The sequence below is a fragment of the Pomacea canaliculata genome, linkage group LG14 (assembly GCF_003073045.1).
Source record: "Pomacea canaliculata isolate SZHN2017 linkage group LG14, ASM307304v1, whole genome shotgun sequence".
Classification (NCBI taxonomy): Eukaryota; Metazoa; Mollusca; class Gastropoda; order Architaenioglossa; family Ampullariidae; genus Pomacea; species Pomacea canaliculata.
Window position 1 is genome coordinate 6385401 of NC_037603.1, and position 64753 is coordinate 6450153.

The 64753-nt window shown below is 38.5% G+C and overlaps 1 protein-coding gene and 6 long non-coding RNA genes across 7 annotated transcripts; 1 reads left to right on the plus strand and 6 right to left on the minus strand.

Moving 5' to 3' along the window:
* Window positions 1-5177: 5177 nt before the first annotated feature.
* LOC112555720 lies at window positions 5178-7060 on the minus strand. The gene is made up of 2 exons (XR_003097520.1): window positions 6914-7060; window positions 5178-5421 (listed from the first exon to the last, which is right to left on the minus strand). It is a non-coding gene; the product is annotated as an uncharacterized LOC112555720 (long non-coding RNA).
* Window positions 7061-22346: 15286 nt separating this feature from the next.
* LOC112555717 lies at window positions 22347-23276 on the minus strand. Its single transcript, XR_003097518.1, has 2 exons — window positions 23165-23276; window positions 22347-22466 (listed from the first exon to the last, which is right to left on the minus strand). It is a non-coding gene; the product is annotated as an uncharacterized LOC112555717 (long non-coding RNA).
* Window positions 23277-29471: 6195 nt separating this feature from the next.
* LOC112555715 lies at window positions 29472-39641 on the plus strand. Its single transcript, XM_025224213.1, has 4 exons — window positions 29472-29506; window positions 31292-31384; window positions 37772-37970; window positions 38846-39641. Exons 2-4 carry the CDS (start codon window positions 31304-31306, stop codon window positions 38959-38961), a joined length of 396 nt encoding a protein of 131 aa, XP_025079998.1. The 5' UTR covers window positions 29472-29506; window positions 31292-31303; the 3' UTR covers window positions 38962-39641.
* On the minus strand, window positions 34589-35658 carry LOC112555719. The gene is made up of 2 exons (XR_003097519.1): window positions 35508-35658; window positions 34589-34812 (listed from the first exon to the last, which is right to left on the minus strand). It is a non-coding gene; the product is annotated as an uncharacterized LOC112555719 (long non-coding RNA).
* A 1309-nt stretch (window positions 39642-40950) lies between the features above and the next one.
* Window positions 40951-43449, minus strand: LOC112555716. Its single transcript, XR_003097517.1, has 2 exons — window positions 43319-43449; window positions 40951-41177 (listed from the first exon to the last, which is right to left on the minus strand). It is a non-coding gene; the product is annotated as an uncharacterized LOC112555716 (long non-coding RNA).
* A 1314-nt stretch (window positions 43450-44763) lies between these two features.
* Window positions 44764-45754, minus strand: LOC112555722. The gene is made up of 2 exons (XR_003097522.1): window positions 45640-45754; window positions 44764-44978 (listed from the first exon to the last, which is right to left on the minus strand). It is a non-coding gene; the product is annotated as an uncharacterized LOC112555722 (long non-coding RNA).
* Window positions 45755-47999: 2245 nt separating this feature from the next.
* Window positions 48000-48803, minus strand: LOC112555721. The gene is made up of 2 exons (XR_003097521.1): window positions 48664-48803; window positions 48000-48325 (listed from the first exon to the last, which is right to left on the minus strand). It is a non-coding gene; the product is annotated as an uncharacterized LOC112555721 (long non-coding RNA).
* Between the last annotated feature and the right edge of the window lie 15950 nt (window positions 48804-64753).

Below are 64753 nucleotides of genomic sequence, written 5' to 3' on the forward strand. Positions count from 1 at the left end.
GACAAATAGAAAATGTGACAGGACCTCCAAACGTTATTTATAGCGATGTATATTTTAAAAGATATGTATATAGATAAACCTGTTGAAACAAATGTGGGAGCAGTTATTGCAATATCATGTTCAGATGGAGCGATAAGAGACATCAGTATTTAAACAAAGGACACAAATATTTTCACCTGACAAAAGATCCTGACTGCTGCCTATCAAGACCACAAAGTTCATTAATCAAAGCCAATCACAGACCAGCTACACGAGTCGTTGTTAGAGACAAAAGGACAAAAGGACCTCAGCCTATGAAGATTTTTTTATCAGTAGTCTGTCGCTTTTTTTTAATTATTTTTTTTGTAGTGTTGGCTGTTACATTTCAAAGACATAATTACTGGTGAAATTTTTCCAAGTAATATTTTGAACACATAGACATACGCCTTCGGACAAACTTGTTTTTCGAAATGCTTGTGGATCTTTTATGCTAATATTGGTCCAATGTGTGGTGAAGAGAGCAAAAGTGATCCTGTCCTCGCAGGTCGCCATGATTATGTTCAAGTCTCAAACAGACGGCGCGGTGTTTGGTTTGTTGTTCTCGTTCTCTTGATGGCAGACTACTCATGTTATGTGGGGATGTGGAATCAAGCCTTAGTCTAATCGGGTACATAGCCTGAATAACTTAGTAACTCCACCCATCATCGCTAAATTCATATTTTTCAAAGAAAGAGTAAGTGTCATTAAATGTAATTATAAGTTTAAAAAAAATTCTAAATTCTTGTTTGAAGAAGAATTTTCATCGCGTGTTCTTAAAGTGAACAAACTATTGACCCCACATACAAAGAAAGCAAGAATCGAAGGAAAAATGAGTGAAGATTGTGTTTGGTTATTTATATTTTGATGATAACAAGTTGAGTGCCGATGATGATGGTACTCGTACTTCTGGCCGCCCTGTAAATCATCCTGCTTCTACTGATGCTAGAAACGATCGGGTGGACATTAGGTTTGACTGGTGTGGTTCATGGTTCGTATGATATCATTTACATGGCCCGTGAAGAAACGATTCCATTCAATTCATTTCTGCTGCTTGTGGCCCTTGACCCCGGTACCTCTCCCAACTCACCATCTCGACCTCTTGGTTCATCTGCTGACACACGCTCACATACATGTGTTGAAAGTCAATGGTAAATGTGAAGTGGATTTAACAAAAGTCTGTGCCGGAGGATTATTTTATGTATAATATTACTACAGTAAGGTTTGTTGATGTATGTAAATAAAGGCTTCATCATTTGTTGTGCTGACCGTCGTTGTGGTAGAAGTCCTTTTGGAGGTCTCTGAGAGACAGAGACCAGGAGAACTGTAGGCAGCACGTGTCTTGTATACATTGTAGGCACATTCTAAGTTTTAATAGTTTAAAAATGTATTTTTATAATAAAATAGTGATATGATGTTGGCGGCCATGTTTTACTGGTGACGTCAGCACATGAACTTTGTCCCTAGAAACTATTAAGAAACTTTGTGAGATTAGCTGAGTCATCAAACATGTATTTGTTTGGACACAAAACCTTGTAATGACATCGCGACACAGATGTGTACAGACACTCAGTACATATACAGGTATACACTACTACAGCACGTGCACACACACACACACACAGAGAGACACACACACACAGGCACACACACACACACACAGAGACACACACACACACACAGGCACACACGCACTACAACCATGTGCAAAGAGAATAAATAATGAACCATCGTTGACAAGCTTACTCGAATGTTCGTTTTATAAAAGACAAACTACTGGGTGGAGTTTCACTGCAGTTTTATTGAAACTTATTTGGTGACGTCACCGTTGAGCCGTTGATTGAGTGTCCAGTCGTCGACAGGGTACGTGGCTGAGTCAGCCAGCTGTCTACTCGGGATTATTGTACAGATGAATTGGTGGCATGGCAGCCGTGCGTTTGGTTTCTGCCAGCGCCTCGGCTGCTGCTGCCGGTGATGGCTGTCGTCTGCTCCTCGTTTCTTCCCGCAGCTCTTCTGACCAAATATCTCCTAAAAACCAAAACAAAACGGTATTAATAGCAATCATTATTATCAGCAGTAGAAGCTGTACAAGAAATAACAAGAAACACGTACAGACACATCGTTATGATTCTTAAACGACGACAAGTCGTCTGAATTACAAAAACTAACATGTTAGGACAGTAGAAATAATTATCCAGCACAACTCAGGGGCTTGATAAAGTTTAGTAAAAATAACAGTTAAGTTTATATTTTTCGTGCTTAGCTAATTAGACTTGAGTTCAAAGACAGCCGTTATATCCAAGCATAATCATAAATATAAGAACTTACTTATTAAGCAGATTATCATCATGAAGTTATTTATAGCGACTATTTCAGATTTGTTTTAACATCCATTAGGGAACCAAAACGTTTGAAAATATTAATTTGTGCACATTATGAAATATTTTATAACGGACATTTACGTTTTGAATTCTTGTTGGTACATCTCTCTGTATTATTTGAAACTGTGGTAGTTTCTTTTGTATCAGATAAAAAATTTGGATGGCGCCTAAAACAAATAAATGTATCGGTAAATGACTGCACTGACGTGTGACAATATTTAACAAGTCTCCACACACACAGACACTTAAACACACTCAAACATACACACACAGAGACACGCACACTTATGTAAGCATGACAACAAACATATGGGTACCCATTATTTTAAAGTACATATTTAGTTGTAGTCGTCTAAATACTCACTAGGAGTGGCTGTCACCATGACGACGCTGAGGAGCGCTAGGAGGACGATGACACTGGCCTTCATCTTGCTTCCACACGGAGACGATGATGATTGTAGATAACCTTCAGGTCGCTGTTGAAGTCCGATGTCAGTGACTGCCAGGGTCTGCAACTTTTATACCTCCTGCCTGTAATTACACCTTCACAGGTAGACACTGGAATTGTCCTCAGGTAAACAGTGACATCGAGAAAGCTTTGTCTGTCTGTCATGGATCCTTATTAGCTGATGTCACACACGCAGATTGATATGTATTACTTTTAAATTGTGTGACAAATAGAAAATGTGACAGGCGCTCCAACATTTATTTATATTAATATATTTGAGATATATATATATATATGTAAATATATTGAAACAAATGTGTCAGCAGTTATTGCAGATCCATCATCAAGAGACATCAGTATTGAAACAAAGCACAAAAATATTTTCACCTGACAAAAGATCCCTACTGCTGCCGATTAAGACTACAAAGTATAATTATCCAACCCAATCACAGGACAGCTACACGAGTCTCTTACACCAGCCTACTAAGAATATTTTTAGTAGTAGTCTGTAGTTTTATTTTGCATTGGCAGCTACATTTCAAAGACATAATTACTGGTAGATTAAAAAACATTTTCAAGTAATATTTAGAATAATTCAGAAAAACTTGTGAATATTTTATGCTTATATTCGTCCAATGTATAGTGAAAAGAGCAAAACTGATCGTGTCTTCGCATGTCGCCATGATTGTATTCAAGTCCCGAACAGACGGTGAGTAGCTTGGTTGTCCTCGCTTCTACTTTAGGGCTTTAGGACTACTCATGTTATGTGGTGATGTGGAATAAAACCTCGGTCAAACTATTAAAGGTGACACAATGAGGTAGACACGCCTAGGTAATATGAACACATCAAAGTGCTTCAGTGCTGACAGTGTAGTGAACCCAGAGACAGACCACAGACCAGACCCGACCTTATGGGATGCTATGACAACCCTGGACACCATAAACAGCAATTTTCATGAAGCAACAGATATTAAAAGTCTAAACGAGTCATGCCCCACCCTAAAAACGCAAATTTCGGGAAATACGGGAAATGGCCTTGTTGATGCGGCCTTTGATGTCATCGTTCTCTCCACCGTCCTTGTTGACAATGCTCCACAGATACGAGAAGCGATCTGTTTCCAGGATATTCATTCCCTGAAGATAGATTGGGAGATTCTGCTTATTGTTGATTCTCATCACTTTGGTCTTCTTTCTGTTCACCTTAAAGCCAGTGTTCTGTGCTTCCGGCTAGATGACCCAGTTGGTTTGTGCATGTTGTTGCCGATGAGATAGAAGACTAATGTCATCTGCAAAGTCCCGAACCATTATCTGTTTGGTGAAGTTCCACTGGATACCGGTGTTGTTGTCTTGGGTTGTCTTGCACATAATCCTGTCTATGATCACCAGAAAGATTGTTGGTGATAATATGCAACATGGAGAACGAGTCCAGTGACCCTGTCCTGACCCTGAGCGTGTATAGCGTGTCTCTGTAATCTCCATTGTGTACGAGTGTCTGTTGTGCCAGTGAGCGTGTCGGTTATATCAAGTATGGGTACATGGTCGTTGAAAACTTTATCAGAATATTATTTATGATAAGCGCTCTGAGCTAAATATATCACTTCAAAAGTGTCTTTAAATCTTCACGATGATGATGATGATGATAATTATTATTATGGAGAAAATACAGATTATGTGCGGAATGATATTTGCATGCTCACAGTCGTACACATCCACACAATATAATTACATCAACGAGCACACGTGCACATGCATGTGTTTACAGTAAGCGGGTCAGTTGCAAGTGGATTTCACTCAACAGAAGAGAAAAACTGATTTGTAGCAGTTTGAAAAAATATACAACAGTAAGTTATGGGGTGTGTGGTAAAGACATGCAAACAAGAGCAAGAAGGTTGGGTGTCATCAGGGAATTAAGTAGACATGGCTCATTATCATTTCAATCGTGTTCTTTGTGTACTCTATACAGCCATTTCAATTACAATTAAAATTGGATGATGGCTGTTGTTGTAACATGTATGCAGCTGCTTTATTGGTGATACTGGTGATAGTGATGACGACGACGATGATTGAAGTGACAGTATGTATTATATTACTAGAAGTAAATACAAACTTTATAATAATTATGTCATGCCTTTCAGTCGTACAGGTTGTGTTTGTGTGTGTGTGTATGTTTGTTTGTGTGTGTGTGTGTGTGAGTGTGTTTCTCCCTAAGTACATTCAGTCCACAGTGTCCAAGATGTTTAATACCACAACCAACTGCAAACAGAATAGATGAGGAATTATCGTTGAGAAGCTTTCTAGAGCGTTCGTTTTATAAAACACAAACTAATGGTGGATTTTTTTTCTGCAGTTTTATTGAAACTTATTGGGTGACGTCACCGTTGGGCCGTTGATCGACAGGGTACGTGGGTACGGCAGTCGTCGACAGGGTACGTGGCTGAGTTCAGCCAGCTGTCATCCCGGGGATAAAGCCCATACCGTTCCAAACCAGACGTTTGTTTTCTGCCTTCGCCTCGGCTGCTGCTGCCGGTGATGGCTGTCGTCTGCTCACTTCTTGCTGCTGGTCGTCTGACCCACCATCTTAAAAAAAAATAACGACATCAGTTGCAATCATTATTATTAGTAGTAGAAGCTGTACAAGAAATAACAAGAAACACCTACAGACACATTGTAATGATTCTTAAACGACGACCTGTCGTCTGAATCACAAAAACTAACATGTTAGGACAGTAGAAATAATTATCCATGAAAACTCAGGAAGTTCATAAAGTTTATCAAAAATAACAGGTAAGTTTACAATTTTCTCGTTTATCTAATTACACTTGAGTGCAAAGACATAACCGTTATATCCACGCATAATCATTAATATACGAAGCCATTTAGTATCATCATGAAGTTATCTATAGCGACTATTTCAAGTTTCGTTTGACATCATTAGGGAACGAAAACGTTTGAAAATGTTAATTTGTGTACTTTATGTAATATTTTACAACGTATATATCTGTTTTTTATTCTTATTTGCACATATCTCTTTATTTTTTTATATTGTGCTAGTTTCTTTTGTCTCAAATCAAAACGTTTAAAGCTAACTTACAGTTATTCTAAAGTCAAAATAAAACTGCTTAGAATGGCGTAAAGAGTAGGATAAATGTGAATCTCGTCTATTTATATGTGTGTTCATGTGGAAAACGTTGAAAGTTTTAGTAGAATGTTGTGTTTAATAAGAGAAATTACACGGGACTCTTTTTTTGCTTCCACGAAGTCTCGTTCTCCGTCACGTGACCCTATGACGTGTGGTTTCCGTAGTGAAAACCATGCCTTGAGAATGTTCTGCACTCGACTGCCACGAAAAGATGGGAAAAGATTCAAAAGTTTCTTTTCATCAGTTTCGTAAAGACAAGGCGATATGAAAAGAGTGGGTCATACCCATAGAAAGGCTCGATCCCAGTACGAACAAGCTCTGGGAGTCCAAGGAGTGGGACGTATAATGCTGCAAGCCATCTTGATTGTAGATTAGTTTGGATATCACTGATCTAACACAAAATCTTCCCAATGACCACAGACACTGCATGTCAGAGACTGACGTCATAAGGAGACTGACGTCATAAGGAGATTGATGTCATAAGGAGACTGACGTCATAATGAAACAATTAGTCTTCCATCTCGGGAAGCTATCGTGGTTACTCGGCGGAAGGACACAAAGGTCGATTTCACTGGATTTTTTCGATTTTTGTAAACATCGGCAGCCTTTCTCTTATTAAACACAACATTCTGCTAAAAACCATCAACGTTTTCCACACGAACACACATATAAATAGACGAGATTCAAATTTATCCTACTCTCTACGCGATTCTCAGCAGTTTTATTTTGACTTTAGAATAACTTTAAGCAAAAAACTGTATCTGTTAATCACTGCTACTGTACTGACATGTGACATTACTTGACCCGCTTCACAGACGCACACACACATAGATACACACACGCATGCAAGCACTTATGTATGTATGACATTACGTATAGGTACCCAGTTTTTTAAAGTACATATTTAGTTGTAGTTGTCTAAATACTCACTAGGAGTGGCTGTCACCATGACGACGAAAAGGAGCGCCAGGAGGACGATGACACTGGCCTTCATCTTGCTTCCACACGGAGACGATGATGATTGTAGACTGTAACCTTCAGGTCGCTGTTGAAGTCCGATGTCCGTCACTGCCAGAGTCTGCAACTTTTATACCTCCTGCCTGTAATTACACCTTCACAAGTAGACACTGCAATTGTCCTCAGGTAAACAGTGACATCCAAAAGGTTTTGTGTTTCTTGTGTTAATAGTTATCACTTCATGTTATTCATGGACATTGCTATATTATTTTGTGTGACCAATATGTGACAGATGCTCCGGCAGTTATATCTACATCGATATTTACATACACATAGTACATGTTGAAACAAATTGTGAGCTGTTTTTGCAATATTATTGCAGTATTTAAACAAAAGACAAAAACATTTGTACCATACCGTATGTGCTGCTGCCTATTAAGACTACAAAGTACAATAATGAAATCCAATCACAGACCAGCTAAATGAGTCGCTGAGATAAAAGGACAAAAGAACAAAACAACTTTACATCAGCCTATGAAGATTTTTTTCCATTTGTGTGTCCATGTGTGTGCGTTGGCTGTTATATTTCAAAGAAAGAATTAATGGCGATATTTTAATTTTTAAGTAATATTTGAACACATGCGCATACGCGCAAGAAGACCTAGAATACGACCAGCATCCAACGTCTGGGTGGTTTTGTGTGTCCATCTAAAACGTGGACATGGTTGAATCATTCCTTAACAAGAAAATATCACATGCGCCGTAACCCGGACATCACACTCTACAACTGATCAACAGAATCACAAACACAAAACATTCTCTCGACATCACGCGCACTGCCTCTCGCAAGTCAGGGCCTGGGGCTAGCGAGATGGAATAAAAGATTAGAACAGTAACCATCTTCAGCAGCATTGAGGAACAGCAACTGTCCTCGGGCATCAACGCCAACTCCTGTCGTATTCACAACAGCGACTCTCCATCGGGTGTGTTTGTCCCTGTGTGTGTGATTGTGTTTTGGAATGTGTGAAAGCTCCATCATAACAATAATATCTGCCAGCTGATTGCTGCCAGTGTTCATGCATCCAGTAAAGCTTTCTTCCTCTTGTTTGTTCAATTTCAAAGAGAATTGTGACTAGGACAAAAACCCTGCTGCCGGTTATAGTTTGGTTTAATTACAAACGCGGAGCAGATTGAACAAAACACCTTCACAAAGGACCGATGGTGGCGACACCTTGTAGAGCAGGGGTAGGCAATTAATTTTCCCAAGGGGCCGCATGAAAAATTGGGATGATTTTAGAGGGTCGGACCAATATAGTAAACTCAGTTTTACCCAATACTGTATATATAGTGTATATACTGGCGGGCGGACCGGTCAGAGGCAGGAGGCGGGTCGGAGGCGGGCCGCGCCCCCCCCCCATTGCCCAGGTCTGTTGTAGAAGGTCCTGGTCTTTATGATGAGCTGGTGGATGTTTGGCTCATTGACTTGTTCCTGTATTGCATCCTTTTGTCCGTCTGTCGCTAAAAACCATTTGTTTTGGATATGTTACCTAGACTGTGACAGTTGTGTCTTGCAGTCTCCATAGGCAACAGCCAATGAAATATTTATGCAGGGCTTCTGCTAAGGCTAAGTTCTTTGGGGTCCCAAGGACACCTTCTTCAGATTTTTAAGGGGTCCCTGTTCTTCGCCCAAATTTGAAGGGGACCCCATTGACGAAAATTGAAGGGGTCCTCCGAACTTTTAATGCGTACTGTACGCAATTTTTTGCGTAAGCAGAAGCTCTGATTTATGACTCTTTCATGCTAATATTCTTACAAGGTATTATTAGGACAGGAAAACTGATCCTGTCTTCCCAGGTCGCCATGATTGCAGTCAAGTGCCGAAGAGACGGTGCGGTGTTTGCTTTGTTGTTTTCTCTTCTGCTTTAGTGCAGACAACTCATGTTATGCTGTGATTTAGAATCAAACCTTGGTCCCTCTTCTAAAGGTGACACGATGAGGCAGACCCGTGTGTGTACTGTGAGCACATCAAAGAGTTTCAGTGTCGACAGTGTAGTGAACCCAGAGACACATCGTAGAGCAGACCCGACTAGAGTGTGTGTGAGTGTGTTTGTTTGTGTGTGTGTGTGTTTCTTCCCAAGTACATTCAGTCCACAACGTCCATGATGTTTAATACCACAACCAACTGCAAACACAATAGATGAGGAATTATCGTTGAGAAGCTTTCTAGAGCGTTTGTTTTAGAAAACACAAACTAATGCGAAACATTTGTACCATACCGTATGTGCTGCTGAGTATTAAGACTACAAAGTACAATTATCAAAGCCAATCACAGAGCAGCTAAACGAGTCGCTGTTAGAGAGAAAAGGACAAAAGAACAAAACAGCCTTACATCAGCCTATGAAGATTCCTTTTTCATTAGTGTGTGCGAGAGTGTGCGTTGGCTGTTAAATTTCAAGAAAAGAATTAATGGCTGTATTTTAATTTTTAAGTAATATTTGAACACATGAACATCCGTGCGCCCACACCAAGTACCAGGTGCCAAGGTGTTCTTTACCCCAGCGGACTACCTTTGGTGAGAAAGATTCAGGGCGGAAGGACACTCATCGTGCTCAAACAAAAGTAAGGGAGAAGTATTCCTCGTTTGTTGATTTCCTCCGAGTGTTGACCTACAGACCTATGAATTACTTTAAAAAGGGATACTCAAGGCTTGTGATAAGGCTCTGTCTTTAGGAAACCGACGAAAAGAAAATTTTGAATCTTTTCCATCTTTTCGTGGCAATCGTCTGCATCACGTTCTCGAGGCATGGTTCTCACTATGAAACCACACGTCATAGGGTCACGTGACGGAGAACGAGACTTCGTGGAAGAAAAAGAAGAGTCCCTTGTCATTTCTCTTATTAAACACAACATTCTACTAAAAACCTTCAACGTTTTCCACATGAACATGTAACGGATAAGTACTTAGTAGAGGGGGTGAGGCGGGAAGGTCGACAACCGTGGTTGATCTGATCTAGGGTAGTTGGTTGGAAGTTGTTTGCCCTTGAGCAAATGACGTCAATTGTGATGTCAAAATAAAGTGACGAAAAAGAGAGAGGAAAATAACGTTAGAGAAAAACGGTAGCAGAGAGCAAACGGAGGAACAGAAGTTGGATTTGGTGGTTTTTCTCTGGACTTTCTCGCTACTGCTGCGACCGCGGAATAAGTATTACAGGGGAAGTAATACTGTGTTTATACTACAGGTGGATGTACTTCACAGGTCGTGAGTCACTGTAGTCCGTGTCCGCACCGTGGGGGAGCTCTGTGGCTTGGGCATCCCGCAGTACAGTTTCTTGGTGGGGCCAAGAAACCACACACTGGTGTGAGCGAGTAAACAACGGTTCCAGAGCAGAAATCTTGGTGTAAAACTGGTGCACCGACCAGCATCCGTCGCCAGGAGAAGATAGTTCCAAACAGAGAGTAAACCGCCGGTGGAGGGAAGGTTTCCTCTCGGCCTCCATCTCACCTATCCTCATCCTGCTAAACACCCAGGAGGCAACCGCATGTGCAAGTCCGTGGCGTTCTGCCTGTAAACTGTCGTTATCGTAAAAACACTTTTTTTTTAATGATAAATCGACTTATAGGAAAGAAGATTAGTGTTACTCATTAGAAAAGAGGACTTGGGAGGGTTGCAAAGACTTTAATATAAAAACGTTTGGGTTTCGTCAAGAACGAACATTTTATTCTATAATACAGTGGATATTAACATTGGTAATTCATCAAGAAAGGACAGCACCGAAGACGGGAATACTTTATCAGTGAGTATTTATCTGAATCAACTTTATTTGTTAACTCTAATAGTACGTTGGATGAATGATATAATATATTGGTAATATATCTTATGTGGCGAAAGAAGGAGTAAATCTCTGATTGTTGATACTTTGTCAATGTTTCATTTAAAATTGTGTTTGAATTAAATAATTATTGGTGCCTCTAAGGAGGTACGAACACCCTCAAGCGATCTGATTATATTGGTTTATGGAGAGAATGCGCGTGTCAGCGGACGGTCCGTGACAATATCAATAGACGACATTCAAACTTATTCTACTCTGTACGCGATTCTAAGCAGTTTTATTTTGCCTTTACAATCCCTTTAAAGAAAAGCCACTGACAGGTGTTTGTTATACAAGGAATTAAATTTATAACAAAGTAAAATGAAAATTATGGCAAATATGCGTTTTCACAAAGTCTTAACGACACTACCATAAATGTTAAGCTGTAAACAAAATAAAATATATATCGAGATTTAAAAGCGTCAAGAATCTATGGCTCATTATCATTTCATCGTGTTCTTTGTGTAGTCTATACCGCCATTTCAATTACAATTAAAATTGCATGATGCCTGTTGTTGTAACATGTATGCAGCTGCTTTATTGATGATACTGGTGATGGTGATGACGACGACGATGATTGAAGTGGTAGTAAGTATTATATTACTAGAAGTAAATACAAACTTTATAAAATGTCGTGTCCTTATGTCGTACATTGTGTGTGTGTGTGTTTTTGAGTGTGTGTGAGTGTGTGTGTGTGTGTGAGTGAGTGTGTGTGTGTGTGTGTGTGTGTGTGTGTGTGTGTGTGTGTGTGTGTGAGTGTATGAGTGAGTGTTTGTGAGTGTGTGTGTGTGTTTCTCCCTTAGTACATTCAGTCCACAGTGTCCATGATGTTTAATACCACAACCAACTGCAAACAGAATAGATGAGGAATTATCGTTGAGAAGCTTTCTAGAGCGTTCGTTTGATAAAACACAAACTAATGGTGGATTTTTTTCTGCAGTTTTATTGAAACTTATTGGGTGACGTCACCGTTGGGCCGTTGATCGACAGGGTACGTGGGTACGGCAGTCGTCGACAGGGTACGTGGCTGAGTTCAGCCAGCTGTCATCCCGGGGATAAAGCCATACCGTTCCAAACCAGACGTTTGTTTTCTGCCTTCGCCTCGGCTGCTGCTGCCGGTGATGGCTGTCGTCTGCTCACTTCTTGCTGCTGGTCGTCTGACCCACCATCTTAAAAAAAATAACGACATCAGTTGCAATCATTATTATTAGTAGTAGAAGCTGTACAAGAAATAACAAGAAACACCTACAGACACATTGTAATGATTCTTAAACGACGACCTGTCGTCTGAATCACAAAAACTAACATGTTAGGACAGTAGAAATAATTATCCATGAAAACTCAGGAAGTTCATAAAGTTTATCAAAAATAACAGGTAAGTTTACAATTTTCTCGTTTATCTAATTACACTTGAGTGCAAAGACATAACCGTTATATCCACGCATAATCATTAATATACGAAGCCATTTAGTATCATCATGAAGTTATCTATAGCGACTATTTCAAGTTTCGTTTGACATCATTAGGGAACCAAAACGTTTGAAAATGTTAATTTGTGTACTTTATGTAATATTTTACAACGTATATATCTGTTTTTTTATTCTTATTTGCACATATCTCTTTATTTTTTTATATTGTGCTAGTTTCGTTTGTCTCAAATCAAAACGTTTAAAGCTAACTTAAAGTTATTCTAAAGTCAAAATAAAACTGCTTAGAATGGCGTAAAGAGTAGGATAAATTTGAATCTCGTCTATTTATATGTGTGTTCATGTGGAAAACGTTGAAAGTTTTAGTAGAATGTTGTGTTTAATAAGAGAAATTACACGGGACTCTTTTTTTGCTTCCACGAAGTCTCGTTCTCCGTCACGTGACCCTATGACGTGTGGTTTCCGTAGTGAGAACCATGCCTTGAGAATGTTCTGCACTCGACTGCCACGAAAAGATGGGAAAAGATTCAAAAGTTTCTTTTCATCAGTTTCCTAAAGACAAGGCGATATGAAAAGAGTGGGTCATACCCATAGAAAGACTCGATCCCAGTACGAACAAGCTCTGGGAGTCCAAGGAGTGGGACGTATTATGTTCCAAGCCATCTTGATTGTAGATTAGTCTGGATATCACTGATCTAACACAAAATCTTCCCAATGACCACAGACACTGCATGTCAGAGACTGACGTCATAAGGAGACTGACGTCATAAGGAGATTGATGTCATAAGGAGACTGACGTCATAAGGAAACAATTAGTCTTCCATCTCGGGAAGCTATCGTGGTTACTCGGCGCAAGGACACAAAGGTCGATTTCACAGGATTTTTTCGATTTTTATAAACATCGGCAGCCTTTCTCTTATTAAACACAACATTCTGCTAAAAACCATCAACGTTTTCCACACGAACACACATATAAATAGACGAGATTCACATTTATCCTACTCTCTACGCGATTCTCAGCAGTTTTATTTTGACTTTAGAATAACTTTAAGCAAAAAACTGTATCTGTTAATGACTGCTACTGTACTGACATGTGACATTACTTGACCCGCTTCAAAGACACACACACATAGATACACACACGCATGCAAGCACTTATGTATGTATGACATTACGTATAGGTACCCAGTTTTTTAAAGTACATATTTAGTTGTAGTTCTCTAAATACTCACTAGGAGTGGCTGTCACCATGACGACGAAAAGGAGCGCCAGGAGGACGATGACACTGGCCTTCATCTTGCTTCCACACGGAGACGATGATGATTGTAGACTGTAACCTTCAGGTCGCTGTTGAAGTCCGATGTCCGTCACTGCCAGAGTCTGCAACTTTTATACCTCCTGCCTGTAATTAAACCTTCACAGGTAGACACTGCAATTGTCCTCAGGTAAACAGTGACATCCAAAAGGTTTTGTGTTTCTTGTGTTAATAGTTATCACTTCATGTTATTCATGGACATTGCTATATTATTTTGTGTGACCAATATGTGACAGATGCTCCGGCAGTTATATCTATATGGATATTTACATACACAGAGTACATGTTGAAACAGATTGTGAGCAGTTATTGCAATATTATTGCAGTATTTAAACAAAAGACAAAAACATTTGTACCATACCGTATGTGCTGCTGCCTATTAAGACTACAAAGTACAATAATGAAATCCAATCACAGACCAGCTAAATGAGTCGCTGAGATAAAAGGACAAAAGAACAAAACAACTTTACATCAGCCTATGAAGATTTTTTTCCATTTGTGTGTCCATGTGTGTGCGTTGGCTGTTATATTTCAAAGAAAGAATTAATGGCGATATTTTAATTTTTAAGTAATATTTGAACACATGCGCATACACGCAAGAAGACCTAGAATATGACCAGCATCCAACGTCTGGGTGGTTTTGTGTGTCCATCTAAAACATGAAATGGTTGAATCATTCTTTAACAAGAAAATATCAGATGCGCAGTAACCCGGACATCACACTCTACAACTGATCAACAGAATCACAAACACAAAACATTCCCTCGACCTCACGCGCACTGCCTCTCGCAAGTCAGGGCCTGGGGCTAGCGAGATGGAATAAAAGATTAGAACAGTAACCATCTTCAGCAGCATTGAGGAACAGCAACTGTCCTCGGGCATCAACGGCAACTCCTGTTGTATTCACAACAGCGACTCTCCATCGGGTGTGTTTGTCCCTGTGTGTGTGATTGTGTTTTGAAATGTGTGAAAGCTCCATGATAACAATAATAACTGCCAGCTGTTTGCTGCCAGTGTTCATGTATCAAAAAAGCTTTCTTCCTCTTGTTTGTTCAATTTCAAGGAGAATTGTGACTAGGACAAAAACGCTGCTAGTTATATTTTGGTTTAATTACAAACGCAGAGCAGATTGAACAAAACGCCTTGACAAATGACCGATGGTGGCGACACCTTGTAGTGCAGGGGTGGGGAATTAATTTTCCCACGGGGCCGCATGAGAAATTGGGATGATTTTAGAGGGGCCGGACTGATATAGTTAACTCAGTTTTACCCAATACTGTATATATAGTATATATACTGGCGGGCGGGCCGGTCAGAGACAGGAGGCGGGTCGGATCCTGCCCGCGGCACCCCCCCCCCTTTCCCAGGTCTGTTGTAAAGGGTCCTGGTCTTTATGATGAGCTGGTGGATGTTTTGCTTATTGACTTGTTCCTGTATTGCATCCTTTTGTCCGTCTATAGCAAAAACCCATTTGTTTTGGAGATGTTACCTAGTCTGTGATTGGTTTTGACAGTTGTGATTTGTAGTCTCCATAGGCAACAGACTTTGAAGATATTTTAGTAGTAGTGTTCCTTTATTTGCTTTGGCTGTTACATTTCAAAGACATAATAAGTGGTGGATTTTTTATTTTCAAGTAATATTTTCAACACTTCAGACAAACTTATTTTTCGAAATATTTGTGGATCTTTTGTGTGAGTGTGTGTGTGAATGTGTGTGTTTCTCCCCAAGTACATTCAGTTCACAATGTCCATGATGTTTAATACCACAACCAACTGCAAACACAATAGATGAGGAATTATCGCTGAGAAGCTTACTAGAGTACTCGTTTTATAAAACACAAACTAATGATGGATTTGTTTTCGCAGTTTTATTGAAACTTATTGGGTGACGTCACCTTTGGGCCGTTGATCGACAGGGTACGTGGCTGAGTGCAGCCAGCTGTCTACCCGCGAACTGCCGGTGATGGCTGTCGTCTGCTCACTTCTTGCTGCTGTTGGTCTGACCAGTCAGATCCATGAAATAACGACAACAGTAGCAATCATTATTATCAGCAGTAGAAGATGTACAAGAAATAACACGAGACACGTACAAACACATGCTCAGCGAGGACCTGTCGTCTAAATTACAAATAAATAACATGTGAAGACAGAAATAAGAAATAGTTATCCAGAACAACTCAGGGGCTCGATGAAGTTGATCAAAAATAACAGTTTAGTTTATATATTTCTTGCTTTACTAATTACACTTGAGTGCAGAGATATAGAAGTTACATCCAATCACAATCATAAATATCAGAAGCCAATTAGTAAACAGATTGTCATCACTAAGTTGTTTATTGCGATTATTTCAGATTACTTTTGACATCCATTAGGGAACCAAACGTTTGAAAATGTTAATTTGTGTACTTTATGAAATATTTCACAACGGATATTTATGTTTTTTATTCTTATTTGAACATCTATATTTATTATTGTAAATTGTGCTAGCTTACTTTGTCTCAAATAAAAACTTGTAAGCTGTCTTAATTTTAAAAACTGTAACTGGTAATCACTCTTACTGTACTGACATGTGACATTATTGAACCCGCTTCACAACACACACACCGACGCATGCACGCGCTTATGTAAGTGTAACATAACATATAAGTACCCAGTATTATAAAACTACATATTTAGTTGTAGTTGTCTAAATACTCACTTGGAGTGGCTGTCAACTAAATGTACTTTTAAAATAAGGTTTACCTATGTCTTTGTTAACATACTTACCCTTGTCCTTGCGTTCGTCGGTCTCACCTACAGACACATGGTTATGCCTCTTAAACAAGGACCTGTCGTCTGAATTACCAAAAAAAAAAATAACATGTAAAGACAGTAGAAATAATTATTCAGCAGAACTCAGGGTTCTCATAAAGTTTATCAAAAATAACAGTTTAGTTTATATTTGTCTTTCTTAACGAATTATACTTGAGTGCCAAGATATATAAGTTCTATCCAAGCATATACATAAATAGAAGAACCCTTTTAGTAAACAGATTATCATCACAAAGCTTTTAAAGGCGAGTATTATTTCAGATTTCTTTTGACATGAGGGAGCCAAAATGTTAATTTGTGACTGTATGAAATATTTTACAACGGATATTTAAGTTTTTTATTCTTATTTGTAGATATTTCTGTAAATTGTCGTGGTTTCTTTTGTCTCAAATCAAAACTTCTAAGCTGTCTCAATAAAAAAATTTATCTGTTAATCACTTCTACTGTACTGACATGTGAGATTATTTAATCCGCTTCACACACACACACACACAGAGGCATCGACACACGCACTTATGTAAGTATGACATTACGTATAGGTACCCAGTATTGTAAAAGTACATATTTAGTTGTAGTCGTCTTAATACTCACTTGGAGTGGCTGTCAACTAAATATGTACATTTAAAATAAGGTTTACCTATGTCTTTGTTAACATACTTACCCTTGTCCCTGCGTTCGTCGGTCTCTCTGTGTACGTTTCTGGCTGTCACCATGACGACACAAAGGAGTGCCAGGAGGACGAAGACACTGGCCTTCATCTTGCTTCCACACGGAGACGATGATGATTGTAGATAACCGTCAGGTCGCTGTTGAAGTCCGATGTCACTGACTGCCAGGGTCTGCAACTTTTATACCTCCTGCCTGTAATTACACCTTCACAGGTAGACACTGCAATTGTCCTCAGGTAAACAGTGACATCCAAAAGGTTTTGTGTCTCTGGTGTTAATAATTATCAGTTTATGGTATTCAAGCACATTGCTGTATTATTTTGTGTGACAGATGCTCCGACAGTTCTATCTACATTGATATATATATATTAGATATTGATACAAAACATGGACAAGCTTGAAACATTCCTTTACAAGAAAATATCACATTCGCTGTAACCCGGACATCACACGTCACACGTGTCACACTCTAAAACTGATCAACAGAATCACAAACACAAAACATTCACTCGCCCTCACGCGCACTGCCAGTCGGAGGTCAGGGCCCTGAGGCTCGCGAGATGGAAAGGGTGACACAAGGACGAGGTGAAAGGTCACTTGATTCCCTCCCCAACACATCCGCGAGGGCACATCAAGTATTGGACAGCAGCCTGTGAAGATTTTGTTTTAGTTTTAGTGTTCCTTTTTTTGGTGTTGGCTGTTACATTTCTGTTTGTAATTTACTTTGTGTATCAGTGACCTAATCTGAATATTATTTATGAGAAGCGCTCTTAGCTAAACATATCACTTCAAAGTTGTTCTTTAAATCCTCATGATGATGATGATGAGGATGATGATGATGATGATGATTATTACTACTGTCAAAATACAAGTTAGGTAATGTGTGGAATGAAATTTGCATGTGCACAGTCGTACATATCCACACAATATAATTACATCAACGAGCACACGTGCACATGCATGTGTTTACAGTAAGCGGGTCAGTTGCAAGTGGATTTCACTCAGTAGAAGAGAAAAACTGATTTGTAGCAGTTTGAAAAATATACAACAGTAAGTTATGGGGTGTGTGGTAAAGACATGCAAACAAGAGGAAGAAGGTTGGGTGTCATCAGGGAATTAATTAGACATGGCTCATTATCATTTCAATCATGTTCGTTGTGTAGTCTATACCGCCATTTCAATTACAATTAAAATTGGATGATGTCTGTTGTTGTAACATGTATGTATGCAGCTGCTTTATTGGTGATACTGGTGATTGTGATGACGACGACGATTGCAGCGGTAGTAAGTATTATATTACTAGAAGTAAATACGAACTTTATAATATGCCGTGTCCTTATGTCCTACATTGTGTGTGTGTGAGTGTGTGTGAGTGTGTGAGTGAGTGAGTGTGTGTATATGTGTGTGTTTCTCCCCAAGTACATTCAGTCCACAATGTGCATGATTTTTAATACCACAACCAACTGCAAACAGAATAGATGATGAATTATCGTTGAGAAGCTTAGTAGAGTCCTCGTTTTATAAAACACAAAACTAATGGTGGATTTGTTTCTGCAGTTTTATTGAAACTTATTCAGTGACGTCACCGTTGGGCCGTTGATCGACAGGGTACGTGGGTACGGCAGTCGTCGACAGGGTACGTGGCTGAGTGCAGGCAGCTGTCTACCCGGGGACTGGGTAGTGGAAACCGGCCGGTGCATGGAGAAGCAGACGTTTGTTTTCTGCCTTCGCCTCGGCTGCTGCTGCCGGTGATGGCTGTCGTCTGCTCACTTCTTGCTGCTGGTCGTCTGACCAACCATATTAAAAAATAACGACATCAGCAGCAATCATTATTATCAGCAGTAGAAGTTGTACAAGAAATAACACGAGACACCTACAGACACATGGTTATGATTCTTAAACGACGACCTGTCGTCTGAATCACAAAAACTAACATGTTAGGACAGTAGAAATAATTATCCAGCAAAACTCAGGAAGTTCATAAAGATTATTAAAAATAACAGGTAAGTTTACAATTTTCTCGTTCATCTAATTACACTTGAGTGCAAAGACATAACCGTTATATCCACGCACAATTATAAATATAAATAGCCATTTAGTATCATCATGAAGTTATCTATAGCGACTATTTCAAGATTCGTTTGACATCATTAGGGAACCAAAATGTTTGAAAATGTTAATTTGTGTACTTTATGTAATATTTTACAACGTATATATCTGTTTTTTTTTTATTCTTGTTTGCACATATCTGTGTATTATTTTATATTGTGCTAGTTTCGTTTGTCTCCAATCAAAACGTTTAAGCTAACTTAAAGTTATTCTAAAGTCAAAATAAAACTGCTTAGAATCGCGTACAGAGTAAGATAAATGTGAATCTCGTTTATTTATATGTGTGTTCATGTGGAAAACGTTGAAGATTTTTAGTAGAATGTTGTGTTTAATAAGAGAAATCACTCGGGACTCTTTTTTTGCTTCCACGGAATCTCGTTCTCCGTCACGTGACCCTATGACGTGTGGTTTCCATAGTGAGAACCATGCCTCGAGAATGTGCTGCACCCGAGGCACACACACATAGATACACAGACGCATGCAAGCACTTATGTAAGTATGACATTACGTATAGGTACCCAGTATTTTAAAGTACATATTTAGTTGTAGTTCTCTAAATACCCACTTGGAGTGGCTGTCACCATGACGACGGAGAGGAGCGCCAGGAGGACGAAGACACTGGCCTTCATCTTTCTTCCACACAGAGACGATGATGATTGTAGATAACCTTCTGGTACTGTTGAAGTCTGATGTCCGTCACTACCAGGGTCTGCAACTTTTATACCTCCTGCCTGTAATTACACCTTCACAGGTAGACACTGCAATTGTCCTCAGGTAAACAGTGACATCCAAAAGGTTTTGTGTTTCTTGTGTTAATAGTTACCACTTCATGTTATTCATAGACATTGCTGTATTATTTTGTGTGACCAATATGTGACAGATGCTCCGGCAGTTATATCTATATCGATATTTACATACACATAGTACATGTTGAAACAAATTGTGAGCAGTTATTGCAATATTATTGCAGTATTTAAAAAAAGACAAAAACATTTGTATATTTGTATGTGCTGCTGTCTATGAAGACTACAATGTACAATAATGAAATCCAATCACAGACCAGCTAAATGAGTCGCTGAGATAAAAGGACAAAAAAATAAAACAACTTTACCTCAGCCTATGAAGATTCTTTTTCCATTAGTGTGTCCATGTGTGTGCGTTGGAATATTTGGAATATTTGGAATATTTGGAATATTTGGAATATTTGGCAATATTTGAAGGAAAAAATTAATGGCGATATTTTAATTTTTAAGTAATATTTTTTAAAACATGCGCATACGCGCAAGAAGACCTAGAATACGACCAGCATCCATCGTCTGGGTGGTTTTGTGTGTCCATCTAAAACATGGACATGCTTAAATCATTCTTTAACAAGAAAATATCACATGCGCTGTAAACCGGACATCACATGGCACACGAATCACACTCTACAACTGATCAACAGAATCACAAACACAAAACATTCCCTCGACCTCACGCGCACTGCCTCTCGCAGGTCAGGGGCCTGAGGCTCGCAGACGGAAAGGTTGACACAAGGACGAGGAGAAAGGTCACTTGATTCCCTCCCCGAAAGTTTGAATTTTAGTGCCAATCTTTGTATTTAAATGTTAATTGTGCACTTGTGACAAAGATATATATATATATCTCACAGAAAACAGTAAGAAATGGGATCTGGACATGAAAGAAAAGCCACCGACAGGTATTTGTTATATAAGGAATGAAATGTATAACAAAGTAAAATGAAAATTATGGCAACTAGGTTACATTTTCACATCTTAACAACAGCAACATAAATATATATCGAGTTTTAGAAGCGTCAAGAATCTATCTTACAGGTATAGGTCAGTTGTATAAACACCAGACAAGTCTTGATTAGAATAAAAACAGAATAAAAGACTAGAACAGTAACCATCTTCTGCAGCATTGAGGAACAGCAACTGTCCTCGGGCATCAACGCCAACTCCTGTTGTATTCACAACATCGACTCTCCATCGGGTGTGTTTGTCCCTGTGTGTGTGATTGTGTTTTGGAATGTGTGAAAGCTCCATCATAACAATAATGTCTGCCAGCTGATTGCTGCCAGTGTTCATGTATCCAGTAAAGCTTTCTTCCTCGTGTTTGTTCAATTTCAAAGAGAATTGTGACTAGGACAAAAACCCTGCTGCCGGTTATAGTTTGGTTTAATTACAAACGCAGAGCAGATTGAACAAAACGCTTTCACAAAGGACCGATGGTGGCGACACCTTGTAGAGCAGGGGTGGGCAATTAATTTTCCCAAGGGGCCGCATGAGAAATTGGGATGATTTTAGAGGGCCGGAGTAATATAGTGAACTCTGTCTTACCCAATACTGTGTATATAGTATATATATACTGGCGGGCGGGCCGGTCAGAGACAGAAGGAGGGCTGGATCCGGCCCGCGGCCCCCCCTTTCCCAGGTCTGTTGTAGAGGGTCCTGGTCTTTATGATGAGCTGGTGGATGTTTGGCTCATTGACTTGTTCCTGTATTGCATCATTTTGTCCTTCTGTCGCTAAAAGCCATTTGTTTTGGAGATGTTACCTAGTCTGTGATTGGTTTTTACAGTTGTTTTTTGCAGTCTCCATAGGCAACAGACTATGAAATATTTATGAATCTTTCATGCTAATATTCTTACAAGGTATTATGAGGACAGGAAAACTGATCCTGTCTTCGCAGGTCGCCATGATTGCACTCAAGTGCCGAAGAGACGGTGCGGTGTTTGGTTTGTTGTTTTCTCGTCTTCTTTAGGGCAGACAACTCATGTTATGCTGTGATTTGGAATCAAACCTTGGTCCCACTAGTAAAGGTGACACGATGAGGCAGACCCGTGTGGGTACTGTGAGCACATCAAAGAGTTTCAGTGCCGACAGTGTAGTGAACCCAGAGACACATCGTAGAGCAGACCTGACTAGAGTGTGTGTGTTGTGTTTGTGAGTGTGTTTGTGAGTGTGTGAGTGAGTGAGTGTATTTCTCCCCAAGTACATTCAGTCCACAATGTCCATGATGTTTAATACCACAACCAACTGCAAACAGAATAGATGAGGAATTATCGCTGAGAAGATTACTAGAGCGTTCGTTTTATAAAACACAAACAAATGGTGGATTTTTTCTGCAGTTTTATTGAAACTTATTGGGTGACGTCACCGTTGGGCCGTTGATCGACAGGGTACGTGGCTGAGTGCAGCCAGCTGTCTACCATTGACCTCCTGGAAAAAGCAGACGTTTGTTTTCTGCCAGCTCCTGGGCTGCTGCTGCTGCCGGTGATGGCTGTCGTCTGCTCACTTCTTGCTGCTGGTGGTCTGACCAGTCAGCTTCAAAAAATAACATACAACAGTAGCAATCATTATTATCAGCAGTAGAAGCTGTACAAGAAATAACACGAGACACCTACAGACACATGCTAAACGAGGACCTGTCGTCTGAATTACAAATAAATAACATGTGAAGACAGAAATAAGAAATAGATATCCAGAACAACTCAGGGGGTCGATGAAGTTGATCAAAAATAACAGTTTAGTTTATATATTTCTTGCTTTACTAATTACACTTGAGTGCAGAGATATAGAAGTTACATCCAAGCATAATGACAAATATCAGAAGTCATTTAGTAAACACATTGTCATCACCAAGTTGTTTATGGCGATTATTGTAGATTTCGTTTGACGTCCATTAGGGAACCAAACGTTTGAAAATGTTAACTTCTGTACTTTATGAAATATTTTAGAAGGAATATTTAATTTTTTATTCTTATTTGTACATTTTTCTATATTATTGTAAGTTGTGCTAGTTTACTTTGTCTTAAATCAAAACTTGTAAGCTGTCTTAATTTTAAAAACTGTAACTGTTAGTCACTCTTACTGTACTGACATGTCACATTACTGAACCCGCTTCACAACACAGACACACACACACACCGACGCATGTGCGCACTTATGTAAGTATGACAGCATGCATATAGGTAATCGTTATTATAAAAATACATATTAACTTTTTTCTACTACATACTCACTAGGAGTGGCTGTCACCATGACGACGCTGAGTAGCGCGAGGAGGACTAAGACGCTGGCCTTCATCTTGCTTCCACACGGAGACGATGATGATTGTAGATAACCTTCAGGTCGTTGTTGAAGTCGGATGTCAGTGACTGCCAGGTATGCGACCTTTATACCTCCTGTCTGTAATTACACCTTCACAGGTTGACCCTGGAATTGTTTTAAGATAAACAGAGACACAGAAAAGGCTTTGTGTCTCTGGCGTTAATCAGTATCAGTTTATGGTATTCACGCACATTGCTGTATTATTTAGTGTGACAGATGCTCCGACAGTTATATCTATATCGAGATACATATCCATACATTTTACACAAACAAAATCACTAATACAAAAGCATTCCCTCGCCCTCAGGCGCACTGCTAGTAGGAGGTCAGGGCCCTGGGGCTCGCGAGATGGAAAGGGTGACACAAAGACGAGGTGAAAGGTCGCTTGATTCCCTCCCCCGCGTCCGCTCGAGCGCACACCCACCGACAGGAAGCACAATACGAACAGAAAAACAGTCGCCGACACGCGCCAGGTCCTTCTGTCTGTAACTCCATCCACTGTGAAGACATTATCTACATGATTGTACATTTACAATAAGTCTACATCAATTAGTGAAAATATATAGATATGAAAATATTTCATGATATTTATAACTTCTAGAGCAGCGGTTACATTTATATTAGCATTACAGCAACAAACTGATGGAAGTTGTGTTTATGGAACGCTGTTTAGATGAGTATGTAAGTAGAAAAAAATCTTTGGTCAAGAGGACCTCACTCATGTTTGAGAGAGGAACTGTAACTGTCTGATCTGATGGACGGTGGATGAAGACATGGTCTTGTCTCAAGGATTTTCTCTCCGGTCTGTCAATCTGCTAGCTCCATACCTGCGGAGACTACACAAGTGGTCAGTTGTAGCCTCATCAGAAGACTCGTGTGGAATCTCCAAGTACCAGGTGCCAAGGTGTTCTCCCACCCACCCAGCGGACTACCTTCGGCGAGAAAGATTCAGGGCGGAAGGATACTCGTGGGGCACAAATACAACGTAGGGGAGAAGCAATCCTTGTTTGTTGATTTCCTCCGCGTGTTGACATACAGACCTGTGAATTATTGAAAGTATTAATTACAAATGCAATTTCCTATAAACCGAGCTCCAAAGGCGAGAAACGGAACCTTAGGGGAACGGAATGTGAAGAGGACATTGTGGTTGAGACCTTGCTCTGAGGGTCCAGAACCGGAGACTTGAGAAGTATGTGAATGTGTGAATGCTCCATCATAACAAAAATATCTGCCAGCGGTTTGCTGCCAGTGTTCATGGATCCAAAAAGCGTTCTTGTTCATGTTTGTTTGATTTCAAACAGAATTGTGACTAAAATAACAGCACTGCTGCCGGTTATAGTTTGGTTTAATTAGGAACGCAGAGCAGATTGAACAAAACGCCTTCACAAAGGACCGATGGTGGCGACACCTTGTAGAGGGTCCTGGTCTTTATGATGAGCTGGTGGATGTTTGGCTCATTGAATTGTTCCTGAATTGCATCCTTTTGTCCTTCTGTCGCTAAAAGCCATTTGTTTTGGAGATGTTATCTAGTCTGTGATTGGTTTTGACAGTTGTGTTTTGTAGTCTCCATAGGCAACAGTCTATGAAAATATTTTAGTAGTAGTGTTCTTTTTTTGCGTTGGCTGTTACATTTCAAAGACATAATTACTAGTGGATTTTTTATTTTCAAGTAATATTTTCAACACTTCAGACAAACTTGTTTTTCGAAATATTTGTGAATCTTTTATGTTAATATTCTGACAAAGTGTGGTGAGGACAAGAAAACTGATCCTGTCTTCGCTGGTCGCCATGATTGCAGTCAATTGCTGAAGAGACTGTGCGGTGTTTGGTTTGTTGTTTTCTCTTCTGCTTTAGGGCAGACAACTCATGTTATGTTGTGATTTGGAATCAAACCTTGGCCGCCACATACTGGTAATGATGATAACGACGACGATCATTGCAGTGGTAGTAAGTATTATATTATTATTATATTATATTAAAATAGCAGTTTAGTTTATATTTGTCCTGCTTAACTAATTATACTTTAGTGCCAAGATATATAAGTTCTATCCAAGCATATACATAAAGAGAAGAAACTTTTTAGTAAACAGATTATCATCACAAAGTTTTTAAAGGCGAGTATTATTTCAGATTTCTTTTGACATGAGGGAACCAACAAGTTTGAAAATGTTAATTTGTGTACTTTATGTAATAATTTACAACGGATATTTACGTTTTTTATCCTTCTTTGTACATATCTCTGTATTATTTTAATTGTTCTTTTTTCTTTTGTTTCAAATCAAAACTTCTAAGCTGTCTCAATAAAAACAAATGTATCTGTTAATCACTGCTACTGTACTGACATGTGACATTATGTAATCCGCTTCACAACACAGACACACACACACAGAGGCATCGACACACGCTTCCACACGGAGACGATGATGATTGTAGATAACCTTCAGGTCGATGTGGAAGTCCGATGTCAGTGACTGCCAGGGTCTGCAACTTTTATACCTCCTGCCTGTAATTACACCTTCACAGGTAGACACTGCAATTGTCCTCAGGTAAACAGTGACATCCAAAAGGTTTTGTGTCTCTGGCGTTAATAGTTATTAGTTTATGGTATTCAAGCACATTGCTGTATTATTTTGTGTGACAAATATGTGACAGATGCTCAGTTATATCTACATCGATATATATATATACACATATTACATGTTGAAACAGATTGTGAGCAGTTATTGCAATATTATGTTCAGATCCAACAGCAAGAGAAATGAGTATTTAAACAAAAGACAAAAATATTTGTACCATACCGTATGTGTTGTTGATTAAGACTACAAAGTACAATTATCAAAGCCAATCACAGAGCAGCTAAACGAGTCGCTGTTAGAGAGAAAAGGACAAAAGAATAAAACAACTTTACATCAGCGTATGAAGATTCTTGTTTCATTAGTGTGTCCATGTGTGTGCGTTGGCTGTTATATTTCAAGGAAAGAATTAACGGCTTTATTTTAATTTTTTAGTAATATTTGAACACATGCACATCCGTGCGCGCACACCAAGTATCAGGTGCCAAGGTGTTCTTTCCCCCAGCGGACTAACTTTGGTGAGAAAGATTCAGGGCGGAAGGATACTCATCGGGCTGAAAGAAAACGTAAGGGAGAAGTATTCCTCGGTTGTTGATTTCCTCCGAGTGTTGACCTACTGACCTGTGAATTACTTTAAAAAGGGATACTCAAGGTTTGTGATAAGGCTGTGGCGACGGTTAAACATTACAAAAATATATTTAGTTACAATTACAGAGCATGAGAGCTATACAGGAGAAATAAGGATTCGTTTCTCACTAATTACCACTTATTAGCACTATTTCAGTTGCCGATGTTTATAAAACTTGAAAAAATCCAGTGAAATCGACCTTTGTGTCCTTCCGCAGAGTAACCGCGATAGCTTCCCGAGATGGTCAAGCAGACGAGTCTTCTTTTGACGTCAGAGTCTTGTTGTGATGTCAGTCTCTGACAGGAAGTGTCTGTATCTGTATCATTGCGAAGATTTGACGTCATTTTACTCTATGACGCACTCTGTGTGTAAGGCTCTGACTTTCGGAAACTGATGAAAAGAAAATTTTGAATCTTTTTCCATTTTTTCGTGGCAATCGTCTGCAGCACATTCTCGAGGCAATCTTTGTCACTATGGAAACCACACGTCATAGGGTCACGTGACGGAGAACGAGACTTCGTGGAAGCAAAAAAAAAAAAGTCCCGTGTGATTTGTCTTATTAAACACAACATAATACTAAAAACCTTCAACGTTTTCCACATGAACACACATATAAATAAACGAGATTCAAACTTATTCTACTCTGTACGCGATTCTAAGCAGTTTTATTTTGACTTTACAATCCCTTTAAAGAAAAGCCACTGACTGGTATTTGTTATACAAGGAATGAAATTTATAACAAAGTAAAATGAAAATTATGGCAAATAGGATGCGTTTTCACAAAATCTTAACGACAGCAACATAATGTTAAGCTGCAAACAAAATAAAATATCTATAGAAATTTAGAAGCGTCACGAATCTATCTTACAGGTATAGGTCAGTTGTATAAACACCAGTCAAGTCTTGATTAGAATAAAAACAGAATAAAAGACTAGAACAGTAACCATCTTCTGCAGCATTGAGGAACAGCAACTGTCCTCGGGCATCAACGCCAACTCATGTCGTATTCACAACAGCGACTCTCCATCGGGTGTGTCTGTCCCTGTGTGTGTGATTGTGTTTTGAAATGTGTGAAAGCTCCATCATAACAATAATGTCTGCCAGCTGTTTGCTGCCAATGTTCATGTATCTAAAAAGTTTTCTTGCTCGTGTTTGTTCAATTTCAAAGAGAATTGTGACTAGGACAAAAACACTGCTGCCGGTTATAGTTTGGTTTAATTACAAACGCAGAGCAGATTGAACAAAACGCTTTCACAAAGGACCGATGGTGGCGACACCTTGTAGTGCAGGGGTGGGCAATTAATTTTCTCAAGGGGCCGCATGAGAAATTGGGATGATTTTATAGGGCCGGACTGATATAGTGAACTCTGTCTTACCCAATACTGTATATATAGTATATATTCTGGCGGGCGGGCCGGTCAGAGACAGGAGGCGGGTCGGATCCGGCCCGCGGCCCCCCCCCCTCTCCCATTGCCAATGTCTGTTTTGAAGGTCCTGGTCTTTATGATGAGCTGGTGGATGTTTTGCTTATTGACTTGTTCCTGTATTGCATCCTTTTGTCCGTCTGTAGCAAAAACCCATTTGTTTTGGAGATGTCACCTAGTCTGTGACTGGTTTTGACAGTTGTGTTTTGTAGTCTCCATAGGCAACAGACTATGAAGATATTTTAGTAGAAGTGTTCCTTTATTTGCTTTGGCTGTTACATTTCAAAGACATAATAACTGGTAGATTTTTTATTTTCAAGTAATATTTTCAACACTTCAGACAAAGTTGTTTTTCGAAATATTTGTGGATCTTTTGTGTGAGTGTGTGTGTGTGTGAGTGTTTCTCCCCAAGTACATTCAGTCCACAGTGTCCATGATGTTTAATATCACAACCAACTGCAAACAGAATAGATGATGAATTATCGTTGAGAAGCTTTCTAGAGCGTTTGTTTTAGAAAACACAAACTAATGTCGGATTTTTTTTTCTGCAGTTTTATTGAAACTTATTGGGTGACGTCACCGTTGGGCCGTTGATCGACAGGGTACGTGGGTACGGCAGTCGTCGACAGGGTACGTGGCTGAGTGCAGCCAGCTGTCTACCCGGGGAATGGGCGCATACCGGGCGGTGGTATGAAAATCAGACGTTTGTTTTCTGCCAGCTCCTGGGCTGCAGCTGCAGGTGATGGCTGTCGTCTGCTCACTTCTTGCTGCTGGTGGTCTGACCAGTCAGCTTCATGAAATAACGACAACAGTAGCAATCATTATTATCAGTAGTAGAAGATGTACAAGAAATAACACGAGACACCTACAGACACATGCTCAACGAGGACCTGTTGTCTAAATTACAAATAAATAAATTGTGAAGACAGAAATAAGAAATAGTTATCCAGAACAACTCAGGGGGTCGATGAAGTTGATCAAAAATAACAGTTTAGTTTATATATTTCTTGCTTTACTAATTACACTTGAGTGCAATGACATAGAAGTTACATCCAATCACAATCATAATTGTCAGAAGTCATTTAGTAAACAGATTGTCATCACCAAGTTTTTTATGGCGATTATTTGAGATTTCGTTTGACGTCCATTAGGGAGCCAAACGTTTGAAAATGTTAATTTGTGTACTTTATGAAATATTTTAGAACGAATATTTAATTTTTTATTCTTATTTGTACATTTTTCTATATTATTGTAAGTTGTGCTAGTCTACTTTGTCTTAAATCAAAACTTGTAAGCTGTCTTAATTTTAAAAACTGTTTCTGTTAGTCACTCTTGCTGTACTTACATGTCACTTAACTGAACCCGCTTCACAACACAGACACACACACACACCGACGCATGTGCGCACTTATGTAAGTATGACAGCATGCATATAGGTAATCGTTATTATAAAAATACATATTAACTTTTTTCTACTACATACTCACTAGGAGTGGCTGTCACCATGACGACGCTGAGGAGCGCGAGGAGGACTAAGACGCTGGCCTTCATCTTGCTTCCACACGGAGACGATGATGATTGTAGATAACCTTCAGGTCACTGTTGAAGTCGGATGTCAGTGACTGCCAGGTATGCGACCTTTATACCTCCTGCCTGTAATTACACCTTCACAGGTTGACCCTGGAATTGTTTTAAGATAAACAGAGACACAGAAAAGGTTTTGTGTCTCTGGCGTTAATCAGTATCAGTTTATGGTATTCACGCACATTGCTGTATTATTTTGAGTGACAGATGCTCCGACAGTTATATCTATATCGAGATACATATCCATACATTTTACACAAACAAAATCACTAATACAAAAGCATTCCCTCGCCCTCAGGCGCACTGCTAGTAGGAGGTCTGGGCCCTGGAGCTCGCGAGATGGAAAGGGTGACACAAAGACGAGGTGAAAGGTCGCTTGATTCCCTCCCCCGCGTCCGCTCGAGCGCACACCTACCGACAGGAAGCACAATACGAACAGAAAAACAGTCGCCGACACGCGCCAGGTCCTTCTGTCTGTAACTCCATCCACTGTGAAGACATTATCTACATGATTGTACATTTACAATAAGTCTACATTAATTAGTGAAAATATATAGATATGAAAATGTTTCATGATATTTATAACTTCTAGAGCAGCGGTTACATTTATATTAGCATTACAGCAACAAACTGATGGAAGTTTTGTTTAGGGAACGCTGTTTAGATGAGTATGTAAGTAGAAAAAATCTTTGGTCAAGAGGACCTCACTCATGTTTGCGAGAGGAACTGAAACTGTCTGAGCTGATGGACGGTGGATGAAGACATGGTCTCGTCATAAGGATTTTCTCTCCGGTCTGTCAATCTGCTAGCTCCATACCTGCGGAGACTACACAAGTGGTCAGTTGTAGCCTCATCAAAAGATTTGTGTGGAATCTCCAAGTACCAGGTGCCAAGGTGTTCTCCCACCCACCCAGCGGACTACCTTCGGTGAGAAAGATTCAGGGCGGAAGGATACTCGTGGGGCACAAATACAACGTAGGGGAGAAGTAATCCTTGTTTGTTGATTTCCTCCGCGTGTTGACCTACAGACCTGTGAATTATTGAAAGTATTAATTACAAATGCAATTTCCTATAAACCGAGCTCCAAAGGCGAGAAACGGAACCTTAGGGGAACGGAATGTGAAGAGGACATTGTGGTTGAGACCTTGCTCTGAGGGTCCAGAACCGGAGACTTGAGAAGTGTGTGAATGTGTGAATGCTCCATCATAACAAAAATATCTGCCAGCGGTTTGCTGCCAGTGTTCATGGATCCAAAAAGCGTTCTTGTTCATGTTTGTTTGATTTCAAACAGAATTGTGACTAAAATAACAACACTGCTGCCGGTTATAGTTTGGTTAGGAACGCAGAGCAGATTGAACAAAACGCCTTCACAAAGGACCGATGGTGGCGACACCTTGTAGAGGGTCCTGGTCTTTATGATGAGCTGGTGGATGTTTGGCTCATTGAATTGTTCCTGAATTGCATCCTTTTGTCCTTCTGTCGCTAAAAGCCATTTGTTTTGGAGATGTTATCTAGTCTGTGACAGTTGTGTTTTGTAGTCTCCATAGGCAACAGTCTATGAAAATATTTTAGTAGAAGTGTTCCTTTATTTGCTTTGGCTGTTACATGTCAAAGACATAATTACTAGTGGATTTTTTATTTTCAAGTAATATTTTCAACACTTCAGACAAACTTGTTTTTCGAAATATTTGTGAATCTTTCATGTTAATATTCTGACAAAGTATGGTGAGGACAGGAAAACTGATCCTGTCTTCGCTGGTCGCCATGATTGCACTCAATTGCTGAAGAGACTGTGCGGTGTTTGGTTTGTTGTTTTCTCTTCTGCTTTAGGGCAGACAACTCATGTTATGTTGTGATTTGGAATCAAACCTTGGCCGCCACATACTGGTAATGATGATAACGACGACGATGATTGCAGTGGTAGTAAGTATTATATTATTATTATATTATATTAAAATAGCAGTTTAGTTTATATTTGTCCTGCTTAACTAATTATACTTTAGTGCCAAGATATATAAGTTCTATCCAAGCATATACATAAAGAGAAGAAACTTTTTAGTAAACAGATTATCATCACAAAGTTTTTAAAGGCGAGTATTATTTCAGATTTCTTTTGACATGAGGGAACCAAAAAGTTTGAAAATGTTAATTTGTGTACTTTATGTAATAATTTGCAACGGATATTTACGTTTTTTATTCTTCTTTGTACATATCTCTGTATTATTTTAATTGTTCTTTTTTCTTTTGTTTCAAATCAAAACTTCTAAGCTGTCTCAATAAAAACAAATGTATCTGTTAATCACTGCTACTGTACTGACATGTGACATTATGTAATCCGCTTCACAACACAGACACACACACGCAGAGGCATCTACACACGCTTCCACACGGAGACGATGATGATTGTAGATAACCTTCAGGTCGATGTGGAAGTCCGATGTCAGTGACTGCCAGGGTCTGCAACTTTTATACCTCCTGCCTGTAATTACACCTTCACAGGTAGACACTGGCATTGTCCTCAGGTAAACAGTGACATCCAAAAGGTTTTGTGTCTCTGGCGTTAATAGGTATTAGTTTATGGTATTCAAGCACATTGCTGTATTATTTTGTGTGACAGATGCTCAGTTATATCTACATCGATATATATATATACATACACATATTACATGTTGAAACAGATTGTGAGCAGTTATTGCAATATTATGTTCAGATCCAACAGCAAGAGAAATGAGTATTTAAACAAAAGACAAAAACATTTGTACCATACCGTATGTGCCACTGTCTATGAAGACTACAAAGTACAATTATCAAAGCCAATCACAGACCAGCTAAACGAGTCGCTGTTAGAGAGAAAAGGACAAAAGAATAAAACAACTTTACATCAGCCTATGAAGATTCTTGTTTCATTAGTGTGTCCATGTGTGTGCGTTGGCTGTTAAATTTCAAGGAAAGAATTAACGGCTTTATTTTAATTTTTAAGTAATATTTGAACACATGCACATCCGCGCGCGCACACCAAGTACCAGGTGCCAAGGTGTTCTTTCCCCCAGCGGACTAACTTTGGTGAGAAAGATTCAGGGCGGAAGGATACTCATCGGGCTCAAAGAAAACGTAAGGGAGAAGTATTCCTCGGTTGTTGATTTCCTCCGAGTGTTGACCTACAGACCTGTGAATTACTTTAAAAAGGGATACTCAAGGTTTGTGATAAGGCTGTGGCGACGGTTAAACGTTACAAAAATATATTTAGTTACAATTACAGAGCATGAGAGCTATACAGGAGAAATAAGGATTCGTTTCTCATTAATTACCACTTATTAGCACTATTTCAGTTGCCGATGTTTATAAAATTTGAAAAAATCCTGTGAAATCGACCTTTGTGTCCTTCCGCCGAGTAATCGCGATAGCTTCCTGAGATGATCAAGCAGACGAGTCTTCTTTTGACGTCAGAGTCTTGTTGTGACGTCAGTCTCTGACAGGAAGTGTCTGTATCTGTATCATTGCGAAGATTTGACGTCATTTTACTCTATGACGCACTCTGTGTGTAAGGCTCTGACTTTCGGAAACTGATGAAATTTTGAATCTTTTTCCATTTTTTCGTGGCAATCGTCTGCAGCACATTCTCGAGGCAATCTTTGTCACTATGGAAACCACACGTCATAGGGTCACGTGACGGAGAACGAGACTTCGTGGAAGCAAAAAAAAAAAAAAAGAGTCCCGTGTAATTTGTCTTATTAAACACAACATTCTACTAAAAACCTTCAACGTTTTCCACATGAACACACATATAAATAAACGAGATTCAAACTTATTCTACTCTGTACGCGATTCTAAGCAGTTTTATTTTGCCTTTACAATCCCTTTAAAGAAAAGCCACTGACTGGTATTTGTTATACAAGGAATGAAATTTATAACAAAGTAAAATGAAAATTATGGCAAATAGGATGCGTTTTCACAAAATCTTAACGACAGCAACATAATGTTAAGCTGCAAACAAAATAAAATATCTATAGAAATTTAAAAGCGTCAAGAATCTATCTTACAGGTATAGGTCAGTTGTAGAAATACAAGTCAAGTGTTGATTATAAGAAAAACAGAATAAAAGATTAGAACAGTAAACATCTGCAGCATTGAGGAACAGCAACTGTCCTCGGGCATCAACGCCAACTCCTGTTGTATTCACAACAACGACTCTCCATCGGTTGTGTCTGTCACTGTGTGTGTGATTGTGTTTTGAAATGTGTGAAAGCTCCATCATAACAATAATGTCTGCCAGCTAATTGCTGCCATTGTTCATGTATCAAAAAAGCTTTCTTGCTCGTGTTTGTTCAATTTCAAAGAGAATTGTGACTAGGACAAAAACGCTGCCGGTTATAGTTTGGTTTAATTACAAACGCGGAGCAGATTGAACAAAACGCTTCACAAAGGACCGATGGTGGCGACACCTTGTAGTGCAGGGGTAGGCAATTAATTTTCTCAAGGGGCCGCATGAGAAATTGGGATGATTTTATAGGGCCGGACTGATATAGTGAACTCTGTCTTACCCAATACTGTATATATAGTAGATATTCTGGCGGGCGGGCCGGTCAGAGACAGGAGGCGGGTCGGATCCGGCCGCGGCCCCCCCCCCCCTCTCCCATTGCCAATGTCTGTTTTGAAGGTCCTGGTCTTTATGATGAGCTGGTGGATGTTTTGCTTATTGACTTGTTCCTGTATTGCATCCTTTTGTCCGTCTATAGCAAAAACCCATTTGTTTTGGAGATGTCACCTAGTCTGTGACTGGTTTTGACAGTTGTGTTTTGTAGTCTCCATAGGCAACAGACTATGAAGATATTTTAGTAGAAGTGTTCCTTTATTTGCTTTGGCTGTTACATTTCAAAGACATAATAACTGGTAGATTTTTATTTTCAAGTAATATTTTCAACACTTCAGACAAAGTTGTTTTCGAAATATTTGTGGATCTTTTGTGTGAGTGTGTGTGTGTGTGAGTGTTTCTCCCCAAAGTACATTCAGTCCACAGTGTCCATGATGTTTAATATCACAACCAACTGCAAACAGAATAGATGATGAATTATCGTTGAGAAGCTTTCTAGAGCGTTTGTTTTAGAAAACACAAACTAATGTCGGATTTTTTTTTCTGCAGTTTTATTGAAACTTATTGGGTGACGTCACCGTTGGGCCGTTGATCGACAGGGTACGTGGCTGAGTGCAGCCAGCTGTCTACCCGGGGAATGGGCGCATACCGGGCGGTGGTATGAAAATCAGACGTTTGTTTTCTGCCAGCTCCTGGGCTGCAGCTGCAGGTGATGGCTGTCGTCTGCTCACTTCTTGCTGCTGGTGGTCTGACCAGTCAGCTTCATGAAATAACGACAACAGTAGCAATCATTATTATCAGTAGTAGAAGATGTACAAGAAATAACACGAGACACCTACAGACACATGCTCAACGAGGACCTGTTGTCTAAATTACAAATAAATAAATTGTGAAGACAGAAATAAGAAATAGTTATCCAGAACAACTCAGGGGGTCGATGAAGTTGATCAAAAATAACAGTTTAGTTTATATATTTCTTGCTTTACTAATTACACTTGAGTGCAATGACATAGAAGTTACATCCAATCACAATCATAATTGTCAGAAGTCATTTAGTAAACAGATTGTCATCACCAAGTTTTTTATGGCGATTATTTGAGATTTCGTTTGACGTCCATTAGGGAACCAAACGTTTGAAAATGTTAATTCGTGTACTTTATGAAATATTTTAGAAGGAATATTTAATTTTTTATTCTTATTTGTACATTTTTCTATATTATTGTAAGTTGTGCTAGTTTACTTTGTCTGAAATAAAAACTTGTATGCTGTCTTAATTTTAAAAGCTGTATCTGTTAGTCACTCTTACTGTACTTACATGTCACATTACTGAACCCGCTTCACAACACAGACACACACACACCGACGCATGTGCGCACTTATGTAAGTATGACAGCATGCATATAGGTAATCGTTATTATAAAAATACATATTAACTTTTTTCTACTACATACTCACTAGGAGTGGCTGTCACCATGACGACGCTGAGTAGCGCGAGGAGGACTAAGACACTGGCCTTCATCTTGCTTCCACACGGAGACGATGATGATTGTAGATAACCTTCAGGTCGCTGTTGAAGTCCGATGTCAGTGACTGCCAGGTATGCGACCTTTATACCTCCTGCCTGTAATTACACCTTCACAGGTTGACCCTGGAATTGTTTTAAGATAAACAGAGACACAGAAAAGGCTTTGTGTCTCTGGCGTTAATCAGTATCAGTTTATGGTATTCACGCACATTGCTGTATTATTTAGTGTGACAGATGCTCCGACAGTTATATCTATATCGAGATACATATCCATACATTTTACACAAACAAAATCACTAATACAAAAGCATTCCCTCGCCCTCAGGCGCACTGCTAGTAGGAGGTCAGGGCCCTGGGGCTCGCGAGATGAAAGGGGGACACAAAGACGAGTTGAAAGGTCGTTTGATTCCCTCCCCCGCGTCCGCTCGAGCGCACACCTACCGACAGGAAGCACAATACGAACAGAAAAACAGTCGCCGACACGCGCCAGGTCATCTGTCTCTAACTCCATCCACTGTGAAGACATTATCTACATGATTGTACATTTACAATAAGTCTACATTAATTAGTGAAAATATATAGATATGAAAATATTTCATGATATTTATAACTTCTAGAGCAGCGGTTACATTTATATTAGCATTACAGCAACAAACTGATGGAAGTTGTGTTTAGGGAACGCTGTTTAGATGAGTATGTAAGTAGAAAAAATCTTTGGTCAAGAGGACCTCACTCATGTTTGCGAGAGGAACTGAAACTGTCTGAGCTGATGGACGGTGGATGAAGACATGGTCTCGTCATAAGGATTTTCTCTCCGGTCTGTCAATCTGCTAGCTCCATACCTGCGGAGACTACACAAGTGGTCAGTTGTAGCCTCATCAAAAGATTTGTGTGGAATCTCCAAGTACCAGGTGCCAAGGTGTTCTCCCACCCACCCAGCGGACTACCTTCGGTGAGAAAGATTCAGGGCGGAAGGATACTCGTCGGGCACAAATACAACGTAGGGGAGAAGTAAGCCTTGTTTGTTGATTTCCTCCGAGTGTTGACATACAGACCTGTGAATTATTGAAAGTATTAATTACAAATGCAATTTCCTATAAACCGAGCTCCAAAGGCGAGAAACGGAACCTTAGGGGAACGGAATGTGAAGAGGACATTGTGGTTGAGACCTTGGTCTGAGGGTCCAGAACCGGAGACTTGAGAAGTGTGTGAATGTCTGAATGCTCCATCATAACAAAAATATCTGCCAGCGGTTTGCTGCCAGTGTTCATGGATCCAAAAAGCATTCTTGTGCATGTTTGTTTTATTTCAGACAGAATTGTGACTAAAATAACAACACTGCTGCCGGTTATAGTTTTTTAATTAGGAACTCAGAGCAGATTGAACAAAACGCCTTCACAAAGGACCGATGGTGGCGACACCTTGTAGAGGGTCCTGGTCTTTATGATGAGCTGGTGGATGTTTGGCTCATTATCTTGCTCCTGTATTGCATCCTTTTGTCCTTCTGTCTCTAAAACTCATTTGTTTTGGAAATGTTATAGAGTCTGTGATTGGAGTTGACAGTTGTGATTTGTAGTCGTCACAGGCAACAGTCGGGTGCTTGTGTCCGTTAGAATGAGTTTTGTCGTTGGATTCTTTCAATACTAATATATCTCTTTACTCAATCTGTTCATTGAAATACTGCAATAACTGTTAAACAAATTTATAAAAATGCAATCTCGACACATCATAAGGTATCGATATATGTATAGAAATTATATATGTATACCTCCCAAAGCAAGCACCTGTTATATATATATCACAAAACTACAAAGTAATACAGCTGTGTGCGTCAATAACAGGACATGAGAAATATTAAAACAAGAAATGAAAATAATTTCGATGTTACTGTTTACTTGAGAACAGTTGAATTATGCAGCAGTGAATGCTTAATTAAAAGCAGAAGCTGTCAATGTTGCGGTCTTTTCAGTTATAACAATTAATAAAAACTGTAATAGACAGGCGTAAGCATGTATCTATAAATATATACAAATAACTGATAGAGCAGTGACTACATATAAATATTATATATCTGTCAAACAAAAGCAAATTAATAAAATTGTGTGTATTAAGCTGTACTGTTGAATATTAACACAGGATGTCACTGTTTACCTGAGGACAATTGCAGTGTCTACCTGTGAAGGTGTAATTACAGGCAGGAGGTATAAAAGTCGCATACCTGGCAGTCACTGACATCGGACTTCAACAGCGACCTGAAGGTTATCTACAATCATCATCGTCTCCGTGTGGAAGCAAGATGAAGGCCAGCGTCTTCGTCCTCCTGGCGCTCCTCAGCGTCGTCATGGTGACAGCCAGAAACGTACACAGAGAGACGGACGAACGCAGGGACATGGGTAAGTATGTTAACCTTATTTTAAAAGTACATTTAGTTGTAGTGTACTAAATACTGACTTGGAGTGGCTGTCACCAATAGTAGTCTTAGTCTGACCGCCATCTTTCACTCAGCTTCTAGAGATACATGAGGTAAATCATTGCAGACTTGGATGAAGATAATCAAGGTTTGAATTCGACACCACCGATACGTCTATCTCAAATATAAGTAATGGCAAGAAAGCCCACATGACAACAAATTTATAATATGTCACAGGAAAAGATGAAAAGTTTGGCAGACATAGATTGAAAACCATCTAGGAACCGAGTAAATATCGGAACAGATGAACTCATGAACATCAGGCACAAAACTTCACTCGGATAGAGGGACGAATATGAAAAGGGAGAAAAAGGAGTTACCCTTGAACGAAGGGACATAGCTCTTTAAAATAATATACAAATATCTACAAATAAGTATTCAATACGGAAGTTTTCATTGTGAAACATTACATAAAGTATCGAAAATAAAAATTTTAAACTTCTTGGTGAGCCAATGGATGTCAAAAGAAATCTGAAATAGACAGGAGAGATAATTTGGTGAGGATAATCTGTTTAGTAAATGGATTCTTTTCTTTATGCTTATGATTGGATATAACGGCAATGTCTTTGCAATCAAGTGTAATAAGCTAAGTAAGAGAAAAATTAATTGAAACAGTTTGTTCATAAACTTTTTCAAGTTCTCCAGTTGTCCTGGATAATTGGTTGTAAGATATTTTGTGTGTAATGCTATCAGACATTCATTTCAAAAGCACAACAATTTGTCTGTAAGTGTTCGTGTGATTTGTTCTACATCTTCTACTGATGATAACGATTACTTCTGATACTGTTATTGTTTAAGACTATCCGGACTGGAGGAAGGACCAACAACAACAAGAGCTGTGCAACCAGCGGCGATCGGAGGGAGCGGAGGAGCCAGCAGGCAGCAAGCGTGAGGCCCACGACCCTGTTTTCTAACCATCCTGTCCATTAGACAGCTGGCTGCACTCAGCCACGTACCCTGTCGACGATTGGACAGTCTATCAATCGCACAACGGTGACGTCACCCAGTACGTTTCAGTAAAACTGCAGTGAAACTCCACCTCAGTAGTTTGTGTTTTATAAAGCGAACACTCGAGTGACCTTCTCAACAATAATTTATTGTTTATTCTCTTTGCACATGGTTGTAGTGTGTGTGTGTATGTGTGTGTGTGTTCCTGTGAAATTGGATAATCCCGGTGGTAATAACATGAATTTATTATTTTAGCTCCTTATTTAATGATAATGATCACGATAAGGATGACTGCAACTAAATATGTACTTTTATAATCACGGGTACTTATAAGCTGACTGTCATACTTATAAAAGAGGTGTCTGTGTGTATGTGTGTGTGTGTGAAGACGGGTATGTCACATATAAGTACAGTAGTGACCTACCGATATCTCGTTTGCTTACTCCGTCTTACAATCTCTGATGTGATACAAAAGAAACTAGCACAATTTAAAATAATAGAGAAAGATTTACAAATAAGAATTTAATACGGAAGTTTGCTCTGTAAAATATTACATTAAGTATACAAACTAAAATTTTCACAGTTTTTGATGGCTCACTGGATGTCAAAAGAAATCTGAAATAAACTCTTTAGATAATTTGGTGATGATAATCTGTTTAGTAAAATACTTTTTTTCCTCTACGCTTATAGTTTGTATTGAAAAACAGTTTTATGTATCATAATTATCTTATTTCTGTCTGTTAATATCAATATACTCACGGGTAATAAAACCTATCTGATGTTAGCGCCCGAGTAGTGTTTGCATCCATGTAGTACTCACGCACATTGTCTGTATGTATGTGTGTGTGTGTGCGCGCTATTGTACTTTGGACCTGTGTGAAGGCAGATTGGATTGTAGAAAACATAATGGGTCTGTGATGACCATAACTAGTGAAAAAGACAAAGAAATAAAAAGGAAAGAAGAAAAGGAAAGACAACATGTAGAAAAGTAAACCTTTAATTGCGGTGGTGTGTTATATACATGAGCCCTAATTTTTATTAAATTTCGCGGGAAAATAAAGACAGGAAAGTTTTAGAATTGTGGTTTGTAGTATAAAAAAACAATGTTATGTGTCATGACTTCGCATCTGTCTGTGTGTCTGTGTGTCTGTGTGTCTGTGTGTCTGTCTGTCTGTCTGCCTATTATGATCTACTCGTAATCAGCGCCATCTGTCACATTCTGTCTACGCGATACCAACACTATTGTCCATATGTTTGTTTACTTGGAAAGGTTTGTTTGTACTTGTCTCGTGTTTGGTGACGTCAGCATATGACGGTTAGTGACTGTCCAGTCGTCGAGTCAGAGAAAGGGACTCGGTGAGTTGTCTCCCCGGGGCTACTCGGAGAGATGGAAGAGGAAAATTCCAGACGTTTGTTTGTCATCTGCTGCTGGTTCCTGCGATGAAACACATCTTTTGTCTCTCCGACATCAGTCATAAACCTCGCCGCTAGTGTCTTCTGCATTACCACCTTCATCCGCATTATCAATAATAATAAAGCACTGATAATTAATTTTAATAGCACTAAATGCAACAACGGCCGTGGCACTACGACCACTTGATAAACGTCCAAATTAAAAGAGTTTTAAATGAAAGGAGGACTGTATTAACAAAAAGAAAATATAAAAAGGAGATAAACCTCTCCAGCACTAATCGACAATTTAAAGTGTTAAAACTTGACGGTTATCATTTTAAATATACTTCACTTAGATTAGAAAGAGCTCCAACGTGTATTATTCAGACACAAAACCTTGTAATGACATTCTGAGACAAATGAGAACATACTTTCATACAGTTGCAAACTACATGTACATAGCGCGCGCACACACACACACTACCGTGTGCGAACAAGAGTAAACAATAAATCACAGTTTACAAAGTGACTCGACTGCTCACTATATCAAACAAACTACTGGGTGGAGTGCTGCTACAGTTTTATTGAAACTTATTGCGTGACGTCAGCGTTGAGCGATTCATTGGCTGTCCAATCGTCGACAGGGCACGTGACTGAATTGTCTATTTGGTAGGTACACCAGTAGGTGCACTAGTGATGAAAGGTTTGCTGTTGCCTGGCGCCTGTGCTGCTCCCTGTGATTGCAGGAGTTCGCTTATCTCTTGTAGCTTCTCGAGGTCAGCAGCCTTGTCTTAAATAATCACAGTATCAGAAGTCATCGTTATTGTCAGACACGAAACACGAACAAATTGTTATGCTTTTAAAATAAATATCTGATTGCATTACAAAACAAACATGTAAAGATATTAGAAATGATTATCCAGGACAGCTGAAGAGTTTGATAAAAAAGTTTATGAAAACAACAGTTTCAAAGATTTTTTTTTTGCTTAACTAATTACACTTGAATTTAAAGATACACCGTTGTATCCAAGTATAAGCACAAAGAGAAGAAGCCATTAACTAAACAGATTATCATAACCAAGTTATTTATTCCGACTGTTTCAGTTTTTTTTTTTTGACATCCATTGGGCGACCAAAAAGTTTTAAGATTTTGATTTGTATCATCATCATCATCATTCCTTGCTACTCCTCGAGGAGCATAGGGCCGCAACAACACCTCGCCAGCGAACCCTGTTTTGTGCAGCCCCCCTCAGTTGGGCCCATGTGGTTCCGGCAGCCTTTGCCTCGCTCTCTACTGATCTTCTCCAAGTCTGTTTTGGTCTCCCAACTTTCCTCTTCCCCTGCGGGTTCCAGTCAAGTGCCTGCCTGGCAATGGTGTCAGCCGGTTTGCGCAGGGTGTGTCCTATCCAACCCCATTTGCGCTTTTTGATGTCTTGACTAGTGGCATTCTGGTTAGTTCTTTCCCACAGGCTGCTGTTGGAGATCCTCTCAGGCCATCTTATTCTCAAAATATGGCGAAGGCATCGGTTGGTGAAGGTCTGGAGCTTGTTGTTGATGGTGTTTGTCACTCTCCAAGTTTCAGAGCTATACAGTAGGACTGCCTTCACATTGGTGTTAAATATGCGGGTCTTGTTGCGAAGGGATAATGCTCGGGAGTTCCAGATGGGGCGCAGACTGTTGAAAGCATGCCTGGCCTTGTTTATGCGGCTTCTGATGTCGTCGTCCGCTCCACCATCCTTGCTGACGATGCTCCCCCAGATATGTGAAGCGGTCTGTTTCTAGGATGTTCTCTCCTTGAAGTTGAATTGGGAGTTCCTGCTTGTTGTTGAATTTCATCACTTCGGTCTTCTTTTTGTTGACCTTTAAGCCGGTCTTTTCTGCTTCCTCTGCTAGCTTGCTCAGTTTGGTTTGTGCATGCTGCTGCCGATGAGATAGGAAACTAATGTCATCTGCAAAGTCCAGGTCTTCTAGCTGTTTAGTGAAGGTCCACTGGATACCGGTGTTGTTGTCTTGGGTCGTCTTACGCATAACCCAGTCTATGACCATCAGGAAGATTGTCGGTGATAGTATGCAACCCTGTCTTGCACCAGTCTTCATTACAAAAGGTTTAGTGAGTTTGCCATTATGGATAACTTGGCAGGATGAGTCTTCATACAATCCCTGGACGATGTTTATGAATTTAGGCGGAATACCATAGTGGTTCATCAGTCTCCAGATGACGTCCCTGTCTACACTGTCGAAGGCCTTCTCAAAGTCCACAAAGGTTATATAAAGGGAGGATTGCCATTCGATGGACTGTTCTATGATGATACGAAGGGTTGCAATGTGGTCAGTGCATGATTTGTCCTGGCGAAACCCTGCTTGTTCTGGTCTCATTCTCATGTCTAGTGCCTTCTTCAGTCTCTCTAGTATTATCCTTGTCAGGACTTTGCTGGGGATGGACAGCAGCATGATTCCCCGCCAGTTGTTGCACTGGGACAGGTCTCCTTTCTTTGGTAGTTTGACCAGGTGGCCTAATTTCCAGTCTGCTGGGACTAGCTCTTGTTCCCAGATCTTGTGTAGGAGGGGCTGTAAAATTGTTGCTGTTGTTTCTGGGTCTGCCTTTAATGCTTCTGGAGGTATGCCGTCCGGGCCTGCTGCTTTGCCATTTTTCATGCTTTTGATAGCTTTGATGATTTTTGATTTGTATACTTTATGTAATATTTCACAGCGAAAACGTCCGTATTGAATACTTAGTTGTAGATTTTTCAATACTATTTAAAATTTTGCTATTTTCTTTTCCATAAATCAGAGTTTGTAAGGCTTTTAGAGCAAATGAATGCCTCGGTAAATCACTGCTACTGTACTTACATGTGACAGTATTTAACCGTCTTCACAACTCACACACAGACATACACATCAACACGTATGCATGTATGACAGGATGCTTACCAGCTATGGCTGTCACCATGACGACGCTGATGAGCGCCAGGAGGACGAAGACGCTGGCCTTCATCTTGCTTCCACACGGAGACGATGATGTTAGTAGAGAACCCTCAGGTCGATGTTGAAGTCCGATGTCCGTCACTGCAAGGGTCTGCAACTTTTATACCTCCTGCCTGTAATTACACCTTCACATGTAGAGACTGGAATTGTTCGAAGGTAAACAGGAACATATTTTTACAAATTTGTGAGTGGTTTTTGCAATATTTTGTTCAGACACAGCGGCAAAAACAAACGAGCAAATTGTTTCTACTGAACAAAAGACCCTGACTGCTGTCTATGAAGACTACAAAGTACAACAGTCAAAGTCAGTCACAGACCAGCGAAGCGAGTCGCTGTGAGAGACAGAAAGACCTTTCTTCACCCTGTGAGGAATCGTTTGGCAGAAGTGTGTCGATTGGTTTGCATTGGCTGTTACAATTCAAATGCTTAATTAATGTTTTTAACGCGGAAACACACGGCAGAGTTATTGGTTCGATAAATATATTTTATAAATATATTGTGTATACTTAGGGCAAAATGAAACATTGACAGTTTGGTGACTGTGTACATGGATTATTAAGCATTCTCTCTCATCTTTGTCATGTTTTCACTGACAATTGTCCTGACATAGAAACCCTGCTGCTGTGACTAGTAATTAAGTTTAATTGTAAAAGCGGAGCAGACTGTATATATGGTAATTAGTCAGTTCTGGTTGGGAGAGGGACTGGCGCTCGATTATGAGTAGCCGGATGTTCATTGTCTCATTCCAGTATTGTGTTGTAGTGGACACGTGTTTTACCTGAACACTGGCTGCTGTAAGATACATAATACATCGCTTCTTCAGAACAAACAAGAAGCTAAATATATTTCAGAAAAATACCAAAGAAAGGAATCAAAATTATAAAGAAAGATTAAATGGAAAGTTTTTTTTTATTCTTACGAGCCTGAGATCTCGCTTTCAGCTGACAGGTGAGGTATTCCAAAGCTAGGTGTGAAAAACTAAAAGAAATGTTACCACAAGATTAGAATCGACGTATAGAACAACATTTTCTGTTATTTTGTTGCTGTCCTGCTAACATAAAATGTAGCAGCTTCTACAGAAGCTTTAAATATATCAACATATTTTGGCGTAAATAATAAATTTATGTAAAGTTTTGCAAATATGTAATTAATCGAAAGGTAGTCATGTAGTAAAGGAAAAAGTAATTTGATTGAACCAGTCGATAAATGTAGTCTTTATTACGCGTCCGTGTGTGTATATATATGTATATATACATCTATTTGTGTGCGTGTGCGCGCGAGCGCAGTTTTCTCCAAGTAAATGCAGCAAGACATTTATCCACGTGCAAACACAATAAATAATGAATCATTGTTGACAAGCTTACTCGTTTATAAAACACAAACTACTGGGATGGAGTTTTCAGCAGCTTTATTGAAATTTATTGGGTGACGTCACCGTTGGGTGATTGACTGACTGTCCAATCGTAGACAGGGTGCGTGGCTCACTCTGGTGTGGGTGACCGGACGTACGAAACATCTCTGGTCTCAACAGGTACCACACACTTCTTGGCTTGTGCTGCCTGTGATGGTGCCTGATGTGGTTCCCTCCCCGAGTCAGGGCCTTCATCTTGAATAATAACATCAGTAGCAATTATTATTATTAGTAGTAGTAAGACTACGACAAACAACACAAAACACAAACAAATTATTATGCTCTTAAATGAATGACTGTATAACAAGAAATAGCGTGCAAAAATATTACAAATAATTATCCACCAAAACTGAAGAGTTTGATGAAGTTTATAAAAATTTACAGTTTGAATTTATATTTCACTTCCTTGACTGATTACACTACAGAGCTAAGAAATAGTTTTTATATCTGTACTTTACATTTTGTTTTAAGTATAAAGGAAAACAAATTATCAAACAGATTATTATCTAGAAGTTGTCTGCATTGTCTCTTTCAGAATTTTTTAGGGTAAGAGTTTCATTAACGAAAATTGTTTAATTTTTGTACTTTATGGCATATTTTACGACACAAATTTCCGTTTTGAATACTTATTTGTCGATCATTCTTTATCATTTTAATGCGTTATTTGTTTCTGCAGTACCTCAAAGTTTGTTTTTAGAAAAGGAATTTATGGGCATAATATTGGTAGTGTCTGTAAATCTGAGATCCTCTAACCAGTATTCAACACACACACGCACACACACACGTATGGTAACAAACATGTAGGTCCCCAGTATTATAAAAGTACATATTTAGTTGTAGTCGTCTAAATACTCACTTGGTCTGGCTGTCACCATGACAACGCTGAGGAGCGCCAGGAGGACGATGACACTGGTCTTCATCTTGCTTCCACACGGAGACGATGATGATTGTAGATAACCTTCTGGTGGCTGTTGAAGTCCGATGTCAGTGACTGCCAGGTCTGCAACTTTTATACCTCCTGCCTGTAATTACACCTTCACAGGTAGACACTGGAATTGTTCTAAGATAAACAGTGACATCCAAAAGGTTTGGCATTTCTGGTGTTTATATTTATCAGTATATCTAATAAATTCACAGGGCTTTGTTATTTTGTGGTGTCAGATATAAATGGGACAGTTACTTCTGCAATCATAGAACAGTAACTGCGTATTATCTTATATATATATATGTGTGTGCACGCGCGCGCGAGCTCGAGCGGTAGGTTGTGTTAACATAAAATATTCCCTATTTACTGCCAGTGTTTTAATCAAAAATAATTTTCCCTTGTGTGTAATATTTTTAGTGACCTTTATGTCCGACATAGAAACGTTGTTGTTGTTTACCAAGACTGCAAGTAGTAATGAAGTTTTATTGTAAAAGTAGACCAGTTTGTACAAAACATAATTAGTCAATGCTGGTGACAGGTTGTAGAAGGGGTTCAGAGCTTTATGATTAGTATGTGGATGTTAATTGGCTCATTGTCGTATTCCAGTATTGTGTTGTAGTGCACACAGGTCATTGACTTGACCACTGGGTGCTGTGAGATGTGATATACCACTTCATCAGAACAAACAAGAAGAGAAAAAGAAAACGAAGCTTCGACAATGGGATAAACATGAATGTCTAGGTACTGACGAGACTAAGAAACAGCTATCTAAAAGGTATTAACATTCAGAATCATATCACTTCACAGGCAAACATTTTGTGGTATTTGTGAAATACAAACTATAATATATAAAAATTATAATATATATAATATATATGTATATAGTAATAATAAATACATAACTGTTATTTTCAATATGATCTGTGATATGTACAAAGTCATTAAGTATTGGGAAAAATACAGTTATGTACACATGCACATCCAAAACTTACGTGCGTAGAAACACTTACATACCCAAGCTAGTGGAGGATATGATCCAAAAAAAAAGTCTCGCATTACAAACTTTTTCATCAGATTTTGCGAAATAGTGATGCAGGGGAGATAAATATTGTATTTCACACTTAAATCTTTCTAAAAGTTACTTCCCTTGACTTTAGCTATCCGAACCTTTGAAATTTCCATTCTGTGTTGTGATGTGAGCAAAACGTGATCGACAGGTAAAATGTTTGAATTGTTTTCTAGCAGTCTGGTAGACAAAATCGTCATAGTTACTGTGAATCTTTTTTCCTGATTCTGGATAATCTTGTCTACTTTTGAGTTATACTGTAACGCGTGTGAAATAATAACCGTATCATACACACCTAAGTTCTCACTGTGTGCCTACTTAAGAAATACTCGTTTAAAAAGCAATTTGGGAAAACACATCTGAGGTTTAAAATTTGTCAAAATATGTTCCCTCCTAGAGTTCGTCTGCCTTTCGTAATGCTTCCCTAAAAGTTTGTACTGAAAACCCGTTTTATTACTCAAGTGGTTTGTATCTCGAGACACGTGGTCACTTTTCTTCGAGACTTTTAACTGTGAGTGCACAGTACTGGAGACATAGCTCGTCACATAAAGGTATGTGAATATACAACACACATACACTCTCACACACAGGTACGTACTCTGTCAGACATTGTGCATCAAAGTAGTTCACTTTTTTTGATGATGATGATGATGATGATGATAATAATAATAATAATGATGATTGATCATTTGCGCATTTATTTGGCGAAACTACTGAGGTGGAGTATTTCTGCAGTTTTATTAAAACTTATTGGGTGACGTCACCGTTGGGCGGTTGACCGACTGTCCAGGGGTCGACAGATTAAAGAAGGTGTTCTGCTCATCGCAGATTGCTTTATATCTTGCTATTCCACTTTTCATTTAGTTAAAAAATAAAACTATAGATAAATATTTTAGAAGTTCGCGAGGTATCCGTTAACAACTAAACCAATCATAAAGTTGACATGTGTTGTTTAAAATACACGCGTGATATGGTTCCATAATTTTTTGCTGACACCTACGATGTTTCCCGGACCCAGAGTGTGATATGTGATATGTGATATGTGATATGTGATATGTGATATGTGATATGTGATATGTGATATGTGATATGTGATATGTAGTCAGGTCGTCCCACTATGTTATACACCACAACGACATACAACACAGTAAAATATAAATCATCATTCACACATAGACACCAACCTGAGAGCACTTGCACGTTTATAAAATACAAACTACTGGCATAGACTTATTCAGGAAATTTTATTTATTATCGGTTTCTGGGTGACGTCACCATCGGACTATGTCCAGTCGTCGACTCAGACGAAGGAGCTTTGTCTACCAGGCAAAGGGAAAGATGATAAGATGATTTTCAGTGCCTGGCCCTCAGCTGCTGCTTCCTGTGATGGCAGCTGTTCGCTTTACTTGCTATTAAATTTACTTTAAAATGCATCTAACCAGTATAGGATGTTACGTTTTGCGGGGTCTGACCCCTCAGCTGCTGCTTCCTGTGATGGCTGCTGCTCGCTGCCCAACTGTTCCAGCACTGACAGCCCTCCAGGAACCTCGACTGAAATAACCACATCATTACCAACCATCATCTCAGCCGGAGTGGCTCTCAAACAAGTTCCATGAAATACATGCTCATGGAGTAAAAACTTTCTGGTTTCTGAATGAAATGATTGTTTGACAACAAAAATTTAAATATTAGCGTATTTAGAAATACTTATCCAACAAACCTTTATACTAGGCTTTAGCACGAAATATGAACTATACCTGTAGTTTGCTTCACAGACCTAAATTATCTGCTTATTAGAATACCGTTTGGATGTTTTCTGTTTCAGATTTCTTTTAAGCACAATTAGACAGAGAAATAATTGTAAAATTGTCAATATGTTCCTTTCTTACCAAGACTTGCTGTCACCATGACGACGCTCAGGAGCGCCAGAAGGACGTAGACACTGGCCTTCATCTTTCTTCGAAGACGACAATGATGTTAGTAGATAACCTGCAGGTCGCTGTGGAAGTCTGATGTCAGATACTCCCAGAACCTGCAGCATTTATAGCTCTGACTTTTAATTAAGACTTGATTGCTATGGATTTTCATTTCAAAATATATTGCAGCATTTTGCATACTATACAGTCAGTGTACAGTCAGGTCTGTTTTTCTAATAAAACACTAGTAATAAACGGTTAGTAAAATATGCAGCAGGACGATTGTTGTTGCCGTTTAATTATCCCGTTATTAATGCCACGTGTTTTTTCATTTGATTAGAATGTTAGCTGTAAGATACTTTTTTTAATATACGTTTTGCAGGAAGCTGATGTAGACCGTACCTTCAGGTCGCTGTTGCATCTGATGTCAGTTACCCCCAGGGTCTGCAACTGGTAGCCAAGAGACGTTTCGCCGGCATTTCACACTAACTAAAATTTTGTTAACGGCTGTAAATGAAATCCGATGCCTGTACTTTTTATTATTATTATTTTAGTTAAGAAACATATTTATAAGATTCTTGAAACAGCAGTATGGAGATATTTGTAATGATGACATTTGTAAGGTACCCGACACAACAAAATGTAGATACTTCAAATGTTGACATTTGTAAGATACTATCAGAACCAGTTTGGTTTGTGCATGTTGTTGTCGATGAGATAGGAGACTAATATCATCTGCAAAGTCCAGGTTCTCTAGCTGTTTGATGGTCCACTTGATACCGGCGTTGTTGTCTTGGGTTGTTTTGCACATAATCCAGTCTATGACCATCAGGAAGATTGTTGGTGATAATATTCAACCCTGTCTTACGCCAGTCTTTATTACATTATACAAGTTAAGTGAGTTTGCCGTTGCGGATAACTTGGCTGGACGGCTCTTCGTACAACTCCTGAATAATGTTTATGACTTTAGGTGGAATGCCATAATGTCAGGTCGTCTTCTGGTTTGCCGAGACTGACCGTGGACAATTTCACAAGAGGCCGAGACTTAGTCTCGGAAGACAGACATCATTCGATAAATATACTCTCGTGCTCGGACTAGTAACTAGTGATGCAGTGGGACTAGTGACTAGTGATACAGTGGGACTAGTGACTAGTGATACAGTGAGATATACAGCAATTGTGTAGGACAGTGCGATAATCTATTGTGGACCAAGAAAACGACAGTAAAACTGTTGAGTAGTTGACCAACAATATCATAAGTAGCCTACAGACAATGTCGGCGTCCAGCCATAGTCGCTGATGTTGTGCTGAAGGTTGTAGTAGGAAACATCGTGCAGGTCGCTGACTGCATGTTGACGGGGACAGCTGCTCACCTGCTCAATCACATGTTGTAGTAAGCACGTGCTGACATATCACGTGTGTAGTTTAAACAATAGCTGCGTTATTCTCTTTCTTTCATATGCAACACGTACACACACCAGTGATAAGCCATCGGCCGGAGACTGCTTAACATTTGAAAACTCGTCTGTGAATTAAACCACATGATGTCACATTATTTATACAGTTTTTTCCAATATTTCCCTTGGTTATCAGTTCACCATTCATACTTAGTGAAGAGAGAATACACATTGCGACATTTCGCATGGCAATCGGAGAAATTGTAGGTTTGGTATACATACACTGTTGTATAAAATTGTCTGTGTGTGTGTGTGTGAGTGTGAGTGTGTACAGTTGCCACAGGCAAAAAATAAAATAAAATAAAATAAAAAAGTTAATGTATATAGCGCTTTTCCCTACCATTAAAAGCGGGATCAAAGCACTGTTACCTTAAAAGAAAAACACAAAAACATAGGAATAATAGATGCTGAACTTAAAACAATAAGATTCACTGTTACCTTGAGCTAGTTGATGAGATAATAAAAAAAAAAGTCCCGCATTACAAATTGGCTGAGAACTTTTTGCGAACCTACTGATGCAGGGGAGCTAAATACTGTATTTTCAACTTAAACCTTTCTTTGCAAAAGTTACTTCCCTTGACTTTAGCGACAAGATATCTAAACCTTTAAATTTTCTATTCTTTGTGGTGATGTGAGCAAAACGTGATCGACAGGTAAATGTTTCACGTGTTTTCTGTTAGTCTGGTCGGCAAAGTCATCAGAGTTACTGTGAATCTTGTTTCCTAATTCTGGATAATCTTTTTCCCTCTCAATTTATGAAGTTTACATGTGTGAAATAATAACTGTCTAATACACATCTAAGTTCTTACTGTGTGCCTACTTAAGAAATACTCTTTTAAAAAGCAGTTTGGGTAAACACGGGTAACTGAAGTTTAAAAATTATTAAAATATGATGATGATGATGATGATGATGATCATGATCATGATCAAGAAATTGATGGTGGTGATCGATAGTAGGCGCATGATTGCTGTACACCTAAATATATATTTTAATAAAACAAATCCAGATGTCCGAACAACTACTGGTCAACCTGATAAGCCATTGTGACGGTTGAGTTTTCTTTTGTTCTGACATCTTTATTATTTTGTCTTCTTTTTCCCAGTCTTGTACAGCGGTGTATCTCGTAACTCAGACATCAAGCATTTAAGTGAAGCACCTTTGTACTCCAAATTGCAATGTCTAAATAAAATATTAAGGTACTAATCATACGTATATTCTTTACCAGTAGTCGTCTGCACTGAACTGAACGGAAGTGATCTGTTTATTTGATGGTTTAACGACCAGTTCAAAGTAGGTTGAAATATAATTTAATTATCAGTGATAAAAAAACATAAACAGGTATAAGATATGAGATGGTATATATATATTTTCCAATCATTTCTACAACTCAGCTTATAGTCCTCCCCCCCCCCACACACGTACACACGTACACACGTACAACCTGTGCGTGAGTTGATCATCAGGTCTGGTCTAATTAAGTCATCTCAAAGCTTGAAAAAGACAAAGACTTCATGTTCGACAAAATATAACATAGCACCTAAACTCAAACAAACCTTTCTTTGCTCTTCATGTTTCCTTTTCTACCATAAGCAAAACACACACACACACATAACACACACGCACGCACGCAAACACACACCAGTGATGAGCCATCGACGGAGCCTGCTTAACATTTGAAAACTCGTCTGTGAACTGAACCACATGATGTCACATTATTTATACAGTTTTTTCCCAATATTTCCGTTGTTGGTTATCAGTTCACCATGCGTACTTAGTGAATAGAGAATACACGTTGAGACATTGAGCATGGCGTTCAGAGAAATTGTAGGTTAGGTATACATACACTCTTGTATAAAATGTGTGTGTGTGTGTGTGCAGTTCTCTCCAAGTCGAATACTCCACCCATGTGTTAACAGAATAAATAATCAATTATTGTACGAGGTTAATCTAGGATACTTTTTATAAAACAAACTATTGGGGTGGATTTTTTTCTGCAGTTTATTAAAACTTATTGGCTGACGTCACCGTTGGGCGATTGATTGAGTGTCCAATGGTCGACAGCATTATCACAAGGTTTTCTTTCCTGTTATTTTAATACTTTCCCTAATGTTATTAATGATTTTTTGTTTTGTTGTTTATTGATGTCAAGAAACATATTTATTGTCAAAAATGAGACCACCTGGTCCTTTGGTCACCAAAACCAGCCAGTTGTGGAAATGTTACCCTGTCTGTGATTTCCTTAATAAAGCCTAATTGTAATTAACAATCTTTTAAGAAGCAGTAACGAGCTTGTACAGATGTACAGATGTACAGATGTAAAGGACACGTGTACTTGTCTATATCTGCTGATTTACTGACATCAAGAGTAACTGAATAAGACAGTGACTTTTCGTCTGTTTATGACAAATCAGTTTGTGTAAAGAATTAAAAAAAATTTAGAATGCTGAGAGAAATAAAGGTAGAAGATTTGAAAGAGCATCGTTGTAGAAACAGTCATTGTGGTCAGTCTCAGGATAAACGTCCAAATATCGTCTCGGTACCTGTCACACCCTTTAATCAGTTTTACTCAAAATGATAAGAAAAAAAAACACAAAGATATGTTTTTATATATGGTTGACTGAACTGACTATCAATATATTTATTATTCATTTCAGAAAGATGTTTCCGCAGGACTAATTACCCCTGAAATGTTGATGTGTTGCGTGTGTTTGTGTGGTATCTCTCGAATTCAATCACCATTTCGTGTGACGAAATAAAAAAAAACGCAGCTTTGATAACGCTTTCTCATGAGTAAGATAATATTATCGACGGCGTAAACGACAGTTCTATTCATTCGTTTATTTGTAACGAAAAGTCAATGTACCAGCCGCCCTGTAAACCTGACAACATTGATGTAGCCTAATCCGCTAGTCAAGTGAAGACACTGTGGTAGTAATTATCGGAATAATAAAAGGCAACAAAGGATTTTTTCTGCAGTTTTATTGATGCTTATTGGCTGACGTCACCGTTGGGCGATTGATTGACTGTCCAATGGTCGACAGGACACGTGACTTAGTGCAGCCCGTTGTTAAACTGGGGAACAGTGTTCGCCTTGCGTGGGCGGGACACGGGTCTCCTCTCTCCTGGCCCCGCGGTTGCTGACTCCTGTGAGTGAGGCTTCTTGTGAGTCTCTTGTGGAGCTTGTGCGTCTCTCCGATAGTCAGAAGCCTTCTCTTGAATAACATCAGAATCAGTAACAATCATTATTATCAGAAATAGCAGCACTACCACAAATAACTCTAAACACGTACAGACCAATTGTAATACTTCTGAGATGAATATCTGTTTTCATTACAGAGAAATAGCGTGCAAAGATATCAAAAATAACACAAGAGTTTGATAAAGTTTATTAAAATTAACATCTTGAAATTATGTTTGACTGGCGTAAGTGACAACACTCCAGCGCTAAGAAATAACTGTTATATGTGGACTTTTTATTTTGTTCAAGCAAAAAGAAAAGACCCATTTACTAAACAGATTATTATTGTTGTTATTATCGTCATTATGCTACAAATCGTATAGGTACCCAGTATTATAAAAGTTGTAGTCGTGTAAATACTTACCATATTCGGCTGTCACCATGACGACGCAGAGGAGCGCCAGGAGGACGTAGACACTGGCCTTCATCTTGCTTCCACACGGAGACGATGATGATTGTAGATAACCTTCAGGTCGCTGTTGAAGTCCGATGTCAGTGACTGCCAGGGTCTGCGACCTTTATACCTCCTGCCTGTAATTACACCTTCACAGGTAGACACTGGAATTGTCCTCAGGTAAACAGCGACATCAAAAGGCTTTGTGTTTTTGGTCCTAATATTTATCAGTATATCTACTGTACTAACACTGCTCTATTAGTTTGCTTTTGTTTGACAAAGATCTGGCTTGATGATGTTTGTAGAAGGTAGACCTCAGGTTACCTTTGAAGTGCTAACTTCACGGGTTGGCAACATCTACAGACCTGTTTTTAATTACAAGTTCATTGTTATTAAAAAACTGGAAAAGCTTTGTTTTCCTTTCTTTTAATATCTGTGAATGCTTATAAATAATGTCTATAATTCTTTTAAATATTTTTATAGAAAAGGATTGTATAGACTCCATCAGCAGTCATATAAAATGCATAGTTGAATGTAATTATTTACTTATTCCTATTCACTGAAATATCTCTATGATCAGATGCTGTACCTTCTGCTTTCAGTTTGCGATAAATTAAAAGTCAACAAGAACAGTTACGCGCCGGCAAACATTGGGGTGGTGTTTATAAAGTGTGACAGTGATAGCAAAATGTTATTGAAAGTGGAACACACTGTGTCAAAGGTCGGTACAATGGGTCATTGGTGATGACAGCTGATAGCAACTATCGGTGTTTTATGATGAGCAGCTCATTGTATTGTTCGGATATTTCATTTCTGAGGACACTAGTGCATTATTTTACACAGGATTTTGTGAGCTACAAGATACACTTCTTCGTTAAACTAGTAAGAAAGTAACATCCAGAACAAACAAGGAATGATTGCAGTAGAAGTCCATAACTAAAAAAGAAAAAAAAAAGGAATTCATTAACATAGAATCGAAAATAGTAAGAAAAGATTGAGAAATAAAACAAATGAGGAATATAAACGAAATTTGAGGACAACTTTGTATTTTAGAAGCCTGTGACAACATCGTTTTCTTGTTTACATTGCACTTATTGTGCTGTAGTCCTACATTTTACAAATATATCTCGATTATTTATAAATATATCTCGGTTATTTACAAACACATCGAAGTTATTTACAAATATATCTCGTTTACTTACAAACACATCGCATTGTAAGATTTGTCCTGCAAGCACCAGCTACAATGACCAGCTTGTACATGCTACGTAACATCACACGTGACACGCCAATATGTAGTCAAGGTGTAGTGATGGCAGACATTTTGACACACATTTGTTGACAAACAGGGAAACATTTTGTTTAAAAAACAGTTTTTGCATATTTCGGGCAGAATAAAGATGTTACTCCCAGGGTCTGCAACTGTTACAGTCACTAGATGTTTATCCGGCATTTCACACTAAGTAAAGTTTTTGTTTACTGCGTGACTTGAAATGAAATCAGGTGCAAGTACTGTTTATTATTATTGTCTTACGGTGCAATTGTTATCAGAAACTGATTTTTTTGCAGTTATTAAATAGAAAACTTTTGACAAAAACCATTTAGTTAAAAATCCAGGATTTTGTAAGATTCCTGAAACAGCAATATAGAGATATTTGTAATGATGACATTTATAAGACTATCTTATCCAGCATCCTTTGTCTGTCTTTCTCCCCGTGTATGTATGTGAGAGAGAGAGAGGCGGGGCCTGTAGGTTGCAATAATCATATCACTACATGTTAAAAGATTTGTTAGCTCTCTATTTTTAATTAGTTATTTAGGTTTTTGTTGCTGAGTAAAAGAAGCAGCATTATAACAAGGTTTTCTTTCCCGTTACTGTAATACTTTTTTAACTTTATTGAGGATTATTTGTTTTGTTGTTTATTCCTTGTTACTCATCGAGGAGCATACGACAACAACAACACCTCGCCAGCGCACCCGGGATACCGGTCCAAATATCGTCTCGGTACATAACACACCCTGCAATCAGTTTTACTCAAAATAATAAAAAACCACAAAGAAATGTTTCTACATCTGGATGACTAAACTGCACTGACTTTCAATATATTTATAATTCATTTTAAAAGTTTTTTCCGCAGGATTAATTAACCCTAAAATATTCCGTGTGTGTGTGGGTTTTTTTTTGGGGGGAGTATCTCTCGAATTCAATTACCCTTTGGTGTGGTGGAGTGAAAGAACCGCATCATTGATAAAGGTTTCTCATAAGTAAAATAATGTTATCAACGTCCTAAATGACAGTTCTATTCATTCGCTTATTTGTAACGGAAATTAAATGTATGTACTGGATCAGCCGTCCTGTAAAACATATGAAAAATTCATGTAACCTTATCTTCTGATAAAATAATGACACTGTGGTAGCAATATCAGGATAATTAAAAGACAGCAACAGTTGCCCTTGCTGAACTTTACAAAGACTGTATATAACAGTTATATAGTAGTATAATAGGGCGACCCCACTGAGCTCAATGTAAGTAAAGGGAGGCAAATCAAGGGGCGGCTGATGAAGGGAGCGGCGCTTTATGAGCTGCGGGCTGTTAATTGGCTCATTGTCCTCTTCCGGTGTTGGATTGTGGTGGACATGTGTTCTATTTGTACAGAGCCTGCGAGGAATAATGTAACACCACTAGGTCTATTGATGATTTTCAAACAAAAAAGACAAAGCCTTTTCAATGTTACTATTTATTTTTAGAACAATAGAAACCCATAACACTCAAGGTGTAATTAAAAGTCAGAGGTATAAATGCTGCAGACCCTGGAGGTAACTGACATCAGACTTCCACAGCGACCTGCAGGTTATCTACTAACATCATTGTCGTCTTCGAAGCAAGATGAAGGCCAGTGTCTACGTCCTTCTGGCGCTCCTGAGCGTCGTCATGGTGACAGGAAATCGTGATGAGATAGTTAAATCTCGAAAATTTCAGAATTTGTCTGCTCTATTGGCTTAAATGAAATCTGAAACATAAGACTTAAAAATTTTATTTTAATGACTTATTGTGTTCTGTACGCTTTGGAGGAACAAAGATATAGGGCATATTCCTCGTGCTACAGCCTAGTAATAGTCATGGAAAGGTCTGTTGTATTTCTAATCACGGGAATGTATATTTTTGTTGTAAAGCAATCGCTTAATTTAGAAACCAGAATAATTTACCTGTATGTATGTCATTGACCGTGTTTGAGAGTTACATCTTCTGAGATGATGTTTGGTAATGATTGGATTATTTCAGACGAGGTTCCTGGAGTGGTGTCAGAGCTGAAACAGTTGGTCAGAGAGCAGCAGCCATCACAGGAAGCAGCAGCTGAGGGGTCGCTCGGTTTCTATGTGTGAATGATGATTTATCTTTCACTGTGTAGCATGTGGTTGTAGTGTAACATAGCAGGACTACTCAGTGGCACATCGTAGGTGGCAGCAGACAAACACTCACTGGAATCACATGACCTGTGCATTTTGAGCAGCACACATCAATGTCTTTTTTTATTTATGTAAGGTCTGATTTTGAATGAGGAACCATAAACAAATGCTGGTTATTATATCCGTGCATTTCCAAATAAAAAACAAATGTTTTTGCAGGTAGCTTAGGTTTATTTATAGTACATGAAAAATCTTCTTTAATTCACAAGAAATTAGTATGATATGTTGTATTGTTTACTTGAAATTATAATTCTGAAGGTATTCCTATGAGGAGAAAAAAAGCTTTTACCAATTAAATCCGTTTCATGACTGAAAATGTGGTATGGAGTTCACAGTCTGATTATTACTACATAATGCTCATATCAACTTCGTCTATTTTTGCTAACAAATGTTTACATTTGTCTTGAAAATGTTTGTATCTAACAGTGATTTTACAATGAGCCTCTCTATATTCATCGTTTGCTTGTTAAATTACAAAAATGAAGGAACATATATTAATAACACCGCAATAATTAAAAGGCAACAACAATCGTATTGCTGCACTTTCAAAATTCTGCATATGACTGGCTTTTTATTATGAAAAGGAGACCTGACTGTAGACAATGTCTCTACAACAGGCCAATAAAAGGGCGGGCGATGAAAGGGAGAAACAGCGGGATGTTTATTGGTTTATTTTCGTCTTCCGATATTGGCTTGTGGTGGATACAAGTGTTTTTACATGTATATAGTGTCTGCGATGAATAATGATATACCTCTAGATATACTGCTGAATATTAAACAAAAACAATAAAACCTTTTCAATGTTGTTGTTTATTTTAGAATGATCGAAATTCCTAGCAGTGAATGTGTAATTAAAAGCAGGAGGTTTAAATGCTGCGGGTTTTGAGTGTAACTCACATCAGACTTCCACAGCGACCTGCAGCTTATCTACTAACATCATTGTCGTCTACGAAGAAAGATGAAGGCCAGTGTCTACGTCCTTCTTGCGCTCCTTTCTCTGAGTTGGAGGCTGGACATCGTTCAATGAGGTCGTCAACAAATAATAAAAAAAATTCTTTTAAAAAATGCGATGTCAGAAGTTTGTGAAAGGTTAAGTCGTCTATGAATGGTTTCTGCTTGTGAATGATTATTTATTTTTACTGTGTTGTAGTGCAAAATATAGCGGGAGTAGCTGACCACATAATAACTCATCGCAGTCATGTGTTTGTATGTTAAACAATACATATCAGAAGTAATCTTTAATTTTGAATGAGGGACAACAAACAAGGATTGGTAATTTTATCCGTAATCTTGAAACTAAAAGACAGAAAAGTTTTTGCAAAGAATAAGTTTAGTTTTTAAAGTTAACATTTTTATTCGTTAATATTGCTACAATTGACATGACTACAATTATATAAGTATTGTCGTTTTTGGTGTTCCCTTAAACAAAGGATGTTAGAACTGAAGATCTGTAGATCTGTATTGATTAAACGAATTGATAAATATTTAATTAATTTGTTAGGGGTTCGCAAATATAACCGAGCAAAAGCACGTGTTGACAAACAACATGAAGTTTGCTTAACGTATAAAACACTTAAAATACAGCACAGAGTTGTCACACCACAAGAACACAGACCCCAGTGTTACATTCCTTTCACAGAAAATACAGGTTAGGTACAGACTGTCATACACAATCCCGACAACAAGCAAGCAAACAAACAAACAAAAACAAACAAACAAACAAACAAACAAACGGCCGTCCTGTAAAAAATTATTAAAAATAATTATAAAAAATTATTAAAAATAATTATAAAAAATTATTAAAAATAATTAATATAAGCCAATCTTGTGATCAAATGAAGAAAAATGTGGCAGCAATAACGGGATAATTAAAAAACAGCAACAATGGTCCTGATCCACTTCACAAATTCTGTATATGACTGGTGTTTTATTATAAAAAGCAAATCGGAGTGTACACAGTGTCTGTACATCAGGTCAATGATAGGGAAGCTGATGGAAGGGAGAGTAGCTTTATGATCAACACCGGGATGTTGATGGTTTCATTGTCTTCTTCCGGTAGAGGCTCGTGGTGGACACGAGTGTTTTACTTGTCTATAGTGGGTGCGACTAATAATAACAGACCACATGATCTACTGTTGACTATTTAAACAAAAAGGATAAAGCCTTTTCAATGTTACTGCTTATGTTAGCGTTTTCAAATTCATGGCAGTCAAAATATAATTAAATGCAGGAGCTATAAATGCTGCAGGTTCTGGTAGTAACTGACATCGGACTTCAACAGCGACCTGAAGGTTATCTACTAACATCATTGTCCACTTTGAAGAGAGATGAAGGCCAGTGTCTATGTCCTCCTTGCACTCTTGGCCGTGGGCCTGGTGACAGGAAGTCTTGTTTAAAAAGGTAAATTTCCCCAATTTTAGTATTTTTTATCTAATTGCGTTAAACAGATATTTAAAACAGAAAACTTAGAAGTGCCATTGTTATGAGGAAATAATTCCGTTCTTTATGCTTTGGTGGAGCAAAGGACAGATATAGCGCGTATTTCCTCTTGGTAAATCCTAGGTAAATAAAGAAGAAAGATGAAGGCCAGTGTCTACGTCCTCCTTGCGCTCCTGACCGTGGGCCTGCTGACGGGAAATCTTGGTAGGGAAGGTAAATGTCGACATTTTTAGAAGTTTTATCTAACTGAGTTGAAAAGAAATCTGAAACAGAAAACTTACAAATGATATTCTAATGGGGAAATAATTTTGTTCTGAATGCTTTGGTGGGACAAACTACAGATATAGGGCATATTTCTTCTCGCTGAAGATTAATTATATAGAGTTTTGCTGTATCAATATTTTTAGTTTTGATTTTTTCAAATTTTTGTTGTTTTCTTCAGAAACTCTAATTTGTCTGTATGTGTCATGGACTGTTGCTGAGATGATGTTTGGTGATGATGTGGTTATTTCAGACACTGGCCTTCATCTCTCTTCGAAGACGACAATGATGTTAGTAGATAACCTGCAGGTCGCTGTGGAAGTCCGATGTCAATTACTCGCAGGGTCTGCAGCATTTATACCTCTTAGTTTTAATTACACCTTGACTGCTTAAATTCATTTTGTTCAAAAATAAACAAAAACATTGAAAAGGCCTTGTCTTCTGATATACAGCAGAATGTTGATTGTCTCATTATCTTATTCCAGTATCACCTGGTGCTGGCATCATTATACACCTGTTGGAATACTACTGGCTAACATTACAACCAAAATGAGAGACAGTTAACATCCCGCTGTTCATCACAAAGCCACTCTTCCTTTCATTAGTCGCTCCTTGCAATTCTCCATTGAAAACAAACATTTAGTTTCATCGGCGTTTTATGATGAAGCACAACTGTTGAATACAGTCTTTGCAATATGCAGCCTTTGTTGTTGTCTTTTCATTGCCGCAGTATTCCTACAATATTATTTTTCATCTGATCAGTAGATTAGATTTTATTTAATATGTGTGTGTGTTTTCACAGGATGGCTGATATATTTTTTTATTAATGCAGATTAATTCGTGCATACTAGATATGGGATAGAGAGAAAATCGGGAAATATGTCGAAAAATAAAAAGTTTTGGAAAAAAATTATTTCTATATTTTATGGAAACGTATTGTGAGACATTTTTTTTTCAATAGACGTTAGCATTTAAAAATTAGTTTTTTTGTAACTCCTGGTTGTTTGAGTACATGTATCGAACTGAGTAACCCGCAAGTACTGCAAAACTGGCGCTTGATCAACTTAAACTAAACTTTAATTCTAATACTATTTTGAAGCATTAAAAAGCACCTGATTGGTTCATATTTGTTCAGCTGCTAAAGGGAAGTAGTAAATGCTGAACAAAACCTGAATGTACCAGGAGTTTTTGCCCTTTCATATTTATTCCTCAAATCACAGCGCGATGTGTGGTACGATACGACACTAGTAGGACAGCTTCACACCTCCGCGAGGAGAGAGTGAGACGGACTCTGTGACAGACTGTGTGACAGGACAAGTCACTGACAGAAAACTCAGATTGAGAGAAATTTTGGTAATTTCCCAGAAGAAACACCGATTTATGTCAGGTCTCTCTAGTAATCTGCTTCGTGTAACCCGGGTAGTTAATAGTCACCTGACAGGTAAGAGGGGGGAAGAAAGAAAATGTAGTTGCACTGTGTCCGTGTGCTATGACAACTCTGTGCTGTATTTTAAGTGTTTCTTATGCTAAGCAAAGTTCAAGTTGTGTTGTAAACAATCATGTGTTTGTTCTTTTATATTTGCGGACACCTCACAAACTTTATAAATATACATCAAAATGTTTGTCAGTACGGATCTACGAAGTGTTAACTTGCATTGCTTAAATGATCAATCAAGTTGGAAATACTTTTATATTTGTTGTAATGTCAATAGAAGAAGTATTAAAGAATAAACAATCACGATATTATCTTAAGGTGAACAACACAAATTATTGCACTAATACTATCCTGCAATTTGAAAATAAATATTTTAAAGGTACCTGCAAAAACAATATTTTTTATTTAAGAAGCTTTGGATAAAAGTACTAATGATTGTTTGCTGTCCCTCCTTGAAATTAAAGATCACTCCTGATACATGTTGTTTAAAATACACACATAATATGATTGCATTGAGTGTTTGACTGCTGACACCTACCATGTGTCACTGACCGAGTGTGGGATTCTCCGCTTCTACCTGTAGTCTGCTATTCCTCTACAACGACATGCTACATAGTAGAAAAATCATCATTCACACATAGAAATCATTCATAGACTACTGACACTTTTACAAACTACTGACATAGAATTTCTCAGAAGTATTTATTTCTTTCACTTATTTGGTGATGTCACCATTGGACGATGTTCAGCCGTCGACTCAAGCGAAGGAGGATTGATTGAGAGTTGTCAACCCATCTGTATTATTGCCCACTCAAGACTATCATAGTCAATCGCACGTTCTGCGGGGTCTGACCCCTCAGCTGCTGCTTCCTGTGATGACTGCTGCTCGCTGACCAACTGTTTCAGCTTTGACACCCAACCAACATTCTCGTCTGAAATAACCACAGTATTACCGACCATCATCTCACCACGAGTCACTGTTAAACAACTTCAACGTCACACATACAATTATTACGATGTATGAATTAAACGATTGCTTTACAACTAACATTTTAAAAAAACCTTCGAAATTAGAAATACTTATACAACAAAACTCTACACCATTATGATGCTAGCGCCAGGAAATATGCCCCACATTTGTACTTTGTCCCCCCCCCAAGGCATACAGAACAAAATTACTTACTCATTAGAATAGCATTTGTAAGTTTTCCGTCTCAGATTGGATTTAATTGCAACTAGGTAGACAAATAGTTTTAGAATAGTCGACTTTTACCTTTTTTCTCACGATTTCCTGTCACCATGACGACGCTAAGGAGCGCCAGAAGGACGTAGACACTGGCCTTCATCTTTTTTCGAAGACGACAATGATGTTAGTAGATAACCGTCAGGTCGCTGTGGAAGTCTGATGTCAGTTACTCTCAGGGTCTGCAGCATTTATACCTCCAACTTTTAATTACACCTTGATTTCCCTGGATTGCTATTGTTCTAAAATAAACAGTAGCATTGAAAGTCCTTGTCATGTGATATAAAGCGGGATGTTGACTGTCTCATTATCTTATTTCATTATTGCCCGGTGCTGGAATAATTATACACCTTTAAGAATACTACTGGTTAATATTACAAAATTACAGAAAAATTCTGATCAGAAGATTAGGGTCATTTAATATTTGTGGGTGTTTCACAGAATGGCTGATATATTTTTTATTTAAATGCAGATTAATTTATTCTACCGCATGACAAGATAATTGAATTCGAGAGATACAAAGACATCAACACACATGGTTTCAGGGTTAAATAATATTGATCAAAACTCTTTCTGAGTTGATAAATAAATAAAAGATGGTTAGTTCATAGAAAAATCGCTACAAGTTAATGGCAAGTCATCATGGTCAGTGCGGCAGAATTACTATCATTAATGTAGGTGTTAAAGAAAAGATGTATTCTCGCAGTGAATCAGACCGCTTTGAGAAAATGTAAGTATAAACAAGTCAGCAAGACACAAAACATGAAGCTTGAATTTTTTACGTTCAATGTCTTTCTTGTTTGTATGAAAAGACTGATGAGAGGGCTATCATGTACCGAGACGATGTCTTGACCTGTGACTGATCCTTTTTAACGTTTAAAATATCCACTCACACATACACACATATACGCAACATAGCAATCGAGGGAAGGTTATCTACTAACATCATTGTCGTCTTCGAAGAAAGATTTCTGGAGAAAAGCACAGCTGTCTGGTCTTTTAACTTGTACTTGGCGGATATATCTTAACCAAAATATATTATAGAATGTAGGACTACAGGACAATAACTGCAATGTAAACAAGAATACGAGGTTGTTGTCACACGCTTCTAAAAGGCAGTTGTCCTTGTCCTCAAATTTATTTCTTTTGTCCATTTGTTTTATTTCTTAAACTTTTACTACTTTTTTTCTATATACTTTTTTGTTTTCTGACTCTTTATTAATAATTCTTCTTTTATTTTTTGTGCAATTCTGTTCATGTTACTTTCTTACTAGTTTGATGATGTGGTGTGTGTTGTAGCTAACAGAAATCTGTAAACGGTATTGCAGCATTGTCCTCCGGAATACAATATCTCACAAAAGCAATAAACTGCTCATCATAAAACAACGGTACCTGCTATCAACTGTCATCAGCACTGACTTATTGTACAGACATTGATATCCATGCTTGAATTTTAATAAAATTTGCATTCTAGCTGTCAGACTTTAGAAACACCAGCAGAATGTTCGTTGGCGCGTAACTGTTCTTGTTGACTTTTAATTTATCCGAAACTGAAACCAGCAGGTACAGCATCTGAATAGGTAGAAGCAGAGGTTTGTATAAAATATGCATGTTTTTATCTGATAACTGATATATATATATGCAATTTTTTAATATATCAAAGTGAATAGAACTGTATAGGCCATGACGAATGTTAAAAATTACGGAAAGAAAGATTCCCAGTTTACATAGTCCACAAAAACTCATACAAATTTTATAAACATGACTTAGAGAAAAACAGTTTGCTAGATCTTTCCCCATATTAATTAATAATTGTGTAGTTAAAAAGGATCAGGTCACAGGTCAAGACATCGTCTCGGTACATGATAACCTCTCATGACTCTTTTCAAACACAAGAGAAAGATATTGACTGTAAAATTGAAAGTATCATGTTGTATGTCTTGCTGACTTGTTTATACCTACATTTTCTCAAAATCCATCTGATTCACTGCCAGAATACATTTTCCTTTTACTCGTACATTAATAACAGTACTTCTGCCACACTGACCATTCTGATGACATTTGTAGCAATTTTTCTATGAACTCATCATCTTTTATCATAGAAACTAAGAGAGAGTATTGATCAA

Bases quoted from the DNA above. Each gene is read 5' to 3' on its own strand.
- LOC112555715 (XM_025224213.1), top strand. From the start codon at position 31,304: ATGTTATGTTGTGATTTGGAATCAAACCTTGGCCGCCACATACTGGTA. The intron at 31,385-37,771 runs GTAAGTATTATA...GTGTAATTACAG, and splicing joins CGACGATGATTGCAGTGGTA to GCAGGAGGTATAAAAGTCGC. The intron at 37,971-38,845 runs GTAAGTATGTTA...TTATTGTTTAAG, and splicing joins GGACGAACGCAGGGACATGG to ACTATCCGGACTGGAGGAAG.